Source organism: Lissotriton helveticus, chromosome 4_1, assembly GCF_964261635.1.
Source record: "Lissotriton helveticus chromosome 4_1, aLisHel1.1, whole genome shotgun sequence".
NCBI classification, from domain to species: domain Eukaryota; kingdom Metazoa; phylum Chordata; class Amphibia; order Caudata; family Salamandridae; genus Lissotriton; species Lissotriton helveticus.
The window spans coordinates 1,432,024,166-1,432,096,254 of record NC_136063.1 but is presented as its reverse complement, the minus strand read 5'-3'; the positions used below and the strand labels follow the sequence as shown (position 1 = coordinate 1,432,096,254).

General features: G+C 46.5%; 1 long non-coding RNA gene across 1 annotated transcript; it reads left to right on the top strand.

The window, feature by feature from the left end:
• Positions 1–35,125: 35,125 nt before the first annotated feature.
• LOC144829145 (uncharacterized) lies at positions 35,126–63,435 on the top strand. The gene is made up of 2 exons (XR_013610599.1): positions 35,126–35,174; positions 63,216–63,435. It is a non-coding gene; the product is annotated as an uncharacterized LOC144829145 (long non-coding RNA).
• The last annotated feature ends 8,654 nt before the right edge of the window (positions 63,436–72,089 follow it).

Below are 72,089 nucleotides of genomic sequence, written 5' to 3'. Positions count from 1 at the left end.
GAAACTGCCCCTGGATCCAACTTCATGTGTTGGGGAAGAGTACAGGTGCTTTTTTATAATTCTTGTCTTTGTTGGGAGGAAGTTCCATAGTTTTGGGCATGTACGCGGAAGGAGCTTCCACTAATGCATGACTTCTTGTAGAGCAGGTGGTTAGCGGGAGGAAGTTCTCTAACGCAAAGTGTTGTATTCTGTACCCTGTGGGTAATGCAGAGTGCCTGAAAGGAGTATCAATCAACTGGTGGCCAGTTAGGTACATGGAGGACTGCGGTGATGGAGTCATGTACATGTAGGTGTAGTGGCTGTATGGCTGCAAAATTTTTCAGATTTTGAAGCCTTAAGGCTTCAGTGCGGAAAGGAGCTTATATGGAAGGCGTGAGTGACATACTGCTTGTTCTGTCAGCGAGGTAGGAGGAAGGCCAGTCTAGGAGCCACGTTCCTCTAGGTTTATTAGGAGCGAGAGGTTTGTATTTATATTTGTATTTGTAGAGCGCAATTATCACCGACTGGTCTCTAAGCGCTATAGAAGGAAGGAGACACCAGCCTAGCCTACAGGCACAGGGGCAGAGATTAACCCGACCCCCAAGCCTCTTGGCAGAGAACCGTTTTCAACTTCTTCCTGAACGGAAGAAGGGCGTGCTCTTTACGCACAGTCTCTGGTAGTTTGTTCCATAAAGGGGGGATCGCGATGGAAAAGGCTCTGTCCCCTTTGGTGACCAGCTTGTAACTCTGACACTTCAGTAGACGGGCCTCTGAGGACCGGAGCACCCGATTCGGAGTGTAGAGTGCTAGGCGATCTTTAACGTAGTGGGGGGCTTGGCCATAGATGGCCTTGTGCGCAATGCAGAGGCCTTTGAACTTGGCTCTTTTCTTTACCGGAAGCCAATGCAGGTGTTACAGGAGAGGGGTGGCATGAGCTTCTTTGGGCAGTTTGAAAATCAGCCTGGCTGCGTTGTTCATGGTAACCTGGAGTCTAGCCAATAGCTTCTCCGGAAGGCCGATGTAAAGGGCGTTGCCATAGTCAAGGCGGGAGATTATCATCGCCAACACAATCAATCTAAGAGTGGAAAAGCTCAGGAAAGGGGCGAGCTTACGGAACTGTCTCATCAGACCAGCACAGGCTCCCACTACTGCGGACACCTGCTGAGACATTGACAGGTCGACGTCTATTTTAATTCCAAGGCTTTTCACGACCAAGGCTGGGACTGGGTCGACGCCCAATTCCTGAGGCCAAAAAAGATTGCTCCTCTGGTTAGAGGCAGTGGTAATGGCCAGGACCTCGGACTTATCCAGGTTAATTTTTAGAGAATTAGATGTCATCCAGTTGGTGATAAATTTAAGAATATTCTGTGTCTTAGCTTGGGCAGCTGATGAATTGTCGATCTGGATGATAAGTTGGGTATCATCCGCATAATTATAGATCTGGCAGTCCATGGAGCTCAATGCACCTATCAGGGGCTGCAAGTAGGCATTAAAAAGGAGAGGGGACAAGGCCGATCCCTGCGGGACACCACAAGAGAGACTGCCCGAGATAGATATGTGGGATGCCAACTGTACTCTCTGGGTCCGACCGCTAAGGAAGGATGTAAACCATTTAAATGCTGTGCCCTGGACTCCAAGATCATATATCCGCGACAATAGAAGCTTATGGCTAACCGTGTCAAATGCCGCGGATAGATCCAGTAGAACCAGGGCACACGGCCTCTTTTTGTCCACTTGGAGCCTAAGATCGTCAAGCACTGCCAGCATCGCCATTTCAGTGCTATGATGGGCCCTGAAACCTGCCTGATTGTACTGTAGGAGATTATTTGTTTCAAAATGGTGAGAGAGAAATTTCAGCGCATGTTGCTCCAACACCTTTGACAAAAAAGGCAATTGGGAGATAGGTCTGACATTTTTTTTATTTTTCACATCCGCTCCCGGCTTCTTCAGAAGTGGAGTGACCCGTGCTTCTTTAAAGCTCGCGGGAGCAGTGCCAAGAGTCAGGGATTGGTTCAGAAGTGACAGCACCTCGTCCTCCATCCCAGGAAGTGCCATCTTAAAAATAGTGGGTGGACATGGATCTGCTGGGGAGCCGGACTTAACCCGTTCTATTAGGTGAGACAGGAATCACCAGCGGTGTTGCAGACAAAGGTACCAAAAGGGTAGGTGACAAAGAACAGGGTACGATAGAGGTGGTGGTAATTACCTCTAGTAAGTCCTTGACTTTGTCAAGAAAAAAGGACTGTAACAAGTTGCAGTCCTCAGGCCTGTGTGCCGGCCTCACAGTCTCTGTTTGCCTCAGCTCAGAGATTTCCCACGAAAGGTTTCTTTTTGAATATCCTGAGCCGAGGCAATCCGAGTTTCATAAAATTCCGCTTTCCTGGTGAGGATGGCTTTTTTATAGGCTCCAAGCCCTAACAGATACTCCCTACGGGAATCTACACTGTAGGATTTCCGCCATGCTCTCTCCTGTTGACGGAGACGTTGCTTCAGGGTTCTTAGGTGGTCATTGAACCAGGGGGCTCCCTTGCCCTTGTCTCTAATTATGACTCTCTGCACAGGGGTAACTACGTCTAGGGCCTGCTTCAACCTAGCTGACAGGGCAGTACTAGCGGCATCCGGATTACCCTCAATAAAATTTGAGGGAGCTGTATTCTTTAGGGTATTAACCAGATCAGAATGTTGGATTTTCTTCCAGTTACGTAATTCTTGCCATTCAGGGGCAGTATTAGATACATGCTTAGTAGACAGTAGCTGGCCAATAATTAAATAGTGGTCTGACCAGGCACAGGGGCTAACGGCTATTGGGTGGACAAAGGGATGTGATGTCCAAACCAGGTCCAGAGTATGTCCCTTCTCATGTGTGGGGACTTGCACCACTTGCTTAAGTTCCAGAGAGGTCAGGGCTTCGTTGAGTTGGGCGGCCTGACTGTCCATGGGAAACTGGTCCCAATGGAAGTTAAAATCTCCCAGGATTAATAAGCATTGGTAGCGTGTACGGATATCACAAACCAATTCAATAAATGCCTCCACAAACTTGTGGGAAGTGTGCGGGGGTCGATATATTATCAAGATGACTAGGCAAGAGACTGGCGAGCAGAATTTCGCCCCCAGCACATCCACCCCCTCGATGCTTTCGGCACAGATTATTTTGGCCTTCAGCTCCTTTTTATATAGAATTGCTACTCCGCCCCCCCTGGTGCTGCCCGGTCTATTATGATAGACGGCCGCATAATTAGGCGGCAGGGAAGCAACAATATCCGGGGTAGAGGACTCCTCAAGCCAGGTTTCCGTAATGCCAAGGACATCCAAGGTGTTATCCTGTATGAGGGAAAATACCTCAAGGTTGTGTTTTTGTAGGGAGCGGGTATTGAGAGAGGCTACCTTAATTCCCCGTAATGTGGGGTTTCCGGGTGGCTCAGCAGGCGGAACAGTCGGCTTAAGAGCAGTATTCCCCCCTCTGGGTTTTAAGCAGTTTGTGGGATCTGAGAATATCAATAGTAGAGACATTAAGAGGCACAGAGTTATAGGCCAAACTCCGCAGGTCGTCCGGGCCGTAGAGGAGCCGGGAGCCACGAGTCATGGCCCCCGGCCCTGATCGGGCGCGGATGGGCGCAGACGGGCTTGCCTTAGTCCAAAGGGGCAAACAGGTCCTATCAGTAGTAGAATATCAACTCGATTTCTGTTTGCAGTTGTCTTGAGGTCATCCAAATAAAGGTCAGGATGGATTCACTTTAGGATTGTCTTTAGGTCATTCAAGATTTACTACCTCGGCCAAGATGGAAATAAGTTTGATGGTCAGAGAGAAGATTGGTTTCTTCCATAAAGTTGGAGATCTGAGTGAAATATGCTCTTTCACTTTACCTAAAAACAGACACTGGTGTTTGGAAAGTAGCTATCTGGGTGTTGGAAGTTGCCCTTTTTGCAAGGTTATCCCCAAACTTTTTTCTTTTTCCTCCTTTGTTTTTCCCGACCCGTGGTGTTGGCTATAGGACTCTGGGCACTGTACCACTGCTGATCAGTGCTAAAGTGCATATGCTCTCTGTGTAAATTGCTATTGTGATTGGTTATCCATGATTGACATATTTGTTTTACCAGTAAGTCTCTAGTAAAGTGCACTGAGTGTGCCAGAGCTGGTGATTCAAATGCTACTAGTGGGCCAGCAGCACTGATTGTGCCACCCACATGAGTAGCCCTAAAATGGTGTCTCAGGCCTGCCACCGCAGTGCCTGTGTGCAGTTGCTAACTGCCATGCTGACCTGACCAGTGTCCCCACTGGCCAGGCCTAACCCTTCTCTTTCTGTACATATTGGACACCCCTATAGAAGGCCCAAGGTACCCCCCTTGGCAGGGTGCGGTGTATGTGAAAGGTAGAGCATGTACTAGTGTGGGTGACATGCTCTGATAGTGAAATACTGCCAGTTTGGATTTTCACTATTGAAAGGCTATCTTGCCCATAGGCTAGAATGGTGAATGCTGTATATAATATTTACCTGCATATCTTCCCATAGCAGCAAGATAGAAAATTAAAGTCTGGTATCCCTAAACTCAGAATGTAATAACCCATCTTTTAGAAAGGATGGTTTTTAAATCCTGTGTTTGAAAACATCACTTTTAGAAAGTGGCTGTTTACTTGTCTGACCTTTCTTTGGCCTGTTTGTGAATTGACTGTCTGGTTTGTGAGTGACAGGGGCTGGGGTGGCTCCAGGAGGCTGGGTGAGTCAGCACTAGGCTGAATAGCTTCATCTGCATCTTGAGTGGTGGGAGGGGGTAGGACCTGGGCCTGAATAGGGCTGTGCCTGTCTTCCACAATGCTGGCTCCACCTCCTGCTGGGCAGCTGATGACCCTGCCCCTCTCTCTCAAAGAAAAGAAGGAGTCATGTAAACAGAGTGTTCCAGGACTGACCAGAACTGGTTTGGACTAGGCCAATACCTCTCTGCCTTCAGAGAACAAAGAGATTATTGGTATAAAAAGGAATACCCAGACCCCGGAACTTTAGATCATCCTGAAATCAAGAAGGAACCTCTGCCAAGGGGAAAAGCTGGAAGACTGAAGAGGAAGGACTGCCTGTCAGGCTCCACACGTAACTCCTCGGGGCTGCGTTGAGAGTCCCACTCCACCCACACACGACCACCCCGCGGTCCGATAATAAATATCACAGACCAACAGGATGTTCCTGTGAGCGTGGGGAAGGAAGGGAACAGCGGGGAGGGAGATCTGTAACGATAAGAACAAGAGTTTTAGAATCACACCCCTCCCTATTCAACAGGCACTTGGAACACACTAACGCTAATCACTCAGCTATTCATAACACAGCACTAGCATACCTGTAAAGAAAAATACACAGGCTTGATATACAGGAGAGGGAGGCGAGGTTCTATCAGTGGCTGGAATTGATTCTATGGAGCAAAAGAATAAACATGAGACTGTATAACCATCATCTGCAAGGTTCAAGCTAATACCCCATCACACCTACCACTTAGGGTGAATGCTCGGCTGTAAGCCACTTCTTCCATAGCACTTAGATACCCCCCTTGTTCTCTCCCGTATCGTAAAAAAAAGAAAGCAGAAACAGGTTGTCTTCAATTCAAACGACCTTGCAATGATATGAAGGTTTCAGTCACCTTCCTTTCCATACGTACTCCGCATTCACAGTTTCTCCAGGTACAGTAGTGTCTTATTAAAGTTCGTGCACTGCACTATCCAGATAGCGGATATACCTTCACTCGGTAGAAACAGGGGTTTTATATCAACGACCCAAAGGCAAGAACTTCCAATTCACACCATTGGAATAAATGTCACTATTAGCTCACAAAAGTTATTTGTTACCGTTTTCCCCTCAAGAGAAAACAGCCGTTTTTCTCCGGGGAAACGGGGAAAACAAACACAGATGTCCAATTTGCACACGATGCACACACAGCCGTGTGTGTATACAACTCAGGCTCACCCTTGGTCCCGTGGGGCGTGGGTCTGCGTGTCACCCGCCGGCGACCACACGAGCACCAAATTACTCACGGTGACTTGGGATTCCAAAAGGCAGCTCCTCACCGGCTCTCGCCTTCAGCAGAATTATCGGCACTGTTCTTACAGAGTTCCGGGCTTAAGTCTCCTAACCTGCGCGGTGCTTCTGACGTCCCGCGCTACGTGCCCCATAGCCCTCTGGGGATTGTGGTTCGCCATTGTCAAGGTTGCCGTTTCTCACGCATTATGCGGACGGCGGCCCTCGAAGCCTGGTTCCTGACACTGCCCTGCTGTGTGTTTGTAGGCTGACCTGCAGTTGCTATTCTGACAAGGAGAGGGAAAGAACTTTGCTGTTGCTGTGTCCCCTGCTTGAAGAAATCTCAAAGAGCCTGTGAAGAGGTGGACTCCTGTTAAGAAGTCTCAGGAACAAAAAGACTTCACCCCCAGCTTCCCCCCTGAAATCTACTGTGTGAGTTCTGACCTGCCTAGTGGGCTTGATCCATTGGTGGGGCCTCTGGAGGGTGTTTCCTGCTGTTTGGGGAGATGGAAAAGAAGAAAAGTGTGATGTATTTCTAGAGGTACTGTATCGATTCCCCTATTCCTGACCCTGGTTTGGTTAATAATTAACTAGCAGCCATCCAACGGTGCAAAAACCGTTATCTGATTAAGCCACACCACGGCACAGAAGCGCGTTATCTGATTAGGTCATAACGCATGCCATCTAATTAGACAAGCGATATTCCTCCAGCCCCTGATAAGTAATACGGAGTTCTCAAAACAAATCAAACCTACAGCGACCTGGGAAATTCCCGTAGCCATTGTTTTGATTTCACCGAGAACTTCAGTAAAAGAATGTGCGAACGAACCCGTTCGTATGACATCCTTATTGACGTATATATGTCCATCCTTACGTCAATCTCGGCACCTTTAAGGTATAAATATTACCGACATTGCCTTAAGCAAACACACGCGGTGGTGACGAGATTGGAGCAGCGAGACTTGCCGAGGAGCCCAGCAGAGAGCGAAGCCCACAGGCGCTGCCCCGCCTTCCTGACGCGCTGAGAACGAGACGCTGCCTTTCTCCGGCGGAGAAATCCAGCTCCGGCGCTTCCAAGCAGCCCTCGCAGGCAGCTGGAATATCAAGACCTGGGATAAGAGATACCAGCCCTCCACCATTCTAGATCTCAGGTACAGAACTGAATAACCCCTTGCAGAGAATTCTTGAGTCAGTCCCTTGGCAAAACAAACTTAACTCAAACTGCTACTTATCTACTCCCGCCCACGTATTAGGCTTAGGTCAGGTACACTGGGGCAGGCGTGGTTAGAAGCACCAGTTGAGATTAGTCAAATGTATATATGTATGTATCTATTTTATCCATTTTGAAGTATCATATGGCTCAGAAACCATATCAATGCTTTTTCAGTATTATTTTATACTTCTGTCTTTACTGTATGCACTTTACTTAACTATAAGTATTGCAATAATAGCGATCCATTTCTCTTGTACGAGAAAAGAGACTGATCAATAAATACCATCTTTTATTGAACACGCCCGTCTCTTCCTTTTCTCTACAATCTGGTGAAACTAAGAATGCACTGAACTGACTGAGTAAAATAAGTTGTCTTTTGTTTTCACACGACTCTAGAGATACACTCTTGATTAGGGGAGAGCAAAGTTGTCATGTTCTATGGTTGTCAGAAACTAAATCCCTTCTTGTCTATCCAGGGAGGTTAAAATCCTCCTTGCCTATTCGAGAAAGTTTCTAGTGAACTCTGAGCTAGCTGGCAAACACAAAACTTTAAGTCTAATATCGTCAGTAGAAGACCTAGTTAACCTCTGCCCTAGGTCTATACTATTGAAGATATTATTCCAATGCGCAGAGCCTAATGGGATGATAGGAACTACACTACATGGCGCCCAACGGTTTGGATAGGCGATAAAACTAACGCAAGACATTAGAGTAACTCAGTCGTGCTTTTTCACACAGAGCCCCTTTTGTCCCATAATACTCCAAAGACGTCTGGAGTGGGTGAAAGGTCATATTCGCCAAACTTCGCAGGAGGAGACTCCTATGTATGGTTCTTGGTTTATTCAACGTTGAAGGATACACTGTTCCAAAATATTGTGCATCTAATCTTTGTTTCCATAGAAACCTGACCTGCAAACAAACAAAAGAACCTTCCTGTCGGTAAAATGACAGACAGTGAAGAAGAAAGAGAGACAGTTAGAATAGCAGCTGAACTACTAGCAGCTGATACTACTATGCAGGGAAATGACCCGGATATAATACTCATCCCGGTCAACATAAGAAAATCTATAACTTTAAAACTTATAGAAAATGGACTGACACCGAGAGGTGGTACAGTCATATTCGTAATTTAGGCACACGAATATCGGCAGACAGAGGTATTCTATTCATGGATAAATTTTCCAGCAGCAAACGCTGTAACAAAGGTCTTCCACTATTACAAAACAGAGGAACCTCCTGATGAGTACATTCCTTTTGAGGAGGTGGAAATACCACTCAAATTCCAAGAGCACCTGCTCTTGTTTAATGGCGCCCTAAAACATAATAATCACATCACCAGGCTCGGTCCACTAGGTAGACCAGGAGCAACGCGGCCGGTCCTAGCCCGATACACACCACATCCAGACATTGAAGAAATGCCTGCACCAGAGCTTTTAGCACAACTAAAACAACTAATTAAAATACATAGACAATTAGTCCAATATGTAATGCGGACTTCAACAGTCCAACCAACAATTAAAATTCCACAGCCGACCCCTACTCAGGGGAACACAAATAAAATTACACCACAGAACATACAGTCCTGTCTAGGTAAAGTACCCGCAAAACGGGAACAAATACCTTTCTGGCTAGCACAAAAAATCACTCAAATAGAGGCTGTGTTCCCAGATACCACCTCTGTTGAGAAACACAGGATTCTGACTATCTGTCTTCCAATTGGAATCGCACCACACGTGGAGGACTGTGACACTTGGGGAACAGTCTTTGCTTCCATTTACACAAAAACACATGGTGTACCATCCATGTCAGTAATTCCAGATGTGCTAAAACAAATTCAAGATGAATATGGTCCAGAACCCGCTTTAACTCTCGGTATGAAATTACTGAAAGACTTCAAGCAGGTCTCGGCAATATTACTGGCCAACATAAAGGGAGAAGCAGCAAATGTGGCGATCCGCCAGAGGTTAAAAGAGACAAATATAGCAGACCAACCATCTGAAATTGCCAGAATCATAGAAAAATCCTATGAAGAACTAGGAAGAGATAGTTTGGGTGGAATACCAGTGAAACCCCAACTAGTTGAAAGTCCTGAAAAGGTATTTATCAAAAATAATCTGAACACTCAAAAAAGAGCTGGGATGGAAATAAACAATCCAGTCCTAAAGAAAAAAGATTCCAGTCCAGAGGAAGGTCTCCTCGGCGGAGTGAAAGATCTCCGGACCAAGGACGCAAGTCTGCCCAGAGGGAGCCCTCTGTGAAAAAATACAACCTTAGAAATAGGGATAATATAAAAAAACCTGATAGATATCAAGATATTGATACACGTCCCTCTCAATCTTTTCAGACTTCCTCGCAGAAATCGGAAAGAAGAGGACGATCAGAACACAGGGAAGAGCACGTCAAGTCCAAAGACAAGGAACCTGCTCATCTGAATAAAAAATTACAATTTCCAAAAAAGAAGGTAGCCAGTATTAAAGTAATCAACAATGCCGAGAATACTGAGGACACAGCTGAAAAACGGAGAATGGGCTCAGACAATGCTAGACCGCGCAGCAGAAGTGAGCATAGCTCGCAAAGTCCTTATGAATCATCTGGAGACAGTGGACACGAATGAATACATTCAAGTGGAAACTGCAGATACCAGAGTTAGCAAACCTCATAAAATATATGAAATAACATTGCGTATAGAGGGGGATAAGACTAGAAAAATAAGGGGTCTATTTTGGGATAATCTCTCCAAGGGCTATGACATCCTTCTAGCTGAACGAGACTGGCCACCCGAGTTTGTCAGGGAGTGCCCACATGGTGAAGAAATAATTATGCCTGCCTTCTCAAATCATATTCCAATTCATAAAAAATATACACTTGCAAGAAAGTGGGCAGTAGCTCAAGCACCTGCCTTATATAAAAATCATGTGGGATGGGATGAGGACTCTCCTCCTCACAAAATCCAGTTAAAATCACAACCTACTGCACAGAGGCAGTACCCAATTAAGCAAGAAGCTAAAAAACAGGTAAAAGAGATCCTAGATCAACTTGAATACCAGGGGGTGATTGAAACTTGCACCTCACAAATGAACAACCCTTTGTTTCCTGTCTCCAAACCAGACAATTCATATCGTCTTGTTTTGGACTACAGACACCTTAACTCATGTTGCAAAACCTTTGCAGTACAAAACTCGCATAGTGCTGCACTAATGAATAACATAGTGCGCAAAAAATACAAAACAACATTAGACATCTCTAATGGATTCTTTTGTCAAAATATAGCACCAGAGAGCAGATATTTGACGGCGTTCTCAATAAATGGCGCGCAAAAAAAATTCTGTTGTTTGCCCCAGGGGTTCAAGAACAGCCCAGGATTATTCTCAGCGAGAGTAACAGAATTACTACAAACATATGATGACGAGGCATTATCTTATGTCGACGACATCTATCTAAAAGACGATGACTTGGATACTCACTTGAAGAGAGTGAACACCATAATACTTGGGTTCGCAGCAGAGGGTTACAAATTCAACTTTAAAAAATCAAGAATAGCCCATCTAACAGTCCTGTTTTTAGGATATGAACTATCAAGTGAAGGCAAAAGCCTGGCTGACAATTTCCTAGAGAAATGTGCTGTAATCCAAGCACCTAGAACACTAAAAAACCTACAATCAATTCTAGGCTTCCTAAATTTCGGAAGAACTTACATTATAAATTCCGCAGAAAGGGTCAAACCCCTTTATGATCTAATAAAACCAGATTTAAAAAAAATCAATTGGACTCAAAAACACACAGAAATTTTGAGATCTTTACAAAACAGACATGTTAATTAAAACAAAATTACAAACACGTGATAACACACGCAACCTTGTGATTCGAGTCATCCCAGGAAGATGCGGATTCACATACCTGACCTCTAATGAGGGAGAAAAGGTACCAATTGCATACAAATCACACTTGTACACAGAAGCTGAAAAAACGTTCAGCATAAAAGAAAACATTGTTCATGCGGTTCAAACGGCCGTAGCAAGAGAAAAAGAAAAAGCTGATGGTAGACGTATTACAGTCAGAACAGCAGAATCAGCCTTTGAGGCATTAACAACCCCATGTAATTTACCGACTACAGCATTGAATCCAGAATGGATACAATGGGTAAATTCAATTGCTACGGACAAGATAAAATACTATTTTGATCCAGAACTGAAAGAATTAAAATATCTAGAATATGAGAGACAATACCCTCTGCCAATCAACATTCTGCCCTTACAACAGTACGCCTGTGTAATTTATACAGACGGCCATGCTCAACCACCTGGGTGGGGAGAACAAGCGTACAACCCCACATGTGAAATTACAAAAGAAGTATGGCGTGGAGGAAAACTGAGACCTCTATTAATAAAAACACACTCAGTAGAAACTAATTCAGAACAACAGACTGAAATAATAGCATTGAAAATGGCACTAGATAATGCCGATCGCGAATTCCCGACACTTATAGTGTCCGATTCGCATTACTGCGTCAAATCATACAATAACGATTTGCAGAAATGGATTCTGAATGGTTACAAAGATGACACAGGTGCCACAATAAAGCAGAAAGCGCTTTGGGAACAAGTAGTTCTTTTAAAGAAAGAACTACCAAAAACTCACGTGATACATTCAGTGAGTCATCAGCGGGATGGCGTTCACGTTGCAGGGAATTCATTGGCTGAGACAGCCACAGCGGGAGCAACTAAACCGGCTTCCGTAGCTACAAAAAAGCGTACAGTAAAAAACATTGACGGTGAAAAAGTGCTGGCGGTGAAAACTGCTCAGCGCTACCGATCAATTACCCACTCAACTATACATACATAATCGATGCAAACTCCGTTCCTTTTGCTCGAATCCCTGGAGTGGGGGATAGAGTAATTCCAAACACGGAAAGGAGAAGCTTGTTAATAGCGGACGCACACATGGGTGAGGGTCTTAGTCACCTCAAGCTTAAAGATTCTCTGGAAGAATTACAATCAGTGTACTGGTGGCCAGGCATGAGCTTGCATCACCACATTTTTGTAAAAAACTGTCCAGACTGCAACAGAGATCGCAGCGGCGAGAGAAACGGTGTATTACCATGGCATTTCACTCCAGATGGGCTAGACAATAGTCAATAAAACCAACAAAAAAAAAGCGTCAGATTAACATAAAAAGACTAACTTTCACTTATAATGTAGACCCCAGCGCTCGGCTGACGTCTGGACTGTTATAAAAAGATTTGCGAGTCTATAATGGCATATACGCTAGGAGCATGCTACGTTTTGACTAATAAATTTCCCTTTAGCTCTGAAGCTTATGGGGAAGCATGGCCAAATGAGCATTGCATAGCGGGACTCTTCTCACTTCCTTCCTGAGGGATACGGGATGGTGTAAAGAAAAAACCAAGGCATAAAGCTATCTATAATGGAAAAGGTATTAGGTTCGGGAGCTGGGTGGGTCAAACATCTAATAAGTGTCCAACGTAGTCTAAATAACCTGCCAAGAGATTCTCTGAGGGGATTCAGTCAGTACGAACTACTGTTCGGGACTAGAATGATGATCCAAGATCTTGACAGTCAGACTTCAGTGGTTAAAGATAAATGCTTTGACATCAAAGATCGTTTGGCTATTTTGCAGGACTTAAATGAAACAAGAAAAGACCTGAGCAACATAAAGTTGAAACAACAGCCAACAACCACTGAAGAGAAATAACCTGTCCCAGCAAGACCTGTCTGGATTCCAAAAGTCGGGGATCTAGTCAGAGAGAAGATCGCGGTAAAGAAGGAATTTGGGCCTTCTTACAGGAAAGCAGTTCCTGTCTTGTCTATCAACGGGACAAGATCAGTAGTACCACCGCCCCTTGCTGGTAAAAAGGAGAACAGAGTTGTATCCATCGACTTTGTAAAACCACAATCATGTGGCCGATAACAAACAGTAGGCCAAGTGGACTCCCAAGAAGTAGTAGAACACCGATGTTTGCTACAAATCCAGAGGTTCAAACTAAGAGGCTAATCACATTCGAAATGCCCACAGAACATCAACAAGGAATATGCAACAAAGCAATGGAACTTGAACCTCTAAAAACCCAAATAAAAACATTTAGTCGAGACACACCAACCTACAATGAAGTAACATATGAGTATGCTGATAAAACAAAGGAAACTTCTAGAACAAAAAGTAATCCAGAAGCAATTGGAACAATTGACAGAACAGCTTCCGGCTACTTCATCAACTTCGATGATTCATCTGAAGATCTAAGTGAATCTAAGAAACAGCCATCAACAAAATATTTTTAAAGATAAAGCTAAGGAACTTTTTCAACAGCTGAAAGATACCTATCTGATTTCCCCATGGATTGAATTTTGGGTGGCCTTAGGTGCATTTATCCTCATACTTTGGCTCATCATGGTACTATGCTTGGGACATTTCATTGAAGGAAAATATGCTAAAATGGACACAGCAAGCCAGAAAATCAACTTGGTCCTTAAACCACACACATCTTCACACGTCGAGAAAAGAGAACTTTCTTCAGTGAACTTCACAGCCAATCCTATACCAGGCGGTGTAGCATGGGACAAAACTGATTATGAAATCTAATGGTCCGGTTGAAATCCTGAAGTACCCACACCAATTCAAGATTTCATTGAGTGACTTTGTAAAACCAAGTACATTTACTGATGATTGGGACTTTGAAAGTATTAATGATATGATGTCTGATCTTGTGATGTCTGCTAAATTTACAGAACATGATTATTTGCAGGGTTTGTCTAATTATGATCAAATGTTCTGCTACAACCACTATGGTAACCATTATCTACACAAATCTGCACAACCTAGAAATGTTTTAAATTATAACCAATGGGAACATTGTGCTACTCCTCCAAAAGGTAGCTCGAAATCATTTTATGATAAATATTCATACTTTTCAGGGTTTAACACAAGTAATGCAGAAACATTTGTTTTCAAATTGTCAAATAAGACAGGTATGAAGACCATGCTTACAAACACAAAATTGATATATTCAGATTCATTTTTTGAGCGAATGAATACATTTGGTTTTGATTTCTGGAACAATAATATTGAAGCAAAAACTGTTTGGGGTACAAGAGATTGGCAAGTACAAGGTATAGAATCATTGTTTAGAGCCTGTATGATCCCAGAACAAATTATTTTTTTGAATGACACTATTCAACAAACTACCTGTCTTGGCTTAGCCAAAATCAAAGATTTAAACAAACCGTCTATTCCAAAGCCAACAGTGAATGATAATAGCTCTATAGATGTTGAGATAGACGTAAACCATATATTAAACCAAAACAGAACACATCCTGAATGGAAAGAATGGTTGATCTGGCCCACAGATACAAATAACTGTCAAGACAGATTCCTGAAAAAAATACAGGGGTTCACATTGACCAGGCCAGACCCTAGATATTCCCAAAGACAACATCCAGGGATAGTAACCACCTACAGCGTGGGCAAAGCTCTGCCTTCAATGGCTACAAACGTCCACACTGGCAGAAATTAAGCAACACCTAACTTTACTTACAGAAGGTGCTGACTTGCGTGATTTCATTATGGGACCACGCAAACAGCGTCAAAAACGTTTCATAGCGGCCTCTATATATGCAGCTTATAACGAAGCCTGGAAAGAAACTCAAATTGAGACAGCAGAGAAAATACGGGAAATTGACCGTATTAATTTGGAAAAATCACTTTCTGTGGTGGACAATGGGTTAATGACTCTGTCCTCCAGAATATATTCTCTGGACAGCATTGTGTCTTCAGCAATCGATATAATATCGCAAGACTTACTGTTGTTACAACACGGTCAGTCCCAGTTGCGTTCTATTGTACAGCTTGGCTGGACGTTACAAAATCTGCGTTCGGGCTATGTGCCTTGGCGTTTAATCAACACAACGTCATTATTTAATATCTTTAACCTTACTGATAAACAAATCAGTTTGGCACAGAAGGGTGCTGACTATACAATTCTGAGCATTGAAAAACTTGAGAGATTACCATTGACAATGTCAGAACGACCTGTCATTGAATGGATAATACATGGAATAATAAATATTCCGATAACTACTTTCCAGTTTCAATACTGCCAAAAACATATACAGGCAGGCCAGTATGAAAGGTTGGGTAAAGGGTACATTAAGTCAACATGGAACTTGCCCTATACACACGAATGTGTCAGTAATAAAGGCCAGAAAGTGTTTCTTAGTGGCAATAATTGTGCAAGATCACTAAGCGGTACACTTCTGTGTCAGGGTATTAGCTTACATGGAGCCTGTGAAGGGACTTCAAATAACCTTTCATGTTACCAGCTAGGCACACCTGCAACACAAATAGAACCATTCTTTAGGAGACTCTCGAACGGGAGTTACATTCTAATTGTAGATCGCAGATGTTGTAGTTTGCTGCCCGGAAAACCTTATCTCATAACCGTGACTAGGAAGGTCATGTGCTGTGAACGGGTATTGTTCCCGAACGATTCCCCAGACAGGGAGGCAAGGTTATGGCCCGATTTGAAAATTGCTTCTATTCGAATTGATACTTTAAGCAGAATGAAGACAGTGCTCCTACAGACGCCGACCAGGCTAACGTCATCAAAAGAAACGTATGATCTCCAAGTTGCAAGGACAACGGCAGAGATTCATTTATTGTTATCAACAAATTCCCCCATACATTTCGCAGAAATACTGAACGAAATCTTAAATATTTCTGATACCAGTGGTGTCTCAAGTGTATTTAAGACAGTGTTTTCAGGAATTTTGACACCATTCAAAGCCATCCTGGGTATTTTTCCAGACTTTGTCCATTCCATCTTTGGCGGACTTCCTCTCCTTTTGGGACTAGTGGCAGGCATCCTATTTTTGATCCTGTTATTTCGCTATGGCAAACCATGTCACAGACAAAACACCTGTGACAAGGGAAGAAACGATCCTAGCCATTGGCTACCGGGACCGCATAACTAGAGTCCTTGGACTAGCACGGCTACGGGACTTGAACATGACTTGGTTTCTTTCATTCAGACCAATGTGGCAACGTTGTGTTATGCCTGTATTAAGGTGCTTGCTATGCGGCGAAGAATGCGTGTTGGACACCTGTTTGACACTACAATCGGATGTGCCATTGGACGCAGAAACCTTGTTGGGTCCGGTAACGGCTCATGCATTGTGCTGCCCCCAGCGGCTACCTATCCTGATGACGGCATTCGTGGAGACTTCACCACTACGATTGAGGGGTAGTGAAGTGCGAGATGAAAGCAGCATCGATCAGGTACGACCTTCAGTCAGCTATGCTGATCAAAACATCAATGAAGGCAATCATGCTCATGAATGCATGGTAACAACTTTTTCAGACTTAGTGGAACTTTCGCAAGAAGCTGTTGACAGTTTTTTCAACAGTCTAAATGATATGATGTTTTCACCAGAGCAGAAGGAATGACTTTGAGCGAGCTAGCACACGGAGTTCCCTGCAGACTTGAATTTGGCCTTCAACTTTAAAAATAGAGCAATGAAATGGAACAATTTTTTCCTCTCACCTCCCTCAATTCAAAAATATTTACAATTTTTTGGGACACTTATCTTCTGCTTAAAGTAGACATTATTCTTAGAGAACTGAATTTCTATTTTAGGTAGTCAAGAGACATTAGCTACCCTCTAGCATTTTTCATACCAAATTTTATGATTGTGATAAAATGGTCTCGCACTTTTCTTCTGTATTAAGAGCCATTTCATGTGTAGATATTGCATTTATTCATGCTGAGTTTGAAATATGCGTTATATGTTTAGCATTATTATACTGCTTATGCATACAGTACATGTGATTATGTTTCGTATATTTCATAATTCCAAATTTTCAGAATGCATATGAATGTATTTTGGGGTGGTACGGTATACACAAACGCTACTAGTTTCACTATGCCTAGATTTGTAAATATGGACATAGTCTACGTGGAGTGGGTGTGATGTATTTCTATAGGTACTGTATCGATTCCCCTATTCCTGACCCTGGTTTGGTTAATAATTAACTAGCAGCCATCCAACGGTGCAAAAACCGTTATCTGATTAAGCCACACCACGGCACAGAAGCGCGTTATCTGATTAGGTCATAACGCATGCCATCTAATTAGGCAAGCGATATTCCTCCAGCCCCTGATAAGGAATACGTAGTTCTCAAAACAAATCAAACCTACAGCGACCTGGGAAATTCCCGTAGCCATTGTTTTGATTTCACCGAGAACTTCAGTAAAAGAATGTGCGAACGAACCCGTTCGTATGACATCCTTATTGACGTATATATGTCCATCCTTACGTCAATCTCGGCACCTTTAAGGTATAAATATTACCGACATTGCCTTAAGCAAACACACGCGGTGGTGACGAGATTGGAGCAGCGAGACTTGCCGAGGAGCCCAGCAGAGAGCGAAGCCCACAGGCGCTGCCCCGCCTTCCTGACGCGCTGAGAACGAGACGCTGCCTTTCTCCGGCGGAGAAATCCAGCTCCGGCGCTTCCAAGCAGCCCTCGCAGGCAGCTGGAATATCAAGACCTGGGATAAGAGATACCAGCCCTCCACCATTCTAGATCTCAGGTACAGAACTGAATAACCCCTTGCAGAGAATTCTTGAGTCAGTCCCTTGGCAAAACAAACTTAACTCAAACTGCTACTTATCTACTCCCGCCCACGTATTAGGCTTAGGTCAGGTACACTGGGGTAGGCGTGGTTAGAAGCACCAGTTGAGTACGATTAGTCAAATGTATATATGTATGTATCTATTTTATCCATTTTAAAGTATCATATGGCTCAGAAACCATATCAATGCTTTTTCAGTATTATTTTATACTTCTGTCTTTACTGCACTTTACTTAACTATAAGTATTGCAATAATAGCGATCCATTTCTCTTGTACGAGAAAAGAGACTGATCAATAAATACCATCTTTTATTGAACACGCCCGTCTCTTCCTTTTCTCTACAATCTGGTGAAACTAAGAATGCACTGAACTGACTGAGTAAAATAAGTTGTCTTTTGTTTTCACACGACTCTAGAGATACACTCTTGATTAGGGGAAAGCAAAGTTGTCATGTTCTATGGTTGTCAGAAACTAAATCCCTTCTTGTCTATCCAGGGAGGTTAAAATCCTCCTTGCCTATTCGAGAAAGTTTCTAGTGAACTCTGAGCTAGCTGGCAAACACAAAACTTTAAGTCTAATATCGTCAGTAGAAGACCTAGTTAACCTCTGCCCTAGGTCTATACTATTGAAGATATTATTCCAATGCGCAGAGCCTATTGGGATGATAGGAACTACACTACAAAAGAAGAAGATCTACAATTTTGCACGCATCACTCGTTTGCGGAGCACATCGTCCACAGTGCGAGAGGATTTCCGTCGCAGCGCCTGTTGCCGCGGTGTGGGAAGATTCCTGATGCTGCAAATATAATCACAGAGCCTGTCGTCGCTGTGAGACCCGTTGCACCGCTTGCCGTGGACCCCATCCCGCCGATGCGAACATCATCGCAGAGCCTAGCGCCGACGCATCGAGGTGCTGCGACAGAAGAGGATCAACGCTGCACCGCGCATCGCTGCTGCACCGAAAATCGTCGCCGTCCCGAAGATCGTCGCATTGTGCCTGTGCAAGATGCTTCCTACCGGAGAACCTGCAAACCGGAATCCATAAATGGTATCGCATCGCTCCCCATACAGACCGGATTCGACGCAACCCGCCCGCTGCGTGCAGCGGGGTTGTCACATCGCCTCCCCAGGGTATCAGGAGTGACGCATCGCTTGTTTTCTGACGCTGCCGCTTGGAACTTTTGTCGCATCTACAGGTACTTTGGACTGAAAGTGACGCAACTGTGGAATATTTTGGTGCAAACCCTTGAACTCCTTTTAAAGACTTATTTTGGAACAGTGTATGTTGGAATTTTGTTGTTTTGGTCTTGTGTAGTTTAGATAAAAATACTTTATTTTTCTTAACTGGTGTGGAGTCCATTTGTGGTGTTTTCACTGTGCTACTGTGAGTGTTGGTACAAATACTTTACACATTGCCTTTGATAAGCCTGTCTGCTCGTGCCAAGCTACCAAGGGGGTGAGCAGGGGTTATCCAAATATTGTATCCCCCATACCCTGACTAGAAGCAATGGTCCTTATTTGGACATTGGTACCTACCCCTGCCAACTAGAGACCTGTGGTAAATAAATAAATAATACCCTATTTTTGACTAGGCATATATCATAACAGATAGCTCAATAAATAAGAGTCAAGATTCGAGGTAGTAGGAGTTTGCAGGTTTATTACAGCATAAGGACAGGATCAGGACAACCTGCATAGGAACAGAATGGCAGGGCTAGAGTGGCCCGGCAGCTGCCGGGGCTGGGTCTGGGATGAGCGCGCTAACTTTTAATAACAATACACGGGCATATATACATAGCGCGAACACATAGCATTACATTGCAGTAGGCGTAGCAGTGGGTGGAGCAGAAGGTGTGACGCGTAGCAGTCGCGAAAGATAACAGTAAAAGTAGGTGTAACTGGGCGTATACATAGACATGTGGTGCAGACGTAACAGAATATGTCATGAATGGGGCGGAAACATTGGAGGGGGCTACCTAAGGAGCCGGGACCTCTAACCTGGTGGTGCGCGTAAACTGGCAATGACGTATCACTAGGAGAAGCTGGGGGCTATGAACTCTGTGCTAGGAGCAGAGACTAAAGTCTGGAGGGTCGGAGCGACATGTACCTAAACCCTATCTAGTATCTGATGTTTAGGGAACATGTTGATATAAACTAGAAGTCATGAGGGGAAAAGCTAACTTGACTCTAAGACTGGACCATGCATTATTCTACATGTAGTGCGTGATGAAGAATATTAAATGACCAGTAAATACAGTATTTCTCTAACATGGAGACGTGAAGGCTAGACAATGACGGAAACTATTGATGCAGTTCAGTAGCTTAGGAATGCAGAGAAGGAGGACTGAACTGATAACTGGAACTATAACATACTTTTGGCAGACTCAGAGGCAGAGCCAGGCTGCACCGGGCACTGCGAGGCAGGAAGTAAGTGAAAGGTCGAGGATACAGGTGGGGGCTGTATCGCTCCTTAGCGAGGCTTCAGGAGACAGGAGCTGAATCTAGTGTCCGGGCCCTGTTGAGGCCTGGAAACGGGGACTTTATAATGAAATAACGTGCACACTGGGGAACGTGGCAACGTAGCTTTACATAGGCCTGATATTCGTAGTATTCACGAGAACTGGAAACTGGCATACTAGAGGTGGACACAACTATAATTGCGTCATTAATCGGACATGGGGAATAACATATGCATATTGGTCATGCACACATAACATATGATGGATGAGGCGTAGGGACACAGAACATGGCAAAATTTACTTTTCCACATTCCCTCCTTGTCACTACGTTTCCATCAGGAAACATCAATATTCATGATACCATCTATCATTTCATATAGTATCATTTGCTCGTCTCGAATTGTCTTGGAACGGGATTTAGAACGGGGCTTGGGACTAGGAATACAAGAGGTAGCGCAAATGCCGCAAATCGCAGGGCCACATTGTATACAGAGGCAGCAGCTGAATATGATCGCTACTGCAATACCTAGAAAGGACAGGACTTTCCATCCCCAGGCGGAAATTATATTCCAGAACCAACCGGACCATGTCCAGGTGCCTGGATCTTGGTGTAACAGATGGGCAATTTTATGAAGTCTGGTTATAGCTGAATAAACAGACGGCGCGTTATTTGGAATGAAAATGCAGCAACTAGATCCGAGAACTCTACAGGCCCCGCCCCTATCGGCCAGTATGACGTCAAGGACGAGACGATTCTGTAAAACGACAATTCTCATAAAGGATTGCTCTTCGGTTAAATTACCTAGAGCGGAGGCAGTCTCATCTACTACTGCTTCAAGGGTTCTTGTTAACCTACGGATTAGCTTACTGTTTACAACTGTACCTAAATAAGGGAACACACCTTTATCTATATCAATGAATTGCTCTGCAGCGGTTTCAGTATAATCGACAATCGGGAGGTTTCTCTTGTGTCTAGTATGTACTAGATGTGTGTTTCTATGATAGTCAGGTGGGGCTAGAAAAACTGGTGGCAGTAGGAAGGCAATGTAACAGGTTCCCTCCCAATCAAGGGGCAGATGAACATATGCGGTCTGACCACAAACAAAATAAGAATGACGTGAAGCTTTGAAAATAGATTTCCCACTGTCACTATACTGGATAATAGTAGTACAATCACTATGTCCTACGTGTACAGAACCATGACTACGGACACATAATTCGCCTTTGACTGGTAGTACTGAAATAGCAGGTGAGTCTGGAGTAGTATCAGACTGGACATTCAGGACCATGAAATTCGACGAATAATTACCTAAATTATACACTTCATTTTCTAGATCTAAACCTGTTCTGTGGGGGAAACCTTGCTTGTCTGGGAAACATGTACTGTTAAGAAAAGACATATCTGTTGAGGATGACGTTAACGTGGACCATGCTCCACACGAACCATTATGTGAGAATGGATAAGGAAAGAGTGGCAGAACTCCCTTCGGGGTCTGGAAAGGGGGGAGTCGACCACACACCCAACAATTAGTGGCATTGCTGGTCTGGTGTGAGTAATGTAACATACGGATAAATGAATTGTTACGCATAGCGAGGCGGTAAGCATATTCGTGAGGAGGCAGATCACTAAACGTGTGCTCTCCTGTAACATTAGCAGACTTATTTACATGAGAAACTGAAAAATACAGGAAAAATGCATAGCTGATGCAAGAAATCATAATGCTGATGAATAATATGAAGCTTAGAAAAATGATACATTGAATTGAGTTTTGACTAACTCTCTCACTATGGGGGTCTATTTTATACATGTCAGAAACAGCCTAACCGTTTCACCTAGGGGAGGACTTATACAATCAAACTGACTGACTTATTTTACTAGACCGGAGCTTTAACTTATACTCCTGCTGCGGAGTTTTCTCTAACAGGGAAGGGGTTGTGTCAATGTCTTTTGCGGGACAGTCCTTAGGAACAATATTTCGGCAGTCCTTAAAATCCTGGGAATCCTTGGAAATGTTTTTAGAAACGGGTTTCAATCCATTGAAAAGTTTTACGTGAGAAAGATGTATCCATCCTTTTCGGCCTTCCAACTTCACGGCTGTACGGGTGGTGAGGAGGACCTGACGTGGCTCCTTCCAACGAGGTTCCAGCGGACTTGATCTGTCAAAATTTCGGATCATCACCAGCGAACCTGGAACGATTTCATGCGGTGCCACCTCGGTATTGTCTGGAAATGCGGCGGCAACCTGTGAACGACATGAGTTGAGGGCAGACATCAAGGAAGCTAGGTAATCTGTCAGCATATTACATGAAACATCAGTAATACTTCGGGGTCTAGGAGTACCCCACATGTTAGGGGGGCGGCCGAAAACGACCTCATACGGGGACAGACCTGATCTGGAATGTGCGACCATGCGCATATAAAATAAAGCGACTGGCAGAGCTACTAGCCAGTCCACACCCTTTTCTTTACAAACTTTGGCGATACGGATTTTCAGAGTTTGATTATGTCTCTCGACTAGACCGGCTGCTTCAGGATGGCGTACACAATGGAACTTCCACTGATACCCTAACAAAAGGGAAACGTGCTTCATGAGTTCGGATGAGAATGGCTGACCGTTATCAGAATATACGACTCTAGGGAGTCCATATCTAGGGAAGAATTCACGAACCAACTGCTTGGCAGTGGTCGCGGCTGTGTAATCTGGGACTGGATATGCTTCTGTCCACCTGGACAAAGCGCATACAACTACAAGGACATACTTGAAACCTCGACATCGCTCCATCTGAATATAATCCATCTGGAGGACCTCAAAAGGGTGGTCAGGGGGCTGGAAACCACCTTGTTCCACCGGGACACTTTTACCTGGATTAAACTGACAACATATCATACAGGTACGGACTTTCTGCTTGGCTGCAGCTCGTAAATGTTTGTTGAACCAAATGTTCTGGATACTGTCTAACATGGCTTTTTCTCCTAAATGTGCTGGACTATGTGCGGTATTAATAATGACTTGAACCATAGAGTCGGGGAGAAACCATGTGGCTCTACCCTTCGTTAACCATCCTTGATCTGTCTGGACCCCTCCTTGTTCGGACCATTTCTTGATTTCATCGGGAGTAGCATGTAACTGGATATCTATGACATCTTGTGTAGGGTCCTTAACTGTCATACATGTAGTCGGATCTGGAGTATGTGTCATGTTAACTGGAATGTCTGGAGTCTGTGCTGTAAGCTTGGCTGTGCGATCTGCTAGATCATTACCTTGGGAAATAATGTCAGTAACTTTCGTATGTGCTTTGCATTTCATGATAGCAATGGATGTTGGTAAATGTATGGCATCTAACAGAGCTTGAATAAGGAGACCATGCTGAATCTTGGTTCCATGAGAAGTCATGAAACCTCTCTCCTGCCAGAGCACTCCGAAGTCGTGTACGACTCCAAATGCGTAACGTGAATCTGTGTAAACATTAACTTTCAGGTTCTTGGCGTGTATACAGGCTTGTGTCAGAGCAACTAGCTCTGCTGCTTGAGCGGACAGGGTATCAATACGGTGTGTTTCAATAACTTCAGTGTCAGTAGTCACTGCATATGCGGCGACTAGTTCTCCTGTACTAGTTCTCATACATGAACCATCCACATAAAGTGTCAGGTCAGGATCTAGTAACGGAATATCTGTCAGGTCTTGTCTTGGCTTTGTCGTAATGTTAACTACTTCCACGCAGTCATGTGGGTTAGGATTTGAATTAGCTGATGGTAACAGTGTAGCAGGATTCAGGATATTGCAGCGTCTAATTTCTATGTGTGGCTGAAACAGTGTCAATTCATAACCTGTTAAACGTGCAATTGTCAAGTGCTGTGTTTGTGTTCGGTTTAAAAGAACTTCTACGGAGTGTGGAACTTGTACTGTCAGGGAGTGTCCTAAAACTATGGAATCACTTTGTCTGATAGCTAGTGCTGTGGCTGCAACTGACTTGAGGCACGCAGGCAACGCCTGGGCGACTGGATCTAATGTGCTCGAAAAATAAGCACAGGGCTTGTATTGACCTGCTTGATCTTGTGTGAGAACAGATAATGCTGTACCTTCACGTTCAGTAACGAAAAGTGTAAAAGGCTTACTGTAGTTCGGTGTAGCTAGAACTGGAGCTTGGCATAGGGCTTTCTTTAACTCGTTGAAACTAAGTGTATGGTCAGATGTCCAAGGGAGGACAGTCGATACGGCTGCCTCCTGTGTCGTTAACTGTATCAGTGGCTTGGCTAGAAATGCATACTGGGGAATCCATTGTCTGCAATAAGAAGTAAGGCCGATAAAAGCACGCACCTCCTTCTGGGTTCTGGGCTGGGGAAGACTCGCTATTAACTGGATACGGTCGGGTGTCAACTGCCTACCCCTCTTGGACAGTAAGTGTCCTAAGTATACCACTTGCTGGACACAGAATTGAAGCTTCGAAGGGGACACCTTGTGCCCCATCTCGGCTAGGAAATACAGAACTGTCAGTGATGCCCGCTCGCAGTCACGTTCAGAACGGGCTGTGATCAGTAGATCATCGACATACTGGAGTAGGGCAGTGTCAGTTGGCATGTGAATATTGTCTAGTTGTCTCTTGAGTGCTTGACTGTAAATACTAGGGCTTTCTGTGAAACCTTGAGGAGCGCGTGTGAACATATAGCTCCTTCCATTTAAACAAAATCCGAAAAGAAACTGGCTGTCTGGATGAATGGGAACACTAAAAAATGCATTCTTGAGGTCTATGACAGTGAAGAACATGGCTTCGGAATCAATGGCTGTCAACAGGGAGGAAATATCTGGGACAACTGGGTATTGAGGAATAATACATTTGTTAAGTTCTCGTAAGTCAATCACTAATCGATATACTGGGGGTGCATTTGGATCAGTGCGTTTCATGACTGGAATGATCGGAGAATTGCATACATTGGAGTCAGTTTCTACAACTACTCCTTGAGCGATGAGCTCGTCTATAATTTTGGATAAGGCTGCTACAGCCTCAGGTGGCAATCTATACTGTCTGATTCGTGGTAACACTACACCTGGTTTGAGAGTCACACGATGGGGTGTGATTTGCATGTAACCTACATCAGTTGGACCTTGCGCCCATAAATGCTGCGGAACATTAGACAGTCTTGAATCAAAATCTCGTAATACATAGTGACCCTTAAAGTCACGTAGGAACAGTCGTATTCCCTCTGGGGAACAACAAATAACTGCACCTAATTCTTTCAGTGTTTTAATGCCTAATAGATTTTCTGGACATGACTTAGTAAGTAACAGATCAGTAGTGCGGGACAATGGACCTACTTCTAGAGTGACTGGCTTAGATATCTCGTTAACGATAGGTTTTCCTGAAAATCCAAGGGAAACATTTCTTGAGCCTGAGAGCGGAGCCCCTGGAACTTCGGCATGACTAATTGTGGTCCTACTTGCCCCTGTATCAATCAGAAACTTTCTGTCTTTCCCTAATACTTGACTGTGAACATAGGGACCTTCTTGATCTACAGGTATCTCGATGAGAGGCAAGCCTACCTCCCTCTCTAGGCTGTTTCATGAATATGGCTGGTACTCTGGATACTCAGACTGTGCATACTGGTACATCTGCGATGTGACATGCTGTGTTGCAGCAATAGGCTGCGGTGCTGTAACTGTCTGTTGTGCATTCTGTGGCTGAGGAATCTGTGAAACTTGTTCTTGTCTAGGCGGACGTGGTCTTTCTTTAGTCTTACCAGTAGCTATGTTGTGTTTCAGAACTGCACACTCATTTATAAAATGACCTGGCTGTTTACAATAATTGCAGTTCCCTTTAACGGGAGCTGCAGGATGACTGGCTTGATTCGGACCCCTCTTCTGACTGTCTTGAGGAACAGATTGTGCAACTAGCACTTTCATTTTCGTGTCTTTCATACGTTTTCTCTCGTGTTCTTGCTCTTCCCTGATTCTATTCTGGTGATACTGAAGCATCTGGAGCATCTGGGACGGAGTATTAGCTTGCCAGGTGCTTTCGACTTTCAAAACTCGATTTTTAATTTGTGGACTTGAATTCTCGACTAATTTAGTAACGAAAAGGTGAGGGTATGACTCACTACTTGTCTTGAGGCCACTGTTAATACTAAAACATTTTTCAAATCTAGAATAAAAATCACTAATATCTTCATCTTGCTTCTGTTTACAGGCTGAGATTGCATCCCAGTCTTCTTTTCTCGTTGTTAATAATCTGGGTAAAACTTGAATTAATAATTCTGGTAATTCTTTACATTTATCTCCAAGACCGGTACCTGGTACTCGTGCCTTGTCTTCAGCTTCTAGAGCTGTCCAATCGATCTTTTTCTCTCCCACCTCCCATTCTTTTTCCTTTAGCTTTTCATACACCCCTGCGGGTAGCAGAACTTTTAACATTTTAATGATATCTGGGTAAGTGTATTCTCCCATACGGAGCATGTCTTTTAATTCTCTATGGAACCCTGCTGGATCTTTGTCATGACAGGGAATTAATTTCTTCATTTCAAGGAGTTCCATCTTTGTGATTGGAGTGTATACAAACACTCGCTGCATTTCGCCACCCGTTCCTTTAACTGGGTGGACTTCTCGTAACGGATTCTGTCTGTCTATGTAGAATGGTTTACTTTCTGGGGGTGAGACATGAACAAAATGCGGGTTCAAGAATGTTCTATATTTGTGACGCTGTTCTAGAATGACACTAATTAAATCGGTACCTAGACCTCTCCATTTATACTGGAGTAACTCGTTCAGGATATCATGTAACGGACCTGGATCAGAGTGCTGACCCTCATACAGAGTAATGAGGTGCTGGATCATATACATACCCACCAGTCGCTGCTCGGCTGGGGGCAATTTCAGAAACATTTGTGCCACTATTTCGTCTGGAAAAGTGGTAGAATCAGTAATCCATCGGACTGCTGATCGAACTAGTTCTTGTTCATGCATAGTACTTAATTCACTGTAACCGATTCGTGATCTCAGAATGTGATCGGTAGCTTGAAATACTTGTTCTAGGGAACCTTGTTCTGGTACTGAATGATGGAAAATAGACTTGGGTTCTAGACGTAAATGGCGATCTGGAAATCTAGATTTTCCTACATACGCTATTCTAGCAGAATTCTCGTCGTCTTCCTCTTCAGGATCAGAGGTACTTTCTTTCTCGCTTACTTGTGCTGCTTTACGCTGTTCGTGTATCTTTATTATTTCTTTACGGATTTTCTTGTACATACTTTCCATGGCACCGACGGTCTTGTGCTTACCCTCGGCTATATTATCACTCCACCTTGTCAGGATTCTCATTTCGGCAGAATCTTTAGACGGGTAATCTTGTTCTCTTATTAGACAATTAATCAGAAACTTTAATATCATGAGCTGGATCTCGGCTTTCCTTTGAGACATGGCTTCGTGAATACTTTCTGGATCATCCCCTGTACGGATGAAACGATATATTCTGTCTAGATCTTCTTTCATATTCGGTAAGGTGACTAGATACTCGGCCACCTTTCTTACGCGGAACGAATATAAAACCATATTATCCTCGCCTGGGACTGGATCATAGACACATTCGGCAAGGGATTTTCTTATTTCTGCTACAGTCTGATGTCTAGGCGTACGCTGTGACGCTTGTGCATGTAATTCGGCTAACGTTAAACGCTTGTGTGGCGGCGGGGTTTGAGGAGGACCTCCTCCTGCGGCCCCTAAACTAGAATCATCGACGGACATTCTTCGTGGCGGAGCGGGAAGTTGAAATGCTGGCTGGACCGGGGGTACCGTAGCAGGTACTCCGGTGTCTGGAAGAGCGGGAAGTACCTGATTTACAGGGACTGGCGGAGCGCGAACAGGATTTGCATATTCTGGGACTGTGTCGTCCAAATAGGACGAAATAAAAATATCAGCTGCGGTCTGTTTGTGACGTAGCTTGGTCGGAACTAATGGTGGCGGGAAATTACTGGATGCCTCTGGGGTCGCTTTTGGCAAGCCCTCGGCAAGAAGAGGATACATACCCTTAATAAGGGCATGCCTCTGTCTGTCTGACTGTTCGGCTTTGACTTGTTCACCTATCTCGATTAATTCTCTTTCTTGGGCTCGTTCTTGGGATTCTCTACTTAACTCTGACTTTCTGACTTCCTTTTCGGTTCTTCTATGCGCTTCTTTACGCCATAACTCGATGGCATCTTTCTGTGACTGTCTGGCTTTCTTTTTCCATAATGCTTCTTCTACTCGCATGATACATTCGGCATCCCATGTACCCGATACAGGCCATCTATACTTTTCTTCTAACTGTTTGGTATACTCTACCCATAAATCTAGATACAATATGGCACTTATGCCATGTTTCTGATACATAAAATGACCTGGACTGTCCCTCGGCGGAACAGGAACTGCTTCTTCTAATAAACCCTTTCTAGTTTTTAACTGACGTAACTTGGAAAAGAGCGGCATTGTAAACTTGAATCGGAACACAATACAATACACAAAGAACAATAACAATTGGGAAAACAATTCAGACATACCACGACATTGAAAATACATTAAACAATATCATAACATAACAGTTCGAACAGAATATTACCTGGAATACTGAGAACAGAAATACAAGAATTTTCTCGAGAACGGAACAGACTAGAGTTACTGGATGCACTGCTGTAACAGTACGGAACATACCGGTCCCATAAAGGGACGCATCAAGACCCGTATCCACCTAGGTGAACACTTCGTTTGTGAGTCTGGGTACCACCAACCCACGGACCAGGAGTCAATTTAGATTGGTCCTGTCTAGATACTACCCCAGCAATGGTACTCACCGGGCAGCACGGAACGGAAAGCCTCGGACTGGACTGGACTGATGGCGACGAACTTCGGACTTCGGACTTCAGTTACGGGTGGGCCTCCGGATACCTCGGACCTTGGACTCTCGGCTTGGGCTCTGGTCGGGACTCGCCGCGTTCCTCCACCGTCTCGTTTGGATGCTGGACCGCCTCCTCCGTCTCCTCCGTGGGCCTGAGGGATACTTGAAGCAGAAATATCTGCACTTGGCCAGTATGGTTCCGTCACGACTGCAGAGGGTCAGGGGGTCGGCGTGGCTTCACCGACGCGTGGGGAAAGGGCAAGTCCCTATTCGGGCGCCATTATGTGGTAAATAAATAAATAATACCCTATTTTTGACTAGGCATATATCATAACAGATAGCTCAATAAATAAGAGTCAAGATTCGAGGTAGTAGGAGTTTGCAGGTTTATTACAGCATAAGGACAGGATCAGGACAACCTGCATAGGAACAGAATGGCAGGGCTAGAGTGGCCCGGCAGCTGCCGGGGCTGGGTCTGGGATGAGCGCGCTAACTTTTAATAACAATACACGGGCATATATACATAGCGCGAACACATAGCATTACATTGCAGTAGGCGTAGCAGTGGGTGGAGCAGAAGGTGTGACGCGTAGCAGTCGCGAAAGATAACAGTAAAAGTAGGTGTAACTGGGCGTATACATAGACATGTGGTGCAGACGTAACAGAATATGTCATGAATGGGGCGGAAACATTGGAGGGGGCTACCTAAGGAGCCGGGACCTCTAACCTGGTGGTGCGCGTAAACTGGCAATGACGTATCACTAGGAGAAGCTGGGGGCTATGAACTCTGTGCTAGGAGCAGAGACTAAAGTCTGGAGGGTCGGAGCGACATGTACCTAAACCCTATCTAGTATCTGATGTTTAGGGAACATGTTGATATAAACTAGAAGTCATGAGGGGAAAAGCTAACTTGACTCTAAGACTGGACCATGCATTATTCTACATGTAGTGCGTGATGAAGAATATTAAATGACCAGTAAATACAGTATTTCTCTAACATGGAGACGTGAAGGCTAGACAATGACGGAAACTATTGATGCAGTTCAGTAGCTTAGGAATGCAGAGAAGGAGGACTGAACTGATAACTGGAACTATAACATACTTTTGGCAGACTCAGAGGCAGAGCCAGGCTGCACCGGGCACTGCGAGGCAGGAAGTAAGTGAAAGGTCGAGGATACAGGTGGGGGCTGTATCGCTCCTTAGCGAGGCTTCAGGAGACAGGAGCTGAATCTAGTGTCCGGGCCCTGTTGAGGCCTGGAAACGGGGACTTTATAATGAAATAACGTGCACACTGGGGAACGTGGCAACGTAGCTTTACATAGGCCTGATATTCGTAGTATTCACGAGAACTGGAAACTGGCATACTAGAGGTGGACACAACTATAATTGCGTCATTAATCGGACATGGGGAATAACATATGCATATTGGTCATGCACACATAACATATGATGGATGAGGCGTAGGGACACAGAACATGGCAAAATTTACTTTTCCACAGACCCCCAGATCTAACACTGGGTATGCTGGATCAAGGCTCTACTTGGGAGCCGGCCTGATGTACGATGCCTTGAAATTGGTTTGCTAGTTGCCTGAGCTTTGGGGAGTTTAATGAGGGTTCATTCTAGTGTGGCAGTGTTTGTGGTAAGTATGCTCTCTTTAAATGTGTGTGGAAGGCTAGGGTCTGATGGGGAGCCAGCGGACCACTTGCCTTAATCAGTTCCTTGAACTGGAAAGCGTAGATTTGTTTGATGGAGGACTGGGTCTGTGGTTTGTATGTGGAGGTCATTTTGTTTAACTTGGTCTGTGGAAGAAGGTTTGCTGTATGGCTTACTTATGATGTGTGTTCCAGTATCTTTTCTTTTGAGACCAGATGGCTTATGATGATGTAATTGAAGGCTTGGAGCAAGAGGTCTTTTTGGTGATGCAAGGCCTGACATTAGGTCAGTAGTTTACAGGCATGGCTTCTAGTTTTGAATCCATGCCAGTAAAATATTGGAAAAAGCAGTGAAATCTGGTACTTTCACCTTTTGTAATAAATACCTAAAAGAGCAAACACTTGAGAAAAGCAGTTAAAAGTATATGAGAGCTGTCCAGTTATTTCTAAATTGTTATTAAAGCAAATAGATAGATAACTTCCATGTTACAAAATAATACTGAGAATTGTACATACATTTTTCCCCTACTATTTTTGTCCCTTCCAGAATAGCAACAAATGGCCGGTATTGTTTTCAGAGAAAGGTAGCAACCATAGGCAGTGTAGTCTGGATTGTAGAATTCTCTGAGGATCTTGCTTATTTCCTTGAATGGGCATTTAGTTTTGAAGTTCCACTCCGAGATGAGTCATTTTCCCTTCGTGGATTTTGAGATCATGGTATGTGACTGGAGGCGTATTTTGTCATGATAGGGGTTAGATTTCTTCCACTGTGGTTGGGAATCTTTTTTTTTTCGACTTCTATATTTCTTTGCTATGGGCTCCCTGGTCAGTAGAAAGGGTGCGTGGAAGTCTTGTAAGGTATCAGTCTGTTTCGAGTCAAACATTATTTGTGTTTATTTTGTTAACAAATTCTCCCTTACTTGATTGATTGTGTTGTTATTATGTAAATTACATTTTGCCCAGGTCAGTATTCTTCTAATATGAATTGTGTGTTTGGTAATGTAATTTAATCAAGGTCATCATTGTTCAGTGGCCTAAAACAGATAGAGTGTTTCAAGTTTATGACAAGTGATTATTCTACTCAGAGAGCCGTGGTCCATTGCGTGTAGGGAACCGGATTCCTAGAAACAGTGGAACGTATAAATCGTCTTAGCAAACGTCATAACATTCATAATTTGAAGGGTAAGACAAAATGTGGAACAAAAGATTGGCGTGAAAGAACATAGAAGATTGGCTATGGTCTTCCATCTCTAACTCATTTAGGACATGCTTTGCCTTTTTTTGTGCGTATTGGACCACAGGACTAATACATAGAGTAATTACGCTTTGACTAAGGAAACTACCTTTGAAACAGAGGCAGCTTCTGCTGAGAATAAGGGAGGATTCTGTCTCTGAGCAAGAGATCATATGAGTGTCTGCCGGCTGATAATTCCTCACAAATCCCTTTCTTGATCATGTCCCCTGGTTGCTGTGATATTGATGTGGGTATCTGGAAAGGTCCTGATGAAGGTGGTCTAACTACACTTCTTATACCACCGAAACGTGCATCGACCTTATGCTGAGCCTAGTGCTCTGAATATAAAAACCTATCTGGTCGCATAGGTTTTATTTGCCACACCTAATCTCTACCTTGTGGAGAAGCGTGGCTCAATGGTTAGAGCGGCAGACCCTGATGCAGAGGTCTGGACTGGGACCAGGGTTCAATTCCTGCCTCGGCGGCTCTTGGACTCAATCTCTCCGGACCTGATAATTCTCACCTCGGTGCCTAGTCTAATCATGGGTCCCACTCTGTGACTCTGGGCAATAGCTTGCTTAATCTCCACAACGGCCCCAGCAGCGCTTGGATGCCTGGCTTCACCTTGGGGGTGCCCAGGAGTGGACATTTCACATGGAAAAAGCCAGGAAGGGTTCCACAGCGGTATGAGTGCAGCGCCAGGACGCCCCGTCACGTGGGCAGCTGTGCGCTTTACAAATACAGCACATTTTACATGCTGGCTGTATGAAGTTGTGTGAAAGTATGTATGTGTCTGAACGGCTGTGGTATGGTTGTATTTATTAAAGACAGTCCAGGGGCTGTTGTTTTTCTATTGAATGGATTTGTATATATAACATTGTATGTAATGATTGTGATAATTTTGCTTTTTGTATGAACTTTTATATTAAGTTTTTTCATGAAGAAAAGATATACATAAAAAGATAAAGAATATTGAAATGTTATAAAATATATGAAGCAATGAAATAATAAAAATAATGAAAACATTTTTATGTCAAGTGTCACTGTTGTGATTGGATGTATGAGATAATTTGAGAAGAACAATGGTTTGATGTTAGGAATAGATAGGCTATGAGGGAGCATATTCAGTTGTATGCTGGAGAGCACAGCCTAGTCTTTTGAGGAAGAGAAACCAATGTCCGACCCCTAAATCTGGTGTGCTTTTCCTATCACACCATTTCATTTCTTCACTATGGCTCGAGTCACATTGCTATACTTGTACCAAAGTTCAACTTAGGTACACTAACAAATGCATTCGAAATATATTATGCTCAAGGAAGCAGTATTAGACCGGCTAATAACATCTGGCATCACAGGCATAGCTCTGGAGTGGATAAAGAACTTTTTAAGTGACAGGAGACAAGTGGTGACCCTGGGGGAATTCTGTTCCAGTGAAAAATCATTGCTGACGGGAGTTCCTCAGGGTTCAAGCTTGAGCCCGACACTGTTTAATGTTTACACCGCACCTCTGATAAAGTTGATATCGTCATTTGGCATAGATGTAATAGCCTATGCCGACGATACACAACTGATCCTGGTAATGGATAAGGATAACCAGGTCTGGGAGGAAAAACTCAAAGGTTGCCTAACGGCCACTTTTGAATGGATGCGGATAAATCACCTAAAATGCAACACTGGTAAAACTGAGATCATGCCAATAGGCCCAAAAAATGATTTCATCCCCAGACTATGGTGGCCAGAAAAGGCAGAAATACCGCCTCATACTACCAGCTTGGCCCACAATCTGGGGGTGCACTTCGACGCTGACCTGTCCTTCAGACAACAAGCGGCTAGAGTGGCAGGCATGTGCTTTGGGGTGATAAAGGGGCTGAGGAAGTTATTTGACCTGTTGCCCTTTGAAGCAAGAAAAACAGTTACGGTTGCATTAGTAACATCACGCATTGACTACTGTAACAGCCTCTATGCTGGCACCAATAAAGTAGTCACACATAAACTTCAGATGGTGCAACATGCAGCAGCAAGGCTGGTTCTGAAATGGCCGAAAAGATCATCAGCAACCAAAGCCCTCAATGCATTACACTGGCTGCCCATAACAAAAAGGGTCCTGTTTAAAGTACTAATAATTACTTTTCGAGCTGTTCATGACCTAGGTCCACTATACCTAAGGAAAAAATTTCAGAGATACTGCCCAACTCGAGCATTACGATCCTCAACGGCCAAACTGCTTACCGTCCCAGGGTTCAGACTCAAAACCCGAGGGGGCAAGTCCCTGGCGGTATTGGGTGCAAAAGCGTGGAATACTCTACCCCACATCTGAGAGCATTGGACAAGGAAACAGATTTCCGTAAACACCTAAAAACCTGGATTTTTAATCTCCAAGACACAACTGCTAGAAGCCTAGTGTGATTCTGGATCTGGTCAAGTAAGCAGAGAGGCAACCTGACACCTGGTTGACCTTACATGGGCGCCTAGATGCTCCTTGGAGCTACTGTTGCGCGATACAAATTGGCAATTACATTACATTACATTACATAGTGTGGAGGACCACCCCCAAAATTAATTTGGATTAGGAAAATTAGTTCCTTCACAGAGATAATATTTTTGTCATAAATGCACATTGACCAATGCAAATGTTCCACTTGTGGAAGTTCTGCATGCATTAATTTTACACAATTAAATATTTCTGGAATACTGCAACATAGTTTTCCAGGTGTATTCATGTACTTCTCTAAGAATTTCACAAAAGTCGGAAGAGAGCTCCACTTGGGACTCAATAAAAACATTTTGATAATGTATACATTGGGATGCAGTGTATAGTTTGACTGAACGAAGAGTAAAACATGTAGTGAATGCTTGTTTCACATTTGACTTGATGGCATGAGTCATAAAAAAAAGACTCCCTTAATTGATCTGCAGTGAGTGTGCAGTATTTTGATTTTTGTTTTCAACTTGTAAAATATACTCATCGGCTGATGACATCATGTAATATTGGTGTAATAACCATTGTCAAGCAAGCAATGATCATTTCATTTGAATTCTAACTGCACCATACATACACCTTGTGTTCTGTATGTCTGTTTTTCAGGCCCACCATTTTACGTCCCTGATTCTGCAATTGAAAAGTTATATGGTGAGTTGTTTTCTTAATTCTTATTGTACATTGTTTGGATGAGGGATTATTTGCCATTTCACACCAGAAAAGCCTGAAATATCATTATATTCAAATAAGTGGTCTGCAGCTTTGTTTTAATGATTGTTTCGGTTATGCTTGTAGCCAATAATAAGGTTTTCAGAGTGTATATTACAAACCCTCATCATATATAAATGCATTTATCTATTGTGATCCAGATGTAAAGCCAAACATTTAAGTTATGCAGTTTTCTGTCATGTAGCCTGTAGGAGGCAGGGCCCTTTACGTCTTGAAAATCAGACAACAGTGACATAGGAATAGGTACTGGTTCAGAGGCTTGATACAGTTAGAAGACCTGTTGGCCCTCACCATACAAAACAGTTTAATATTAACATCATGAAAGCAGGGAGCCTATAAAGGCAGAGTAACAAAAGATTAAGCACTGTGTTATTTGGTTTTGCCTCGTCGTATTGAAAAGGTTTCCTCTTCAGACAGTGTAAACATGTTGAATCACTTTCTAAAAAGGTAACAGATTCACACAAGTATTATATTCCTTCCTTCTTTTACAAGGAGCATATCCGACATGAGGGTGTATACAGTAGACCGTTGGTTTTGAGCAATATTGTTATTAACATAGCTCTCATGAAAATATAGTTTACAGATTGTCCTTTATAAGTGCAAAGTAGTCAAGAGCCTTAGACCTCTCTCCTTGCTCAGGCACTGGTTACATCTATACCCAAGCCTGGCCATGACAAGCTAGTCCTGGCTAATTACAGACCTCTCTCCTTGCTCTCCACCGAATATAAGATCCTTAGTAAAGGTCTGGCCAATCGTATACAATCCCACCTTCCCACACTTATACATCAAGACCAATGTGGCTTCCTTCCCGGGCGTAGCACATCGCTGAATACGCGTAGACTACATGCTTTAATGACGGCCACTCTACGGGAGTTTCCACGGGCAGGGTGTTTAGTGCTTGATCTGAAACAAGCATTTGATTCTTTATCCTGGGCATTTACGTTCGAGTCTCTGAAACGCTTTGGCTTCCCAGATACCTTTTTAAGATGGGTTTGTTTATTATATACTAATCCCACAGCTAGGGTGCGCACGGGCCGACACATTTCAGAACGTTACATCATACATAGAGGTACACGACAGGGCTGCCCCCTGTCCCCGATTTTATTCGGCCTGGCCCTTGAACCCCTGGCCCTGGCCCTCCATAGCAGAGCAGACCGTGAGGGCATCCCTATAGATGGGACACAACACTTGATATCTGTCTATGTGGACGACATTCTTTTGTACCTACGTGACTTGAGGGCTGATCACACTTCGATTTTTGCCATCTTTGAGAGGTTCGAGCTCTTGTCAGGCCTAGCGATCAACCCGCAAAAATCAATTGGTTTCTTCTTTAGAGAGGGCCCACATTCTTCCCATATACGATTTGGTACATATCCGATCCCGGTGGCCCAGACCACTTTTAAATATCTGGGTATACAGGTGTATAGGTCACCGGAAGACCAAATAGATGGCAATATCCAACGCACTATAACACGGCTTCGCAGTAGTGTAGGGTTCTGGACTTCCTCACCCTTGTCAGTTATGGGCAGAATTACTATCTCCAAAATGATTATGCTTCCTCGCCTTCTATATTATTTTGTGAATTTACCAGTGATCCTTCCCCAAAATATTTTTCATACACTGAATACTATTCTGATCAGCCTTATCTGGGGTACCGGTCGGAGACAGATTAGCCTTCGTAAACTCCAATTAGGGACTAGGTTGGGTGGCTTCGGGGTTCCTGATTTCCGGGGCTACTACTATGCTAGCAAACTTCAGTGGCTTTCTTATTGTACCACGGGCAGGAACCTCCACGAGATCGGCTTCAAAAGCGAATGACTTGACCGAGGAGAACTCCACTCCTTGCTACTGCCCAAAGCCCGGATACCCCCGACTGCTCCCCTCTACTGCGTACTGCCTTGTTGTGCTGGAGGAAGGCCCTCTCTTATACTTCTGCAGTACCACCCTACGCGGCGAATATTCCTTTATTAGGCATCCCTACACCACAAGGCAGTCTCACGTGGCATACACTTCGCCATTGGAGAGATAACGGGATAGAGGAGGTTGGAGCCTTTTTCGGGGATGAGACCTTACTTGATCACAAATCCTTTATGCAGATCACAGGTGCTCCCCCCCCGACTGAACCTATTGCATGCCACTGTAACACATTACATTAGGAGTACATGGGCACCACAAAGGCTCAAACCTACACAACACGAACTTGTCCATTTGCTGTACTATATGGGAACGGGTGGACATCTTGTACGCTGGCTATACACCGGAGTTAGCGAACACGCAGCAATCTCGCTCATGACCCTTAGAACATGTTGAGCAGAAGACTCTGATACTGAATTGACGGATACGGCATGGCAGCTTATATTAGAGCATCCTAAAAGAGTATCACGTAATGCCAGGTTTAAATTTATCCAGGCAATGGTGCTCCATAGAGCATATCTCACTCCCAAGAAGATACATCGTATGTTCCCAGACTCCCCCCATTGCTGCCCTCGCTGTAAAGGGGATGAAGCAGACTTTATACATATGTTGTGGTCTTGCACACGGCTGCGGGGCTACTGGGCCGAAATATGTAAAGTGCTCAATACTGTGACACAGTTGCCGTTTCCGGTTGAAGCCTTATCTTGCCTGGTAGGATTACGTAAAAGATCAGGGAAACAGAAAGTTAAGTCAAAATGTCTAGACCTTGCTCTCATTTTGGCGGTCAGGGTAATAACGATGAGATGGGAGTCCCCTAGGTCCCCTATGGTGACTACATGACAGACAGATCTAGTACAGTGGGGACGAGCGGAGGGAGCGGCCCTCAGGAGGGAGGAGTAGAGAAGCCACCGAAAACAAAGCAAAGCGTTAGAGTGGGAAGCCATGTTGCTGGAACTGGAAGGGCTTGACTTGGTCCCATCTCAGGTGGCGCGGTAGCAATAACATGCACGATCTAGAGGATCCCATCTAGAGGTGGGTCCCTGTCAGCACGAAGTGGTGCGAGATACTTGCTCCCATGCTCTGCAGACTGACAGCCTCTATTGACTGCCCAGGGGAAGCTAACTCATTGACAATGGATCGACCAGGAGTGGGTGGGAATGGGAGGAGGGATTGTTGGGGTGGGAGTTTATTAAGTTTCAAGATGATAACTGATCTCTTATATCTGAATTGCGTTGAATCATCTACTCAATGATAAACCAACATATGTCTGGGACGATTAACCTGCCCTTTAATAAGTTTATTTGTAAAATGTACGGGATGAAGATATCCAACTTATGTAATGAAAGGGGAAAAATTCAAAACAGACTGTGATGATTGTATATATCTGTGTATGATCATGATTCATCTGCAGTCGTTAATAAAGAGATTTTAAAAAAAAGTAGTCAAGAGCCTTCATGTCCGTTGCTCTAAAATGAGTGCATAGATGTAGCTGTTGTTATTCCTATAAATGCCGATGATAAATGGCCAACATAACGTGATAAAAATATTATTCCTGTCTTGTTCAATATACTTTCTCACAAACATGATTGGTCTGCACCTTCATGAGGCTGTTTTGCAGATTAAGCACTTGTGCCGACTTGCAGAATGATGCCACAATCTGCCTTGCAGCTGCCAGCAGTTGTGAACTCAGCCCCCTCTCCCTTAAAGATAGTGGAAATACCAAATTTACATGGGCTTCAAGGATAACACTGGCCAGCTCGGCAATATCACATCCAAGAGCATACAGTTTTCTAGGGTAACACTGTCTACAGAGATTTGATCAAGATCTTCAAATATGTAAGAATATGTCAGGAACTCTCCAATTCAGACACGTTTTTCTCTTTTTAAGTCGTTTAGATCTTTACCTGATCTTTTACAACATTAGGAAGAAAATTGTAATCCTGTTCTCTGCTTTTCATTTACCTTTATTTTTTTTAAACAAACTTTATTAGGTTTATAATTTCAATCTATAATAATACAATATGTAGTTTAAGCACCCCCCTCCCTCCAACATTTCCAGGTCAATTGCTTATGGATAATTAGTACACTTCTTCGTTCCCCCTCTAGCCCGGTCTGAAAAGGCCATACTCGAGGGACCAGGGGCACATTGTCATATATCCAACACATCCCATTATAATCTACATCAATAATCCCAATAAATTTAAACTAAACTAACTACCCCCTCTCCCTCCCTCCAGGCATGTCACATCCATTACGCTCCTAGAACTATCAAGCCCCAATAAAAGTGCGTTGTCAGTAGATCCCAAGTCGTAAACAATTCAAATGTATGCAGAACAGCATTCCGATCTCATTCAACCTATACTCATAAAATATGGTCGAGCAAGTGCGCCTGCAAGCTGCAAGGAGCTTATTCCATTTTGGGGGCACCCAATACTACATCATCATCGCTCATAGCGTCGTGGCTCCTCAACAATCCCACCAAGTGTTCCCATGCTGTAGCCGCCTCTAGTGCTCTCTCGTTCCCAACCCTTCTAGCTAATTGTACTCTAATTGTGCCATCACATTCCGCCCATTTGACAAAGTCGCTTTTCCACCATTCTAAGCTCGAGGGCCCAGTCGCCTTCCAATGCATCGTAATTTCCCTCTTGGCCAGCACCAGTCCCATGTCTATAAACCTGCTGGTGATCTTAGTTCTAGCAGTGTGGGGGAACCCATGCAATAAATAAGTACCTAGTGATAGCTCCAACTCTCTTTCCGTCACCTCTTTCAATAATGCTAATACATCAGACCAATAGCCAGTCAGTAGCGGGCATCCCCACAGCATGTGAGGGAAATCCACCCCCTCCCTTTGACACCTTGGGCATTCATCAGAGTCCGTATTAAAGTATGCCTTAATGTTTGCCGTCATGAGGTAGGTGCGGTGTAGAATGTAAAAGTGAAGCAGCTGAAAGCGGGAGTTCTGTAGTAGGGGATCTCTGTGTACAGTCATAATCTAGTGAATAGTCCCGCCCATGTGCGTGGACCCCGGAGCAATCAAAAATAATCTCTTAAACTGTCTTCTTTGCAGTTCTGCATAGACACTTAAGAGAAAATCAAGACAAATAATGCAACCTAACACTTCTAAGGCTACAAAGGCCACCACTTCATCTAAACAGTGAAAAGGATAGCCAACATTGTCAGATTTTACACATTTTTTACCAAGTTTCCTTCTTAGAGAAAACTCCCCTTCACCAAAATCCTTGAAATGATAGAGAGGAAGAGTTGGACAGACAAGCCCCCATAAGCTGCCATTATGTGTCTGGAAAAGGGATACCGTGCCTTTAAGGAACTCTCCAGAGACCCTCGGTATCCCAGGATGCACAGCCAAAGTCCTTTTACTTTCAGTTCTTTTTTCCGGTTCCTGCTAGCAGGACCCTGGAGCATTGAGCTCTCCCTTTTTGGGTATTTCTTCAATTTTTGACACTTTTCAAGTGTTTTGAGTGTTTCACTCGACGTCTGGGGTCTTCCTCTTCCTTTTGCTGTGTTTTTTAGCCAGTTTTGCCCACTCTGTCTGTTGAATATGCCAGCTTTATTCGATAAGTGCCCTGAGTGTGCCAGGAAGAAGGCTAGATCTGACCCCCACAGAGTATGTATACTCTGTCTCCCTTCCTCCCATGTCCCTGAAGCCTGTGAGATTTGTCACCCTGCATGACAGGGAGAAGATTTGTCTCCAAGGCCTGGAGCAGAGGAGACATCAGGAACCAGGTGGGTCTGGGCATGGAGGGACAAAGTCATCGTCCTCTGCCCGTTCTTCGCCCTCTGGGGGGCTCCCCAGTCAAGAAAAGGCCCAGAAAAGGCACCAGTCCCGGTCGACGTCGATGGCTTCGGCATCGACAGGGATGACCACTATCTGTTCCCCGTCGACCCAGGGCTCTGGGTCAAAGCATCGTCAACATTCGACGTCGAGGGGAAGGACGTCAAGACCTCGGACGAGGTCGACATCGAGGACTTCACCGGCGTCGACACATCATTGACGTCGAGATGAGTCCAGGAGACACCGCCGTTCACCATCGACGTCGAGGAGAAGAGAGTCGACGTCGAGGAGTTCATCGACGTCTAGACGATCGATGTCGAGAAGCAGAAAGGCGAAGAGGTTGACTTTGAGGAAGGAAAAGTCGACGTCGAGGAGGCGTTCAAGGGCCAGAACGGTGTCCTCTGCCTCAGTAGTCAGCCTATCTTCTGCATCTACGAGTCCCCGGTCGCAGCGGCACTGGCGCTCGGCTGAAAAGAGGTCTGCCTCCAGAGCATCCTCGTCAAGACCTGCGCAGAAGAAGAGGAGAGTGGTCAGGTCTTCGGAATCCGAATATTCTAGGACCTATTCGCCTTCTAGGCCCAGGACGCCCACGCCTCCACCATTGCCTCCGAGGAAGCCTCCTCCGCTACCTCCCTTGCCTCCTCCTCCAACTTTTCCGCCTCCTCCTCCTCCTCCGCCTCCGCCTCCACCGCTTTCTCCTCCATCGCTGCCGCACCTTCGGTCACCGCCTAAGAGGCCTCCACAGCCTAGGACTCCGTTTCTGCCTCCGCAGCTCCCACCTCCTGTAAGGCCAGTGGATCGCCCGAGGCCTAGGAGGTCTAGATCACGATCCAGAGGGAGACATAGATCACGGAGTGACCGTGGGTCTTCGACACGGTCCCGTCATCGTCACCGGAGGGATAGGTCATGGTCCCGTCATATGGACTCTTCAAGTGGCCGGAGATATTCTCCCACCTTGTCGGATTCCCCCCTTACAAGGGTGTCACCGGTGGATGACATCGTAACATTTCAGGAGGTGCTATTGAGAGGGGCAGCAAAGTTGGGGATCACTTTGAAGGTACCCACTTCTTCTACATCGGTGATATTTGAAACCCTACACAAGCGGCATTTGTCTCGCCCCTTGTTGCCCCTGGTGCCAGGACTGGAGGAACCGGCTATGGAGCTTTTTCTGACTCCGGCCTCAGTGAAATCAACTCCGTCCCGGCTGCAGAAAAAGTACAGACCCCAGGATTCTGATCCGGCGTTCCTGAGATCAGATCCGGTACCGGATTCTGTTATCGTAACTGCGGCCAAGAAGCAGCATGCTACTGACCCGTCTTCTACGGTGCCTCCGGATAAGGAAAGCCGTCAGATGGACTCAGCTGGACGGAAAGTCTGCGGGATAGCGGACACCTCCATGAAAGCGGCAAGTGCCATGGCGCTCTTGGGTCGCTACGACCGCTCTCTGTGGGAGTCCCTGCAGCAATTCCTGGAGCTACTCCCAAGGGATAGGAGAGAAGACTTCCAGGAGATTTTGAATGAGGGTATGATGGTCTCCAACCAGGTCATCAGCTCTGCGGTGGACGCATCTCTCTCCTGGCGGCTCTTGGTTACTGCCATGGTATCAACAGAGAGTCGCTAATTTACCATTCTCTGGCTCGACTTTCTTTGAGTCACATGCGGATGAGGAGATGGCCCGCATGAAGGCAGAGGTAGAGACACTTAAAGCCGTTGGTTTGGAGAAACCAAAGAAGCAGAAGAAGTCCTTCCGTCCGTTCCAGAGGCGTATGGTTCGCAAAGACGAGGGCAGAGTCGTCAAGCTGGTCAACAGCAACAACGGCAGCAGTACCAGCAAAATGCCGCCTGTGCGGAATGCACGAGGAAAATATTACACACCTCATAACCATCTGCAAAGAGCTGCAGCAAGACCGGAAGAACCTACTGAGACCCTTATTTCTAAACAAACGAATCAGGTCCTGCAGAGAAGCAGTTTTGAGCTGCTTTAGAGGAGACGACGTGCAAATGGCCTGCCGACTGGTAAAATATCTTGGATTGGCAGAAACCAGGCTCAAAACGACGAGAGCACAAGCGGACACTGACATCACCTATACAACATCATCCGCCTCCAGCCCTCAGATCGGGCAAGAGACCCATACTGACCAAGAACACTAAAGTACTTTCCCCAAGAAGTACTAACACTCTGGGAGATGCCGGTCCAAAGGGGAGCGGAGGGGATAGAATAACCCACTTGCCGAAAGCAAGCGCTCGGACATATACACAATTTTGAATCTAAAACAGAAATTTACCTGTACTTAATGCTGGATGATTATTGTCCCATTTTTAATGGTCTCAGACCGACCTTTTTAACCGTTTTCCTTTAACCGACCACTTTCTTTTACTACTAATAGCTATTTGTAATGGTTTTTATTAACTGTACAATAAAGCATTTACTTACTAATTTACTTACAGCTGCAGCCATTCCAGAAGCGCCAAAGGGGCAGAGGCGGACAGCAGTCCTCCTCGGCAAACAAGGGCCCAGCCGGGCCTAAGCCCTGAGGTGTTACTTCCCCCTCTTCCGTTAGCCCCTCCGGTGGGGGGAAGCATACAGAATTACTTGGCAGAGTGGAGAAAAATTACTCAGGACAAGTGGGTGCTGAATATTGTTTGCAATGGATACAGTCTTCGTTTCGTCAGCCCACCTCCAGAGATTCCACCGGTTTGCTCGCAGTTCCAGCTGCGCGAGCTCCAAGCGGAGGCCGATACTCTGTTAAGAAAAAGGGCGATAGAAGACGTCCCTTTGTCTCAAAGGGGAAAGGGTCTTTACTCTCGGTTCTTCCTGGTGCGCAAGAAGGACAAGAATGAGTTCAGGCCCATTCTGGATTTGCGACAAGCAAACAAATGGATTCGCAGGGAGAAGTTTCGCATGCTGTCTCTGCACCAGATTTATCCTCAGCTACAAAGAGGAGACTGGCTTTGCGCTATAGATCTGCAAGATGCGTACTTCCATGTGCCCATTGCACAGAAACATCGGAAGTTCCTGTGATTTCTGGTCGGCACAAATCACTATCAGTACACCGTACTACCGTTTGGACTGAAGTCTGCGCCCAGGACCTTTTCGAAGTGCATGGCAGTGGTAGCGGCTCACCTGAGAAAGAACAAGGTGTTTGTCTACCCGTACCTGGACGACTGGTTGATCAAAGCCTCCACCTTCCAGGAAGTGCAATTGCACTTCAACAGGACGGCCGTTCTGTTGAACCAGCTGGGGTTGCACATAAACATGTCCAAGTCTGTTCTGACTCCTGTCCAGTGCCTACAGTACTTGGGAGCCTCCATCGATACTCTTTCAGCAAGCGTGTCTCCTTCGGAGGAGCGATGCTTATCGATCCTTCGGAAGGCTCAGGCTCTCATGGCTGTTCCATCTACGACAATGAGGACGGTGTCTTCTCTACTGGGTTCGATGGCCTCTTGCATCTTCCTCACGCACGTCTCCACATGAGGTCGCTGCAGGAATGTCTGGAGGATCAGTGGGACCAGAAGCGGGGGAGCTGGGATGACAGGATCCGACTGTCCCTTCACGCTCAACAGTCCCTGAGATGGTGGTGCTCAGCAGAGAACCTCCTCAAAGGGGTTCCATTCCACAAGGACATTCCCATTCAGACTATCATTACGGATGCTTCTCTCCGCAGCTGGGGAGCGCATTCAGGCCATCTACAGATCCAGGGAACGTGGTACCCGGCGGAATCCACGTATCACATCAATTTCCTGGAACTCAGAGCTGTTCACTTGGCACTGAAGGCCTTTAATCCATCCTTCCAGACCAACTCCTTGCTTGTACAGACGGACAATACGACCACAATGTATTACCTCAACAAGCAGGGGGGCTCGAGATCGCGCACACTGTCACAAAAAGCGCAGGCGATCTGGCCCTGGCTGCTAGCCAGAGGACTGACGATAACGGCTACCCATCTGCCAGGTGTGAAGAATGCTCAGGCGGACGCACTCAGCAGGCTGGTGCAAGAAAACCACAAGTGAGTTCTAAACGACGAAGTGCTAGGAAACATCTTCGACAGATGGGGCACTCTGGACGTGGATCTGTTCGCCACCGCCGAAAACAGAAAATGCCGAGACTTCGCCTCCAGGTATTACCAACCGGGGACAGCTTTCTGTACGCTTTTCCACCCATTCCCCTGATTCCGGCGGTACTCATCAGCTGTCTCAGTCCAGAGCACGGATGATCCTCAGTGCTCCGGAGTGGCCCCGACAGTGGTGGTTCACGGACCTGCTTCACCGGTCTTTCCTTCCCCACATGCGGCTGCCGTGTCAGCCGGACATTCTCACGAAGTTTGGGAGGCAGATGGTGCACCCCAACCTCTCATCGTTGAGTTTGGCGGCATGGCTCCTGAGATAGTGCAATATGGACATCTGAATCTTCCTGACGATTGCATGTCTATACTTAAGGAGGCTAAGAGACCTTCCACTAGGACTTCCTATGCCTACAAGTGGAAGAGGTTCTGCATCTGGTGCACTTCCAAGAATTATGACCCGACAACCTGCAAGGAAGATGTCATTCTTCCGTACCTTTTGCATTTGGCTCAGTCTGGCCTTAATTTTCATTCTATTAAGGTTCACCTTGCAGCATTAACTGTGTATAGGAAATGCCCTTCACAGACATCCTTCTTCCAGATCCCTGTGATTAAAGATTTTTTAGAAGGATTGAAGAAAGTGTTTCCTCCTGTTCGGCGTCCTTCGCCATCTTGGGGGGAAACATCCTTTACGACGCAACTTTTACCATGCAGTACCTTTACAACGCAGGATTTACAATGCAAGTCATTACAGCGACTTGCGCTGGAGGGCGCTGTAGGATAGGGAATAGTTTAATTTACTATTCAAAACCATCCCTACTATCCACGGGGACTGGAGTTGGAATAGTAAATTAAACAATTCCACTATCCAGTGCCCCCCAACGCAAGTCGTTGTAACAACTTGCATTGTAAAACCTGTGTTGTAAAGGCATGGTAAAAGCATGCGTTATAATGACATACATCCATCATGGGAGCTGAATGTGGTGCCGTCCAGGTTGATGAAGAAGCCTTTTGAACCTATCCATAAGGCTTCTCTGCAGTACTTGTCATGGAAGGCGGCCTTCCTTGTGGCCATTACATCGGCCCACAGGGTGAGTGAAATTCAGGCATTGTGTTGCCAAGAACCTTATACTGTATTTCATGCTGCTAAGATTGTGATGCGTACTCACCCTAAGTTCCTTCCTAAGGTGATTTCTGATTACCATGTCAATCAGACTATAACTTTGCCTACGTTTTTCCAGTATCCTTCCACTCCAGCAGAAAAGTCTCTCCATTCCCTGGATGTCAGAAGGGTGTTGAAATTCTACTTGGATAAGACCAAGGACGTTTGTAGGTCAGACCAATTGTTTGTCAATTATGGGTCGGTCAGGACTGGTCTTGCCACCTCGAAACAGTCCATCTCGAGGTGGATTGTGTCCTGTATACAGTTATGTTATCAGAAAGCTAACAGGACCTTAGGGGGTAAGCCTAAGGCTCAGAGGCAAAGCAGCTACAACAGTTTTGCTTCGTAATGTTCCCATTGCAGATATCTGCAGGGCTGCCACTTGGGAAGTCGGTCCACACCTTTGCTAAGCATTACTGTCTGGACTCTGATGCCAGAGCAGAGTCTCAGGTTACCCTCCTAGACTCTGTCTCTTTAGATAAAATAATTCCTAAAGTCACCTCAGGATCCTCTAGAGACCCAGCACCGCCACAGTTCCTCACTTCGGTCATTGATTCAATCCGTCCAGTCATTCTTGATGTTCTTAACACCTCAATCATCTCAAGCACAGTCCCGACATCTTGGAAATGTGCAATGGTCAGGGCCCTCTTAAAAAAGCCCAATCTAAACCAAAGCAACTTAGCTAATTTTCGCCCTATTTCCCTGTTACCCTGGATGAGCAAATTGCTCGAGAAGCACATTAACAACATCCTAGTGGATTACTTAGAATCCAACGATCTGCTATGTGCTTCCCAGACGGGATTTCGTCCCCAACATGGGACCGAGACAGCCTTGCTGGCAGTGACCGAAGAAACAAGAACTGTGCTGGACCGGGGAGGAAAAGCAGCCATCATATTATTAGATCTCAGCGCCGCGTTCGACACGGTTAACCATGCCACTTTATTACATCGACTCAATGGCATGGGAGTGTCGGGCGCGGCTTTGACATGGCTCACCTCCTTCCTGGACGAGCGCTTCTTTCAGGTCTTCGAAGGAAAGGTTGTATCCACCAAGCAGCCACTCAGTTGTGGGGTCCCCCAGGGCTCTGCCCTGAGCCCCACACTTTTTAATGTTTACATGAGGCCCCTAGCGGAGATAGTCCATCCATTTGGCGTCCGAATTGTCACCTATGCAGACGACACTCAGCTTGTGGTCTCATTGAACCACGCTGAGGGGTCGTCTAGCACTCTGAGCCCCTGTTTAGAGGCAGTGGCCAGATGGATGGAACTCTCCTGCCTCAGATTAAATGGGGAAAAAACTGAAATCATGCTACTGGGCAACCCCTCACCTACCATCCTGGCCCCTATCTGGCCTACGTGCCTAGGCCCCCCCTCCCCCTCCTCCCAAACCACAGATAAAAAGCTTGGGAGTTTGGCTAGATAAATCACTTGACTTCACTTTCCAGGCCACCAAAACCTCATCTACCTGTTTTGGGCTGATGAGAATGCTCCAAAAAGTTCTCCCTTTGCTTCCGTTCCAGGCGAGGAGAGTCATGGTTCAGGCCCTGATACTCTCTCGCCTGGATTACGGTAATGCTCTTTACCTGGGAGCTCCGGTGGCCGTGATCAACAAACTTCAGGTCACCCAAAACTGTGCAGCCCGACTGCTTTTCCAAATCCCACGCTGGCAGTCGGCCAAACCCGCCCTGAGGAAGCTACATTGGCTTCCTGTGGCCGCTAGGATACAGTTTAAAGCCATGTGTCTGGTCCAGAAAGCTATACGTAGAACAGGTCCAGCCATAATGTACCCTCTAGCCACTCCCCACCTCCCCCTCAGACCTCTCCGCTCCAGCTCGTTACATCTGGCCACCACTACTAAGATAAACAAAGCTCGCTGGGGTGGCCGCTCATTCTCACACAATGCTGCGAGAATATAGAATTCCCTTCCTCTTGCCCTTAGAGAGAATAACAATCTGCTGGCATTTAGAAAGCTTTTAAAAACTCATTTGTTCGGAAGAGCCTGTTAGCGCCCGATCCTCCCGCCTTTCTGATTCTAGCCAAAGCGCGGCGAGGCCTCAGGGTAGATTATGCGCTATATAAATATAATTTTCATTTAATTTCATTTCTTTTCAGGTTGGGCAGGCTTCATTGAGAAATCTGTTTGCACAATAGAGGTGTTGTCTGTTTTTTCTCCACCGCCGGATTGGTATGTTGGGATGGGCCTGCCATTCTATTCACTAGATTATGACTGTACACAGAGATCCCCTACTACAGAAGGAGTAGTTTCTTACCTGTAACTCCAGTTCTGTAGTAGGGGTATCTCTGTTATAGTCATAAGCGCCCGCCCTCCTCCCCGGTGGAGAAAATGGTACTGTAATGTATGCTACAGGCCTTGCTTTATACACCTTCAAAAGGAACTGAAAGTAAAAGGACTTTGGCTGTGCATCCTGGGATCCCGAGGGTCTCTGGAGAGTTCCTTAAAGGCACGGTATCCCTTTTCCAGACACATAATGGCAGCCTGTGGGGGCTTGTCTGTCCAACACTTCCTCTCTATCATTTCAAGGATTTTGGTGAAGGGGAGTTTCTCTATGAAGGAAACTTGGTAAAAAATGTGTCAAATCTGACATTGTTGGCTATCCTTTTCACTGTTTAGATGAAGTGGTGGCCTTTGTAGCCTTAGAAGTGTTAGGCTGCATTATTTGTCTTGATTTTCTCTTAAGTGTCTATGCAGGACTGCAAAGAAGACAGCTTTAGAGATTATTTTTGATTGCTCCGGGGTCCACGCACATGGGCGGGACTATTCACTAGATTATGACTATAACAGAGATACCCCTACCACAGAACTGGAGTTACAGGTAAGAAATTACTCCTTCCTGGTACTTTTCCACGCTCTCTCCACCACCTCCGCCCAGGCCTTGTCCGGAATCTCTTTACCCACATCTATTTCCCACTTACGCTTAAGTTCATCCAGAGGGGCCAACTTCTCAGCAGTTAGCCATTTATACAGGCATGTGATCGCCTTAAACTTCCCCGCTGCAGTTACTACATATTGACATCCCAACGAAACCCTAGGTTCCACTTGGCCCTCTTTCCAGTGCGCACGGATAGCCGGGGTAAGCGATGCATGGAGCAAAAAGTCTCCATCTCTCAGATCAAAACGCTCCTGCAAAGCACAAAAAGGTAGAAGGATCCCATCCTCATATAAATCTCCAATGACAGTCAGCCCCGTCACTCAGTGCTTGCCAAGACCCTCCGTGAGGTAGTGCCTCACACATTGAGAGCTGTATATCCGAGGTATACAGCACTTTCAAGCCCGCTTTCTTGAAACTGCGCCTCCAGCATTACTGCGCTGTTCACAGTTCTTCCGAGATAGCACCCAACCGGAGAGGAAGATCCAGGACTATATGATAGAGCTGTTGCTAGTCCGGAGCATCCTCTCCTCCCTCATCTGTACCTCACAGTCTCATTGCTACTCTCTGTGTCAACCATTGCAATTGAGCAGACAAATAATAGGCTTCAAAATCAAGTACCGCCCAGCCACCTTCTGACCGTGGACGAATCATCACTTTCAATGCAACACGCCTTCTTCCAGTACCCCACAAAAACCCAGTTTTCATAGATGTAAGTTGCTTAAATGTCTTCACTGGTATCCAAATCGGTAAGGTTCCAAAATATTACAGCAATCGGGGAAGGGCCACCATTTTAAGGAAAGACACCCGCCCAACAACCGATAGCGGCAACGTTCCCCTGAAATCAAAACTGCCCGCTAGAACCCGCACCGCTTTGCCTATGTTGCCCTCCAGTAAGTCCGATCTGGAATGATATATCTGGACCCCCAAATAGGGGAGGCCCTGCATTTCCACTTCACTCCCGCTACATCCTGCAAGTCTTACCTATGTCCCTCTGTGGGGAACAAACAGGATTTAGCCCAGTTAACTCTAAGGCCAGACATCTCCCCTAACTCATGCAACACTGCCTTTGCGCCCAGTAATTCCCTCTCTGTGTCTCCTAGGAACATAAGCAGGTCATCCGAATATAAAGCTATATGATGTATTCGACCCTGCACCTGTAGGCCGCGAAAATACCTCCCTGTCCTACATTTCGCTGCCACGGGCTCCATGGCCAATGCAAATAGAAGGGTTAACGGACATCTCTGTCTTGTGCCCCGGGTCACCCAACAAGCTTCTGATATTACTCCTCCTGGACGAACCCGCGCTGTAGAAGAGTTATAAAGTAAAGCCGTCCATGCTATGAAATCAGCTCACAGTCCAAACCGGGCCATGACGTGAAAGAGGTAGGGCCATTCCAATATACGCAGCAATCACCGTACGTTTAACTTAGTATTTCTAGTCGGGATGAAACCAGATTGATCATGATGGATTAAAGTAGTCATGTAGGGCATCAGACGGGTGGCCAAGATACGACTTAGTATCTTGTAGTCCGTGTTAAGCATGGACAGCGGCCGATATGCCATTCTGTCCCAGACCGGTTTACCAGGCTTCAAAAGCGTAACAATAACCGCCTCTCTTATAGACACAGGGAGGTGACCCAGGTGTCTCGCTCCATTATACAAAGTCACCAACTGCGGTGCTAACTGGTCAGCATAAGTGACATATAGCTCAATCGGGAGGCCGTCTGTTCCCGGTGTTTTGTTACGTGCCATATGTTTAAAAGCGGCCCGCACTTCCCGTAATCCTATATCCCTACCGAGCGCCTCAGCCTGATCGTCCCCTGGTTGCGGAAGTTGCAGCTCGCACGTGAACCCTTCAAGCTCATCTTCGGTCGTGACTGCCCTGCTCCTATATAATTCCTGATAATAATCACAGAACAACCCATTTATGCCTTCCTGAGTGAAGCAAGCATCCCCTTGGGCGTCACAAACCTCCAATATCGGCCAGCCCCTGCGCAACGTGTTAGCAAGCCATGCCAACAGGGCCCCCAACTTGTCCCCTTCGACATGAGCGCGTGCTATATACGCCTTGTGATGAAAACATCGTAGTCGCTCCACCTGTCCTGCCGGTGCCTCCCTTGCCTCTTCCAGGGCTCGCTGTTTATCCAGCTTGCCAGGACGATCTTGCTCAGCCGCCGTAAGCGTTGCTCAGCTTCATTTATCTCGCCCAATAGCACTTTACGCACCCCCACCATCTCGACTATGCAGCGCTCCCGAAGCACTACTTTAAATGCATCCCATTCCACATTCGACGTGGAAGCTGTTCCCACATTATCTCCAAAATAGTGGGTGATAGCAGTGCCCACTGTTTCTCTAAACACCGGATCCTCCAAAGCTTCTGGGCAAAGCCGCCAGTTAGGTATCCGGACCCGGGATCACGACCAGCGCATCCGGAGCAATACCGGAATATGATCCGAGAGCATTCTGGCAAGATATCCAGCTACAGAGTACACCGGTGTGCACAACAACGCGTCCAGGTGCACATGGAGATCGTGCAACGCAGAGAAATAAGAATAATCAAGGTCAGTCGGTTGTTGGGCCCTCCAAGTATCCACCAGGCCCCATTGGGCTTGCCAATTTTGCCTGACTTCCGCTATCTTATAAGTGGGAGCATTAGGAAGCGTGGGTGGGAACGATTCAAAGTCACATCGGTTATACCGTTAAAGTCCCCCCCATCAGCACCGACCCGGTGAGATAAGGCGCTAGCTTAGCAGATAACTTCGAGAAAAAGGCCAGCAGCTCCGTATTAGACGCATAGATACTGCCCAGGGTAATGTCCCGCCCGTCCAGCTTCCCAATGACCACTACAAATCTTCCCTCTGGATCAATAATCTTTTCTCTACACTGGAAAGGGACTCCCGCTTTCACCCAGATCAACACTCCTCGGGCAAAGGCAGAGTAAGCAGTATAATACAATTAGCCGCGCCAACACCGCTGTAACGCTGCCCCCTCCTGCGCTTGCAAATGGGTTTCCTGTAATAACGCAATATGAACTCCCAGTCGCACTAAATATGCATGCAACTTTTGTCTACGCCACATTGAATGCATGCCCCGCACATTCCAAGATAAACATTTCAAATCACTTGTAGATACCATTGTGACAACATCTGGACAGCACACCGGCGATCTAAAGTAGTGACATGCCTGGCCCTCTGATAGGGACCACCTTTCTATATCACACTGCAGAGATCCGGGCGCAATAGAGGCAACCCCGCGACAGGGGTAACAGGGCAGGTCAGAGGTCGTGCCCCTCACCGAACCCTCCTCAATCACAGACCACCATCCAGGGTGGACCAGCAGGACTAGTATTACGCAAGACAGGAGGGGGTTCTGTGCCTCCCAGCAGCTCAAGCGCACTCCCAAATAGCGAAGAACATGCAGCCAGAAGTATGCAGGCGCAACAGAGTCTTCAGTGAGCACTGGGTCCCCCCACAATGTCTACCATTCACCCCCAGGACCCCTCCGGCCAGCACTGCAGCTTCTCACTTCTTAAGGTGACCCCACCAATGTTCAGATACAGCCCCAACTCAGGGGCCCGGCAGGAAGGTCAGTCACTAAAGCCGAGCTCCCCAGCAAGGCCAGCCCACACGGCTATTTCCAGCGCTCCCCAGGCAGCCTGCAATCCTCAATGTCGCGTCGGTGGGGGAGGCGCACAAATCGGGGATTAGCCACTCTCCCAAGCAGCAAAGCAATGAACATGCAGCCAGAAGTATGAAGGTGCAACATGGTCTTCAGTGAGCGCTGAGTCCCACCACAATGGCTACCATTCACCCCCAGGACCCCTCCGGCCAGCACTGCAGTGTCTCATTTCTTAAGGGGCCCCACCAATGGCTAGAGACAGCCCCAACTCAGGGGCCCGGCAGGAAGGTCAGTCACAGAAGCAGAGCTCCCCAGCATGGCCAGCCCACAAGGCTAATTCCAGCTCTCCCCAGGCAGCCGGCAATCCTTAATGTCGATCGCGCCTGCAGGGGATACCGCGCTCATCATCCAGCGCTCAGATCCCCTCCACCAACATCACTGCTGACGTGGCCATTTTACAGCTGCTGCCGGTCTCACAAAGCCGCTCCACGCGTCCCGCTAAAGTCCGGCCGGACAGCTCCTCTTGCAGGCAGTCAAGAGTCAGCCCTCAGGTATGGCACATCCCTTCCACCATCCACAGATATTTGCACGCCGCAGCTCCCAGGCAGCCAATAGTACTTTTTTACTCTTTGAGGGGGAGCCAAGTTAGGATCTAGCCGTACCCCGCACTCCAGTGCCACTCTCTCTCAGTAAGCCGACAGCCACCATGCAGACAGTGTTTCGCCGGTCCATAATCCGCGGCAGGGCTCCCCACACCCAGGAGTCAGCACTTCAAGCCTCACAGCTGGTCACTCACTCACCGTCTTCTTCAGTGTGGCCATTTTGGAGAAGCTCAGCGACATAGACCCATGGCCCGTCTCTCAGATGAACTCGGCCAGGCAGCTACCTTCGCCTCCCTCAAAGCACTCCATTAGTGCCCAGCCACCTGAGAGGGCCCGATAGAGAAAATTTCCGCTCTGGTCCACCGGAAAAACAGGATAATAGCGAGGCTGCTACGGAGCGCTCTGCTCACACGTACGCCATCGCTGCTGGCCAAGCCACACTCCTCTTCATGTACCTTGATGAAGACCCAGTTTTCAGCCATATCTTTTCCAAGTTTACATCATCTGATTCCTTTTCTGTGTTTTTATGCCAAGCCCTAATGTAAATAGGGGATGTTGATGAATTCCAGCCTTCAGATTTCTACAATTAGACGTCTTAAGCTCAAGCAAAACTGGCTCGGTAAGGCGGCCCTCCAAATGAACTCCAGTACATTTTTTGATCTACACCTACTTTCTGGGTGACATTGGGGCTTTGCATGCCTTTCTTGGTATGACGGTCATCCAAATGAACCACAGTACATTTTTGAGCCCCTGGTGGGTTAATTGGAGACAGTGGTTGGTACAACCTAAAATTGATACAATACCCTTGGTGTGCATTTGTTTTCCAATTGATGAGTCTACCCAGAAACTCATATAGTCTGCCATGGTTTCTTTTGTATTCGTATTTTGAGGTAATAATCCTTGGACATTACAACAGCATGACTATTGATGTTCTCCTTCAGATACCACAGCAAGTTAGACTTCCTTGCAAATGGTAAGACCTCCATCAAAATTGTGATTGTTTTTTGATCAAGAGTTAAATTGACTTTAAAGCTAGATTCAGGTTTAATTCGTTGGATGTTCAAAAAAATGAGGGACTGGCTTCAGAGCTTCAAATTCAAGCATCATACTCAAAATTTCAGCATCAAACAGCTTGATATTGTGCTCCCTGCTTCCAGGGGAGATGTCTCTTATGTCATTACTCTTTCTAATTATCATTGTGAGAGGATCCACAGCCAAACGAACAAGGAAGAGGAAATTAATCCACAGTACCACATTTTTATAAAACTGGGCTGCATAAGAAACCATTTAATAACACCCCCAAAGTTAGTGGCTGTATTATTTGCAAATATAGGCCTGATAAACCTTGGAACCAGCTTAAATCTAGGCAGTTTATGAGTTGTAAAGACTATTTGGCCGAGGCAAATGCCTTTTTGGCATTGAAGGAAAGAAATCAGGATGTTGGTATGCTGCCTCAGTAGAGCATTGTATATGAGATTACTGGTTTACTGTAAGCTATTGCATCACCCCACCCCCGCCTACCTCTCACAATCCTAGAGAAGCGCCTTTGACCAAACATTCTTGTGTAATAGAAAATGAAAATGTATTGAAAATAACTGTTATACATTTTTGTATACAAGCATGTCATTTTTGATTTTAGAAGACGAAGTCATTCAACTCCTGTTGAAGGATGATGGCTACAGCTGAAACTTGCTGAGTGATTCATACATTCAAATCGGAGTGGAATATATAAAGATCACAAATAATGCTTAAGAGAAATAAAAATAATTCAATTTAAGTCGAACAAAAACTGAATCTTCAGTTTGATTGTTCCTCATTGCTAAATAAGATGTAAGGAGCACAACAGAAGTTTAGCAGCACCTTTAAATACGTGTAATAGAAGTGAGTTATATGATTGTTATTTGTGGAATGTTAAGTGGATCGACAAGGACCAGCCATAGAGCTCTTCCTGGTTCCTGCCACTACAAATGCAGGTCTGACATATTCTGGAGAAATACAGGCCTCTTGAGCAACACCCTCTTTTTCTGAGAAATAACACCCTCAAAGGCTGTTGGTGCTACTGCTTTGCTAGGGTGACAGGACTGATCCCTGTGGGCCTGCCTGAAGCAGTGCGCAATTAACAACTTATGAGAGAAAGGAGCAAGGAGCATTTTAAAAAATAATTTCTGAGGGGATGATTGTCTCAAACCAAATTATAAGTGCTTCAGAAAACTCCTCCAATGTGGCAGCTCATCTTATTGCCATAGATTGGCAATAAGATGTTCATCCTGGCTGCACCTGAAATGGACTCCAACTAGACGCTTATTACAGAATCCTAATTCGTCCCTTTTCCGGTTACATGCTTTACAGCCCCTTCCTACTTAAACATTATCCTGACGTGGCTGAAAGGGTCTCATTTCCCCCTTAATTGGACCTGACCTCCACAGTGGTTCACCCAAAGCCAGGACACCCCCTGAGAAGTGCTCCTAATGTTGGCCTATGTCTGTATTCTAAAATTCTGGCCAATCAGCTACAACCCACTTTAACCGTACCTGATCCATTGAGACCGGATTGGCTTAATGCTTGAGTGCAGTACGAAACACTGCATCCGGAGAGTCCAAGTGGCCCTCTCCAGGATGGGAGCGTCACATCCCCCGTGGTGTTGCATCTTTTAGACTTTGATAAGTCATTCAACAGGGTGGTCACTTGTCCTTTCTTGAGGCTGTCCTTGCGCAAGTGTTTTTTGGAAAGCATTGGAGGCGCCTTATTGGGGCCCTATACTACCAAATCCATGCCAAGGTTCAGGCCAATGGCTCCCTGTTCAATCTTTTTCCTATTCAACAGGGCACGTTGCAAGGTTGTTTCTGCCCCCAATATTGGTTGCCCTCAATATTGAGCCCCGGTGCGGCTCATCCATTGTGACACCCAGCTCAGTGGGTGGTCCTGGGATGGAGGGCTGGAAGAGAGGATTTTGCTGTATGCTGACAACGTTCTATTGCTTTTATCTGACTCCTTCACTTCGGGGCCCCATTGTCTTCAACTCCTTACCTTGGTTGAGGAGGCCTCTGGCCTCCAGGTCAACCCTTCCAAATCCTTATTAGTTCCAAATGGAGGTGATGCTGCCACCTATCTCTTGCGGCCTGATATCCCTTTTGCAACGCCTCTCTTTCAAGTACTTGAGAGTTCATATTTACCTGACACCCGAACTTACAAAGCACCTTAACTTGTGCTCATCTGTGTCCAAAAGAAAGACTGATATACAGAAATGGTCGCAGCTTCTCCTGCATGTGATTGACTGTGTTGCCCTTTTAGAAAATGATGATCTTCCCCCACTTCCTTTATATATTTAAACACTTCCTGCTCCCGATCCTCTGAGCTGATTTGGTGCCCTTAATTCCATTCTCCGTTCCTTTCGTTGTTCGGGCTGCTAATCCCTCAAAGCGTTCCCAATGGTCTCCCTATGATGGCTTGCTGGGGATGATGAACCTTCATTGTTACTACCGGGCTTCCCAGCTGGTTGTGGTCAGTGACTGGCTTAATGGCGGGTGGGACAACTCAGCATACCGGGGGGAACTCTCTATCCTGTCTTTCGAACACATTCTGGACATGCTGTATGGCGCTCCGTTACCCAGCGGCTTACTTGATATCACTCGCTTGATTTTTCATTGCTAGCGCTGTGTTGCGTTTTAAGCTGGAATAGTACATTGACAGGGAAAACACCCCTGTGGAGGGGACGCTGGTGGCACCACTCTGCTGGCTTTTAGGGTTTTCAGAAGTGGGATATGATTGGCAGCACTTTCCTTGGTGCTATTTGGGCAGGGAAACATTGCCCTTTTCAGAACTGCAGGTTTGTTATGAGCTCCTCTGTACACAATTCCATAAGTATTTGAAGCCCTGTCACGCACTCATGGCTAACATACCTCCAGACACTATGATACCGGAATTCTGTCCCTTGGAAGCCAAGTTACGGATGGGTGGCATTAGCAGAGGCGCGTTCTCCTAGGTTTATTGTCCCTTATTGCGAACGCCCCACATGCCTTTGAGAACCTCAGCCTGCGCTGGGAGAGCTGGGTTGGCGAACTTGATGAGGCAGATTGGAGGGAGTGTCGGATGGGCACGCGCACGCTTGCTATCTCTACCCATCTCCGGCTAATTCAATTGAACTACTTACACACAACTTACATTACCCCGATCCGCTTGTATAAACTTGGCAAAATTCCCCATCCGGTTTGCTATAGGTTTTCCAAAACTCTGGACGATTTCTACCATGTTGTTTGGGCCTGCCCGGTCATCTCTGTCTATTGGCAGTGGCTGCTTGGCGAGCTTACAGGGGTCCTGGAATGCATTTTGACCTGATCTCTATAGGCACCCTGCTGGGGTTGGTTGACGAGATGGGGGCTCTCGGGCAGAACAGACGTTTGTGGGTGTCGCCACATTGGTGGCTAAGACAGGCATTGCTCTGGGCTGGAATTCTCCTTGCGCCCGACCCTGGCGGAATGGAGGGCAGAAGTGGACTGGCGTGCTCAACTTGAAAAGCCTGTTTGCCTTACCTGAGGGTTGCCCGCGTAAACATAAGATATAGGAGAGGTGTGGGGCATACTATGGATTTGAATTGTGACTTGTTCGTGGCTGGTTGTACAATGACAGTGAAATACAATTGTTCTTTTATCTTGTGTGGTGGTTCAAAACAAATAAAAAATTGTAATAAAAAAATGCCATGCAGCACACATGCATATAAAGTAATGCTTAGGATCAAAATGAAGTATCTGAAGGTCCAACCCATCTCCACTCCCGTCAATATCTCCTGTAAACACTGTTTTCCGTTGATGGATATGCTTTCTATGTGGATGTCAGGTGCGGACTGGAGGAAGAGCAGTGGGTTGAGACCTCCCAAGGTCCTATGCTTCATATTATTCTATGTTGCCAAAATCTACTTATGTTATCCAGCCAAAGTCTGTATTCAGGTCTTCAATCCCAGACCCTCCAGATAAATTGTTTTACAGAAATGTGGATGTGCGCAGCCACCCTGAGTGTCATGGCACTGAGTGCTGGGGACAGTTATAATGTCTTCCTTCAAATGCAAACCAGGGGATAAAGCTCTGCTGTTGAAGCCTGAAGAATAGAAAAATCTCTATCTCCACATCCACTTCCTCTTTGTCCGAGAGAGACCTCTGACCTCCTGGTTGAAGTCACTGTTTTCCCCCAGTGCAGCACCTGCCCTTAGCATCAACTTGAGCTTCAGGTAGGTGTTCGAGGCCCTCCTCCACCCACAGGCTCCTGCCTGCATCTCATCCCTTGTGGTCTAGTGGAAGAGCATGCTCCTCTGCTTGTCTGCTCTGTGTGTCATCCTCTTCTGTTCTGCCTTTTTCTGTCTTGCCTTTTTCTGTTTTGCCTTTTTTCAGGTTGCCTTTTCTGTTTTCCCAGCCGCTGCTGCCCCTGCACGCCCCCCTCTCCCCCAGCGTGTTCCCGCTCCCACCTCTCAGCTGCTCACCCACCACTACCTCTACTTAATGGCACCCGCTGCGCGGACATGCACATTGGTTGCAACGCTGGCGTTTGGAAGGCATGCCTAAGGCAAGCCTGTCTGGGCCAGTCCGCAACCTGACCGGGACCAGCACCAGGGAAGCTGGTCCCCTGACCCCCTGTCGCTACGACTCCAGCACTCTCCTTGCACGCAACCCCAGACGCAACAACCACTGCCAGCTCTCAACGCCGAGCAACACCAAGGGCCCGATCGCCTGCCAACACTGCCCCCTTTCCTTCACCCACCTCCGGACCCAGGCAGCCACCCCCAACCCACTGGATGCCACTGCACACAACCCACTGAACTGCATCCTCCTCAACGTACGCTCTCTACACAGACACGCAATAGAAATCTGGGACCTCCTCAACACTCACTTGCCTGATGTCGCCATTCCTCACAGAGACCTGGACCAACACCAGCTCCGTACCCTACACCGCAACCGCCATCCGCAACAAATACAAGATCCTGAGGAAAGACCACCCCAACAGCCCAGGAGGAGGCCTCGCTATCGTCCACATAGCTACCTCCTACTAACCACCACCAACTCGGAATAAACCTCGCCCTTCATGGAACACATCCACTTCCAGATCCAGCCTAACCCTAGAATGACGCTCCAAGAAACACTTGCTTACAGACCTCCCAGACCCGGCACCCCCTTCACCAACGTCCTCACAGACCACATTGCTCCCCATGCCCTCGCCTCCATGAACTACATACTACTCTGAGACCTGAACATCCACCTAGACAACCACAGTGATACCAACACCACAGCCCTCCTAGAGAACCTCACCATTGTAGGACTGAAGCAACTTGTCTCCACCCCCACTCACACAGCAGAACACACACTCAACCCCATCTTCGCCGGAGGGAACAACATATGCTTCAGCCACACCATGGAACCGCTCTGGACAGACTACCACTGCATCAATTTCTCCTTCTCGAAACCCACCGCACACAAGTGCATGCCCGCCCCCACACAGAAGCTTGAACAGTGTCTCAGAAGAACACTTCACTTCCGCCCTCAACTACACTCCTCCCCCCAACTACAACAGGCCCCAACACAGCGGCAAGCAACCTCCACCAATGGATCGCCAACACTCTCGCCATCCTCCAGAACACCACGAGACTACACAACAAGAAAAGCCAACTGGTTCACCAAGGACCTCCAAGAATTCAAGCGCTCTTTCCTATGACTGGAGAAGACATGGAGAAACAGCAAAACCCTGGAAGCACGCTCTGCCTACAAGGCAGCCACCACGGCCCACCACCAACTCATCAAAATAACAAAGCCAAACTTCATCCAAGATAGATTCTTCTCCAACTCCAACAATTCCTAAAGAATTCTTTGCCATCATACAAAAATTTGCCAGACCCAACAGCGAAACAATCGACGTTCCTCCCTTCCAAGACCTCTGCAACAAACTCAGCTCCTTCTTTCACTATAAGATCAAGACGCTCTATGACAACTTCGACGACCAAGACCACTGCACCACCACAATTCCCATCTCCAGCGACGCCATCCAACAGACCCTCCTCACCTGGACCCCTCTCACCACAGAAGACACCGTAAGGACAATGAAAAGCATCCACTCCGGAGCACCTACTGACCCTTGCCCGCTGCACATCCTACACAGGAGTGCCACTGCCATCGCACCTGAACTGTTCCCTCGAGGCCGCCACATTCCCCGATGTCTGGAAATGCATCAAAATCAACCCCCTCCTAAAGAAGTCCTCCGCAGACCCAATGGATCTCAAGAACTTCTGGTCCATCATACTGCTCCTTTTTGCCACCAAAGTTATCCGAAAAGCTGTCAACACCCAGCTAGCATACTTCATAGAAACCAGCAACATCCTAGACACCTCTCAATCTGGATTCCGCAGCAACTACAGCACCGAGACCAGGGCCGGACTGGGAACCGAAACTGGCCCTGGCAAACTGCTCAGCCGGCACACCCTATGCAGTTGAGCTGTTTGCGAGGGCCGGTTTCCGCCGATTTGTCGACCCCCGGTAACAAAAAGGGCCCCCAGGAGCCCAAGACCAGCCCCACCCTGGCGGCCCACCAGGGAAACGCCTGGTGCCTGCTACAGCCAGTCCGGCCCTGACCGAGACGGCCCTCATAGCCGCCACCGATGACATCCGCACCCTTCTCGACCAAGACCACACAGCAGCCCTCATCCTCCTGGACCTTTCAGCAGCCTTCGACACAGTCTCTCACCGCACATTAGCCTCTAGGCTCCACGATGCCTGCATCCAAGGTACAGCCTTAGACTGGATTCAATGTTTCCTCGCAGGCAGAACACAAAGAATAAGACTCCCGTCCTTCCTATCCGAACCAATAGAGATCAAATTCGGAGTACCCCAAGGCTGCTCCCTCAGCCCCAGACTCTTCAACGTCTACATGGCCCCCCTCGCTACCATTGTCAGAAACCACAGGCTCATTATAGTCTCATATGCCGACGGCACCCAGCTCATCCTCTCCCTCACCAAGGAACCCGACATCACCTGCCGCAATTTCCAAGAAGGGATAAAAGACGTTGAGCAACAGCTGCCTGAAGCTCAAATCAGAGAAAACAGAAGTCCTCATCCTCAGCCCCACCCCCTCTGCATGGGAAAACAGGGTGGCCCCCCTCTTTCGGAAACCCACCCACCCCAATAAATCACGCACACAACCTCGGCAACATACTCGACTCTTCACACACCATGAACCGCCAGATCAACGCTATGTCCTCTACATGCTTCAACACCCTCCACAAACATCGCAGGACCTTCAAATGGATCCCCCCTGACTCCAGGAAGACTGTCACCCACGCACTCATCACCAGCAGACTGGACTACGAAAACGCTTTCTATGCCGGAATCAACAAAAAACTCCTCAGTAAAATCCAGCAGTCAAACTTATCCTCAACATCTGACGACATGACCACATCACCCAACACCTCCTCGACTTCCACTGGCTCCCCGTCAAAAGAAAATAACCTTCAAACTGCTCACACATTCCTACAAAGCCTTCCATAACACCGGACCCTAATACCTCAAGAAATGAATCTCCTTCCACGCCCCCAAGAGGAACCTCAGCTCTGCTGACCTCTCCCTAGCCACGGTCCCTTACATCCACAGGGCTGAGCAGTTGGCAGATCCTTTTCCTACCTCACAGCCAAAACCTGGAACAAACTACCCCCGCATCCGACAAAACCCTACGCTGCACCAGTTCAGAAAGGACCTCAAGACCTGTCTATTCAAATGACCAACGGAGCTGCTCAAACCCCTCCCCCCCCAGCGCCTTGAGACCTCAAGAATGAGTAGTGTGCTCTAAAACCCCCGATTGAGTGATTGAATAGTTTGACTTTTCTCTTAGTGAAGAATCTGTGGCTCAGTTGAAAACAATGAGAGTTTGCTAAGAAGGCTTGGCAGATGGAGTCCTTTCAAAATCCCCATTTGAAAAAACTTGTCTGGATAAAGGGTTGTGCCTCCAACACAGTGATAGTGTGAACATACTTGTCCATCTCGCCCTCAAAGTGTTCATCAGAAAATATTGCCATGGTCACTGACCCAGCCGTGTTATTCGCCAGCTCTCTGAACTTTGGGTCTACCTTTAGTGTGATTTGTCTTCTCCGCAGAATAAGCTCAGTTGGCATTCATTATTACGGAGGAATATAGCATGTTGTCCTCTCCTGGTCAAGAGGACTCGGTTTTAGTGGAAGCATTTTTACCCGGGTAGTGTGATGGTGTAAGAAGCATCTGCACTGCCTTCTACCTCATAATCTTTACATTATATATTTTTCGGCCTACTTAAATGGATTCATAATTTAGAGGAACCTTCACTGCTCTGCTGGAAGACTCCAGAGGTAATAGTTCCTCAGAAGAAATTGGAGAACGTGCAGCGAAGAAGTGCTAACCCATAGTGATAAGTGGCTGAAGGAGAATAGTAGAGCAGGTACACACTGGCAGTAAAGTTTCACTGGAAACCAGTGGAAGCCATGCAGAGGAAGTGGGCAAACAGGCCTGTTGCTTTTTCAGGCCACCAACCTGAAATGGTGGCTTGAATATACTATAGAAAGGTTTTCATTTATGAAAAGGTTCACAACAATTCAATGTCCTCAATGGCTACTGTAAAGTAACATAGAATCTGTGGCCGTAGCTGACAAGGATCTTCAGTCTTCTGAAGAGAGGTGATCTTGTGAGCTAGTCGTTAAGATAGAGGTCTATCGGGTCTCCCTAAATGTTGAAGGTAACTGGGAAGACTGAATTGTCAGTAGCGCCTACACCCACAGCTAACAAACCTCATAAACTACTTAACTTAAATTCTGGTGTACCAATTGTTTAGCATTGGTGTTGAGTCAAACATTTTGAGTTTGTATTCAGTATTTATGATTCTGATGATTTGTTTCCAAACTTTTACTTATTCTCTTTTGCTTTTTAGGTGAATCCTGTAACATCAAGTTACTAGAGACAGTCGATGCACTCGATGACCGTATTAGAGGGTGGGGCCTGGATTATTTCCGGGAGACAATACACTTGCTCACACTAAAGGCTAATACTCCATGAGAATGAGATCGCTAAACGACAAGGCACTCCTATGCAGTTCAACATCCTGGTTTTATTTTTGAGAACACTGTGTATTAAAAAATATAAAAAAATTATACTTTTGTATGAAATATAAAGTTGCTAAATCTCATCTACTCAATTGTTTATTTTAAGGGCAAATGCTGTGTGCATCTGTGTATTAATATTGTCTGTGACTCACAAAATGCCAATGCTGCTTTCTGGAGACTGAGATACTGTTGAGCTCTTGGCCTTTAAGTATATTTGAGTGTATGTATGGATTTAAAATGGATTCTTAAAAAAATAGATATATATTGTAGAAAAGCACAGTTTAAAAAAGGAGAGAACATAGAAGCAGTATAAAGTCATTATTGAGAATATCAAGCTGTGAAGTTCTTCACACCAAGCAGGGCGCAACTTAACGAGGCAACCATCGCCAACTGAAAATATTCAATAACGGAAACACAAGCTTTCAATTAGAGTCTTCCTCTGCATTTGGAACTTGTAAAGTCATGGGCAGTTTCCACCTCTCTTACAGTTATTCCACCAGTTTATGATCAGTTCGGACTGTAACCATACATAGATGATCTGCACCGACATTTTTCCCATGGCCTTTACTTCTTACATCAAACCTAGGACTTCTGTCCTGCATGCTGTATAAAGTAATGCTATTTTCACTATTAGGAGGCCTAAAAACCCATTACGATATTGCATGCATTTTTTTCATAGTGTTTGGGAGGGCCCCCAGTATAAAATGTAGGATATCTATTTCTAGCATACCTCCAACATTCTCTTCAGATTATTAGTATAATGTGGATTTGTAATGCGCATGGTAACCTAGAAGGGTTTCCCTGTGCTGGTGCAACAGGAGGGACTATGGAAGAAAGATTAGAAAATAGGACTTGCTTGCCAATTGGGAGCTAGTAAAAGTACCGAAGAAAATGAGAAACTAAAGAATGCTGAGGAAGATGATAATGCAGCCGATTCACTGCATTCCTGATGGGGCACCACCTGTCTCCAGTATGCTTCGCCCTCAGGATTGGACCATGTGCAACACATCAACTTCATTGAATTCACTGAATGTGCATTTTTGCGAATTTTAATCCTAGTAGAATAGCAGGGCTGAGATACGTACTATGGAAGAATTTGAATTGAGTGTACATAGTATAGTGTTACTTACCATCTTATTTTATATATGCCAGGGTTGTATCTCAGCTTGCATCCAAAAGCTGCACACTGCACGCCCCTTCCCATTTAATGGTTATTGGTAGGTCTTCACCTGGCCTCTCCTTGAGGGGCGCTCTGTATATAGAGAGGGTAATGGACACCCTCCCTATGTTAGCGATATCAATTGTAGCAGCGCTGCTGGTTCAGATGGTCTACCAGGGAACATTTCCAATGCAATATGTGTCACCCTGGTTAGTCTATCGAATATCAGAAAATAACAAGCCTTCATACCCATCTGTGCTCTAGTTTCTACAAGAGTGCGGAGTGACTACCCACTATACATGTCTCAGCTTGTGACATCTGTCTTACCATGGGTATAGGTTCTGGAGTTTCTCTCAGTCCACACAGTGGCATCTATACACAATGAGTATCATCTTTGCCCATTCCCAGATCTAGAGCCTTGGGGGACACCAAATGCCAGACCCACTTCTCCACCTTTGGTGATGTTAGAAACTGATACCTCAGTTCTATATTCCTATGGCAGCCACTCACAAGATATATCTTCTTCTTGATAGATATGTCTGCTGCTCCAAGAGATGATGCAGCTAAGATGCCAAGTAATTGGACTAAAACGGCTCTATTCACAAAGGTAAGTTTACACATGTTGTTTTACTCACGTGTAAATGTACACTTTTTCGCCATTCACCATTTGCGAGTGTAGATTTAGACCTAAGTGTAGACTTGCATAGCTCCACCCTGTCAGTTTAGTGGCTGGAGAAATCGAAGACTGAATTTTCGAGTGTAAAGTTACCACTAGTAACTTTCCACACATTGAATGAACCTGTCTGCCCTCATATATATGACTAACAAATAGTCATGTGGGACTCATTCGCATAAGGAGACCTCACCTGAACTTAAGAGGAATCAAAAACACATGAAAAATGCATTTCTATTCCAACTGAATTGTAGAAAAGAAAACAAATCTGGATTTCTTTCACAACTGTATTAAAAAAATCCAAGGGCAGTACAATATAATATACAGAGATAAAAGTGAATAAAGTGCAGACTTCGCAGTGCTCATACAGTAATGATATTTACAACATATAATACACAAGACACTGTACAAAGCCCAATGGTTGTAAAATTGTCAGAGCACAGTCAGGGGAGGAAGGGAGTCCAAATGAAGGAACAGGCCCTTAACTCATTAATCCGATTAGGGGTATTGTTGAAGTTTTGACCCCAAGCCATCCATAGGGTCTCATCAGAACATAGTCATCCTACTGGTACACCTGCACATGTTGAAACAAAAAGCAGAAACAACTTGAGTTAAACTAACAGATCACATGCAGTCACAAGTAATGCAATCCGCACTGGCCAGTAACCCACTACATGCTGGAGAAACAAGGTATGTCTGGTAAATTAATTGCACAATCCACACATTCCGAATGTCCTATGACCAAACCAAACTGATGCCATAAATACTTCTGCATAAATACCAACACAACATAGAAAGAGAGATCCTAACTAATCCACGAATTATTGTGCATATCTACATTGGTAATCGCAACGCTGCTAGTACAGCATCAAGCTTAAGGTAGCCTAGCAACCTGCAGCCCCCCGTGAAAATAGAATATGGTACACCCACAGACTCGTTACGATATATAATGTATCACACACCAGTGCAATTGTGATAAATGTCTGTGCCAATTCTACTACAACCAATAGTGAATACTGAAGATACAGCGGTCTTGTTGCTTGGAAAAATTCAGCAGCACTCCAACATGTAACCACAAGCTGCGTTCATCACAATGTGTCAGGAACGCTTCAGTGTGCAACTGTGTCTTTTTCAAGAAGACTTGTCGGACTTAAAAACCTACCCAATTTTGGCGCAATGTGAACCCGCTGTGGAAATGTCTTATTACTTACCGGTAATCTTCATTACCCGATTAGGGTCCTCCCCGCCCCAGTCCTTACTACGTGAGGCAGTCCTGCCTCCACCCAGCCAATCAAAACGCCAGAAATCCAAAGTTCGAAGGTTATATAAGCCCCTCCCACCCACCGCCATGCCTGTTATCAACAAGACTCAGACACAAACAAAGCGGGAGGGAGCGAGGGAAGAGGACTGGGACGGGGAGGACCCTAATCGGTGTAATGAAGATTACCGGTAAGTAATAAGACATTACCTCCTCATGTGTCCTCCCCGTCCCAGTCCTTACTATGTGAGGAACTCACAAGCAGAGAACCAAGAAGAAAAAATGCAGGACACCCGGGATCCATGAAAAAGTACAAAACTTTCAACAATAAAGTATCAACGAACAGCAGCGTACAAGACGCCAACAGAAATCGTCCGAAGAGGCAAGTAAAACATCAAGCCGAGAATGTCGCACAAAAGCGTGACAGGACCGCCAAATGGCCGCCACACAAATCTCCCGGATAGAGACCCCACCGCCGCAGACACAGAACCCAGGAGCAGACACAGAACCCACAGGAGACAAACAGGGCAGGAGAAACCTGAGACTGCAGTGAACATAGGAGGCTAAACAGAAGAGCCCTGCGAACACCCAAAGAAGGGGAACAGGAGAAACCCCCTCAGCAGGCAAAACAGGAAGCAACACCTCCAGCTGCAAAAGGAAACTCGAAGAAACAGGCAGAAAAGCCGGATTAAGCCACAAAACAACTCAAACCAGCAGAAACTGCAAAGAAGGAAACAAAACAGGCAAGGCACCCAACTCACCCAAGCGGAAGTGAAGGCCAGCAAAAAAGCCACCGCAGCGGACAACCACAACAAGTCCGCCACTAACAAGGGCACGAAAGGGGCAACCGCAGACACCGCAAAACAGCAGGCAAAGCCCCAAGAAGAATCGAGCACAGAAGAGCCCGGACAACGAAGCACAAAGCTCCAAAAAAGCCAACTCACCAAAGGGCAACAACCACCAAGGAAGCCCCAAAGACCCAAAAAGCACAATTGCCGTCAACGAGCAGACAAAGTGGAAGGGGAAAAAGCCCAACAACAAACCCAAGCTGGAGAATCCAGTACAGAAACAGGAACCCCAGCACGGATTCCGACCAAGAGAAGAGCACCAGGAAACAAAAGAGCCCCAAAGTGCATCACAGCTCTAAAGAGCGGAAGGCCAACGCGACCAACACGACCGACAGGCCACCACAGAAGAACAGCCCAAAGACGCTAAAGACAGCTGCTCAAGAGTCAGGCAGTCAGAAGCAAGCGACAAAGATAGGGCAAAGACAGCTGCAGACCCAGAAGCAGAGCTGGAGGCAAGGGAGGCTGGCCAAATCCGACTCCCACCAGCAACAGCAGGAGCGGAAACCAAAGACAGCGAGGCCAACCCAACAACACCGACAACTCCCCAAACCTCCGCAGAACCCCCGGGAGGAGAAAACAGTAGGGAAGGCATACAGAAAACCCAAAGGCCAAGGAACCGAGAAAGCAACCCCCGAGGACAGACCACCCCGGAACAAAAACCGGGGGAGAAGAGCAACTGGAGGGGAAACAAACCAGACCGAACCAAGAGACCCAAACCAAAGACAAAAGGACCAGGAACAAAGGAACAGACAGAGGGAATTCTACACGAAGCAGTAAGACATCCCAGCGCAGGGGCCATTCCAAGCACCAGCGCATAGTCCCAAGCACCCGCGCATTGTCCCAATATAAGGATATGTCCCTCCGAAACGAGCACCAGACAGCACCAAACAGAGGGCGGGAGGAAGCGGCCCAAGCCACCAAAAGAATGCACAATTAGAGTACTTTTCCTTTAAAGAAACCAACCGCCTTAACAGGGATGTTTCTCAAGACCCTCTGAAAGCCAACAGAGAAGTTGCCGTCAAAACAGGGAAGCCAGCAGGAACAGAGACACGTACAGGGACCCCCCAAGAAGGCCCAAACAACAACGAGCCACCAAACCGCCAGCCCGAACAACAGACAAGCCGGCATCCAAAGACCCCAACGGTGCCCCCAACCCAAGGACAGGCATCCCAGGACAACAAGAGGAGAGAGGGGAACAGAAAAGCACCCCCAACACACCAGGTTGGGAGAGCAAAGCCTCCAGACCAGAGGAAAGAGGAACCAGAGCCCCGTAACCAGCATGAAAAAGGACCCAACGAGTCAACAGAAGAAACACCAAGGACACAAGGTGCAGGAGAGCCCAATGAACCACAGCCGTGGAGGCATCCACCACCCTCCGGACCCACAACCAACCCCGAGTCGGGGCAGGAGGGTGACCCAGCAAGACCCGCAGAAGATCCAACAGGGCAGAAAACAGATTTAGATATATGGAACGCCTCACGAAATGCATGTCATCCCTGCGCAGGGGCCATGCCAACCCCCCCCCCGTAACGCTCAACATAAATACATATGAGCCACCGAAGCGAGCACTGAGAAAACAGCTCCCTGCAAAGCGTCAAACGGGTCCCGAGGAACTGCAGCCCCTGAACAGGAACCAGACGAGGAACGGCCAGACTCAATACGACCCCAGAAACTGGAACCAGGACAGCAAACCCCCACAGCAGGAGCCAGCGCTGTGGAAAAAAACCTGAGGAGCAGGAGAGAGGCCGAAAGGAAACACCTGAAAACAGGAAACGGAACTCAACCGCAGGAAACCTCCGATCAGCCGGATGGATGGGAACATGAAGAACAGGCAACTCCCATACCCAGGGAAGCCAAAATCACCCACCAGGAAGAGGGGAATGCCGGACAGTAAGGGGCACAACTGAAAGGGACACAGCGGCACCAACCCGACCAAAGCCCAGGGAGGCAGAACTGTACTGAAGGACCAACGGGAGCCAGGACCAGGAACAGAGAGGAAGAGGGCCCCCAGCCCACACCGTCACCGAAACCAGCACAACAGAACATAGTGACAAAAATAGACTGACGCCAAAGAAGAACAACGAAGCAACCGTGAAAACAGCCTAAAAGGGGGATAGCCCCGGAATGGAAACCGGCAACCAAGAGCGTTGACCGACAAGACCCACCATTTGGAAACCACACCGGACCAATGAGCCAGAAACAACTGAGCCGAGCCCCCAAATCGCAACAATGTCAACAAAGGAGACACAAACCCACAAGCAGCCCAACACCAGGAGTGGAACACACAACCCGAAGAGGAAGAGACGCAACCACCAGGCCACGGAGATTCCTTCCGGGTACAACATAAGCGACAGACACCCAGGGGCAACAACAGGCGCCTCAGAGGCCGGGAACCAAACTGAATCCAAAAAAGGCAGGCAGTGGACCAAGGCACCAAGGTAGTGACAAAGCACCAAAGCGCATGCAAGAGAGAAATCTCACCAGTCCCCGCCACCCCGGTAGCCGAGGACAAGGCCCAACCATCCGGGCCAAGACAGGAAGGAGGGACCCCCAAGAAAAGAACCTGCGAAGCACAGGCCGAAAAAGAGCCAGCACGTACCCCAAAAGGAGAAGCAAGGTACGAACACTTGAGAGCGGAATACCCCGACCGCCCAACCTGAACCTCCAGGGAAGCCACCTCCAAAGACAGAGGGAGAAGGAGCAAAAAGGAGAAATGGAGGATACCGGGTGACAAAGACCGCCAGGCGAAACCGTGTCCCCAAAAAGCGAGGAATACCCCGCATGGCAATGCCAGGCCACACTGCAGCAAGTACAGCCAACAGGACAGCATGAAATGGCAGGTAAAAAAAACAGGGAATAAACCCCGCAGTAGAAAATTAATCAGGGAAAAGACCCAGCACTACCAGACCATGGACCACCAAACCCTGAACGCATACACCAACCGGGTAAAATGTCCACGATCCCACCAACAGTAGAAGATGGTCTAGCCGCATGCAACAGCAGTGCAGACAGCGCAAAACAGTCCAAGAAAAACTGCAAAAGAACACCCACCCTGCAGCTCCAGGACATCATTGTTTCTGGGCGAAAGTGAAAGCCTACCGTGCTTGTTTGCAGTAGCCTTGCTCCTCAAATGCTGTTGGTGTGTTGCCATCTGACTTGCTAGCTGCAATGCTACATCCACTATGCTTTGCCTTTAGACACGTTGATCCCTCGCAGACTGTGCTGAATCTGCCCCACCTGATTTTTAAACTGACCAACGCAGTCACCACGCAGTCTCTTCTCTCTATCTTATGAAGTCTGCCCTGCCACCATTTACTTCGGACCTTCACCCTCACACCTCCTCACCCTCACACCTCCTCACCCTCACCCTCACAAACCCTCACCCTCACACACCCTCACCCTCACCCCCTTCACCCTCACCCCCATCACCCTCACTCTCCCTCACCCTCACACCCCCTCACCCTCACACACCCTCACACACCCTCACTCACACCCTCACACACCCTCACAACCTCACACCCCTCACCCTCACAACCCGCTCACTCTCACTCACCCTCACCCCCTCATACCCTCACCCTCACACACCACATCACTCAGGAACACCACCACGTCACTCAGGGACACCACCACATCACTCAGGGACACCACCACATCACTCAGGGGCACCACAATATCACTCAGGGACACCACCACGTCACTCAGGGACACCACCACATCACTCAGGGGCACCACCACATCACTCAGGAACACCACCACATTACTCAGGGACACCACCACATCACTCAGGGACACCACCACATCACTCAGGGGCACCACTCAGGGGCACCACCACATCACTCAGGAACACCACCACATCACTCAGGGACACCACCACATCACTCAGGGTCACCACCATATCACTCAGGGTCACCACCATATCACTCGGGGTCACCACCACATCACTCAGGGACACCACCACATCACTCGGGGACACCACCACATCACTCTGGGACACCACCACATCACTCTGGGACACCACCACATCACTCGGGGATACCACCACATCACTCAGGGACACCACCACATCACTCGGTGACACCACCACATCACTCGGGGGCACCACCACATCACTCAGGGACACCACCACATCACTTAGGGACACCACCACATCACTCAGGGACACCACCACATCCCTCAGGGACACCAACACATCACTCAGGGACACCACTCAGGGGCACCACACATCACTCAGGGACACCAGCACATCACTCAGGGACACCACCACATCACACAGGAACACCACCACATCACTTAGGGACACCACCACATCACTTAGGGACACCACCACATCACTCAGGGACACCACTCAGGGGCACCACCACATCACTCAGGGACACCACCACATCACCCAGGGACACCACCACATCACCCAGGAACACCACCACATCACTCGGGGACACCACCACATCACTCGGGGACACCACCACATCACTCGGGGACACCACCACATCACTCAGGGACACCACCACATCACTCGGGGACACCACCACATCACTCCGGGACACCACCACATCACTCCGGGACACCACCACATCACTCAGGGACATCACCACATCACTCAGGGACACCACCACATCACTCGGGGACACCCCCACATCACTCAGGAACACCACCACATCACTCAGGGACACCACCACATCACTCGGGGACACCACCACATCACTCTGGGACACCCCCACATCCCTCGGGGACACCACCACATCACTCGGGGGCACCACCACATCA